A 72,089-nucleotide genomic window follows, 5' to 3' on the forward strand; every position below is an offset into this window, starting at 1 on the left:
AGGAGAGGAAACTCTCCTTCAGGCCCTGGGATCCATATTAAAGTGTAAAATAAAGAATTAAAATAAAAAATATTGTTATATTCACCTCTCCGGCGGCCCCTGGACATCAGCGCGAGGAACCGGCGTCCGGCACGGCTTCTTTGTTCAAAATGAGCGCCTTTAGGACCTGCGGAATGACGTCGCGGCTTCTGATTGGTCACGTGCCGCCCATGTGACCGCCACGCGACCAATCAGAAGCCGCGACGTCATTCCTCAGGTCCTTAAGGCGATCATTCTAGGAATTTATCTGAGGAATGACGTCGCGGCTTCTGATTGGTCGCGTGGCGGTCACATGGGCGGCACGCGACCAATCAGAAGCCGCGACGTCATTCCGCAGGTCCTAAAGGCGCTCATTTTGAACAAAGAAGCCGTGCTGGACGCCGGTTCCTCGCGCTGATGTCCAGGGGCCGCCGGAGAGGTGAATATAACAATATTTTTTATTTTAATTCTTTATTTTACACTTTCGATACCGATACCCGATATCACAAAAATATCGGATCTCGGTATCGGAATTCCGATACCGCAAGTATCGGCCGATACCCGATACTTGCGGTATCGGAATGCTCAACACTAGTGCTGATGTGGTCAATTGGCCTTCTGCTGCTGTGGAAGCTTTTCAAGAGTTGAAGCGTCGTTTTTCTTCTGCCCCTATGTTGTGTCAACCAGATGTTTCGCTTCCATTCCAGGTCGAGGTTGATGCTTCTGAGATTGGAGCAGGGGCTGTTTTGTCGCAGAGAAGTTCTGATTGCTCGGTGATGAAACCTTGCGCCTTCTTTTCCAGGAAGTTTTCGCCTGCTGAGCGAAATGATGATGTTGGCAATCGAGAGTTGCTGGCCATGAAGTGGGCATTCGAGGAGTGGCGTCATTGGCTTGAAGGAGCTAAGCATCGCGTGGTGGTCTTGACTGATCATAAGAACTTGACTTATCTCGAGTCTGCCAAGCGGTTGAATCCTAGACAGGCTCGTTGGTCGCTGTTTTTTGCCCGTTTTGACTTTGTGGTTTCGTACCTTCCGGGCTCTAAAAATGTGAAGGCGGATGCCCTGTCTAGGAGTTTTGTGCCCGACTCTCCGGGTTTATCTGAGCCGGCGGGTATTCTCAAAGAGGGAGTAATTGTGTCTGCCATCTCCCCTGATTTGCGGCGGGTGCTGCAAAAATTTCAGGCTAATAAACCTGATCGTTGCCCAGCGGAGAAACTGTTTGTCCCTGATAGGACGAATAAAGTTATCTCTGAGGTTCATTGTTCGGTGTTGGCTGGTCATCCTGGAATCTTTGGTACCAGAGAGTTAGTGGCTAGATCCTTTTGGTGGCCATCTCTGTCGCGGGATGTGCGTTCTTTTGTGCAGTCCTGTGGGATTTGTGCTCGGGCTAAGCCCTGCTGTTCTCATGCCAGTGGGTTGCTTTTGCCCTTGCCGGTCCCGAAGAGACCTTGGACACATATCTCTATGGATTTTATTTCAGATCTTCCCGTCTCTCAAAAAATGTCAGTCATTTGGGTGGTTTGTGATCGCTTCTCTAAGATGGTCCATTTGGTACCCTTGTCTAAATTACCTTCCTCCTCTGATTTGGTGCCATTGTTTTTCCAGCATGTGGTTCGTTTACATGGCATTCCAGAGAATATCGTTTCTGACAGAGGTTCCCAGTTTGTTTCGAGGTTTTGGCGAGCCTTTTGTGCAAGGATGGGCATTGACTTGTCTTTTTCCTCGGCTTTCCATCCTCAGACTAATGGCCAGACCGAACGAACCAATCAGACCTTGGAAACATATCTGAGATGCTTTGTTTCTGCTGATCAGGATGACTGGGTGTCCTTTTTGCCTTTGGCTGAGTTCGCCCTTAATAATCGGGCCAGCTTGGCTACCTTGGTTTCGCCGTTTTTCTGCAATTCTGGGTTCCATCCTCGTTTCTCTTCAGGGCAGGTTGAGTCTTCGGACTGTCCTGGTGTGGATACGGTGGTGGACAGGTTGCAGCAGATTTGGACTCATGTAGTGGACAATTTGACCTTGTCCCAGGAGAGGGCTCAACGTTTCGCTAATCGCAGACGCTGTGTGGGTCCCCGACTTCGTGTTGGGGATTTGGTTTGGTTGTCTTCTCGTCATATTCCTATGAAGGTTTCCTCTCCTAAGTTTAAACCTCGTTTCATTGGTCCGTATAGGATTTCTGAGGTTCTTAATCCTGTGTCTTTTCGTTTGACCCTTCCAGATTCTTTTTCCATCCATAATGTATTCCATAGGTCATTGTTGCGGAGATACGTGGCACCTATGGTTCCATCTGTTGATCCTCCTGCCCCGGTTTTGGTGGAGGGGGAGTTGGAGTATATTGTGGAGAAGATTTTGGATTCTCGTGTTTCAAGACGGAAGCTCCAGTATCTGGTTAAGTGGAAGGGTTATGCTCAGGAGGATAATTCCTGGGTCTTTGCCTCTGATGTCCATGCTCCCGATCTTGTTCGTGCCTTTCATATGGCTCATCCTGGTCGTCCTGGGGGCTCTGGTGAGGGTTCGGTGACCCCTCCTCAAGGGGGGGGTACTGTTGTGAATTCTGTGGCAGAGCTCCCTCCTGTGGTCACAAGTGGCACTTCGGCTGATTCTCTCTATGAGCTTCCGTTGGTGGAGGAAAGTGGTACTGCGGCTTCTGAGTTTCCTTCCTCAGGTGATGTGGTGAAGTCGTTAGGTGCTGCTCTATTTAACTCCACCTAGTGCTTTGATTTTGGCCTCCAGTCAATGTTCTAGTATAGGACTTGCTTCCTCCTGGATCGTTCCTGTGGCCTGCTGCTCTGCATAGCTAAGTTGCTCTTGTGTTATTTTTGTTTGCTGTTTTTTTCTTTCCAGCTTGCTTATCTGGTTTTTCTTGCTTGCTGGTAGCTCTGGGACGCAGAGGGTGTACCTCCGTGCCGTTAGTCGGTACGGAGGGTCTTTTTGCCCCCTTTGCGTGGTTGTTTGTAGGGTTTTGTGTTGACCGCAAAGTTACCTTTCCTATCCTCGCTCTGTTCAGAAAGTCGGGCCTCACTTTGCTAAATCTATTTCATCTCTACGTTTGTCTTTTCATCTTAACTCACAGTCATATGTGGGGGCTGCCTTTTCCTTTGGGGTATTTCTCTGAGGCAAGGTAGGCTTATGTTCTATCTTCAGGCTAGCTAGTTTCTCTGGCTGTGCCGAGTTGCATAGGGAGCGTTAGGCGCAATCCACGGCTGCCTCTAGTGTGTGTTGGAGAGGATTAGGGATTGTGGTCAGCAGAGTTCCCACGTCTCAGAGCTCGTTCTATGTTTTTGGGTTATTGTCAGGTCACTGTATGTGCTCTGACTTCTATGTCCATTGTGGTACTGAATTACCTCATCATAACAGGGGCAATAATGAACGGCGCAGAGCACTATATGGCACAGCTATGGGGCAACAATGAACGGTGCAGAGCACTATATGGCACATCTATGGGGCAATAATGAACGGCGCAGAGCACTACATGGCACAGCTATGGGGCAATAATGAACGGTGCAGAGCACTATATGGCACAGCTATGGGGCCATAATGAACAGTATGGAGCATCTATTTTTATTTTTGAAATTCACCGGTAGCTGCTGCATTTTCCACCCTAGGCTTATACTCGAGTCAATAAGTTTTCCCAGTTTTTTGTGGCAAAATTAGGGGGGTCGGCTTATACTCGGGTTGGCTTATACTCGAGTATATACGGTAAATCAAACTTATCAGCAAAACTCTCAAATATCTCTGAATTTCTACACACATGGATTTTGTTATCATATGCAGGAAGGATTTTGCATAATTTTAACAAGTTTTTACAAACTTTAATTTGGAGTTGGGCCTCTGAGTTGTCTTCTAGTTTTAGTGGTCTTTGTACATCTGTCCCTCGTACGTCATCTACGTCAGTTCTCATGTCTCCTTCCACATTTCCTCCATCTTTTTTCATGTCTTCAGACATAAGGTCACCTTAAGTGGCCGTTACAGACATATGTCTCACATCTTGTTCCATCTCCACATAACAGTCAATCTCGGGAACATCACTACTTTCCTTTGATACTATTTTTACACAGTCATTTTTGGATTTCTCTGACACAAACTTGTGAAATACATCGATCAACTGTAAAATATTTTTCAATTTCTCTTTTTCTTTATTAATAGACACCATCAACTTATTATCTATCTTTAGATTTTCAATCCAGCATTTTTCTGGCACAGAGCGAAAAACAGAAAATAAATAGTCCATACCGTAGTGCTGGTTCGCTCATTACTGGTTAGTGTCCTTTAGCAAACACACTGGAGAGTTACACACCTCCAGACATAGACACTGAATGAGACAACTGATCTTCATTTTCTTTGCGATATCACGTGTTAGGGTTGGCGGGACGCACCGAGTATATATATATATATGTATTATTAGTGTAACAACTCTGCTGGCATCACATCATGGCCTCACATCTCTCACACAATCTTACCCACTGCTCCAGGCCATGATGTGGTTTCTCTTTAATGCCAGCTCCATGTTCTGTGTCTCTGCTCTCTGCATGCCTCATGGCTTTGTGTATAGGGGGCCGGCGCCTGAACTCTCTGGTTCTTATAGGAATCAGGTGCACCTGTCCAATCAGTTCCTGACCAATTACCAAGAGGCCTCCTGTATATAGTGCAGCTCCACCCTGTGGTCCGGGCCTGTGCAATGTGTTAGCTCAGTTAGTGTTTAGCTGAGGAGTTTGCCTGGCCTTGCTCTGAGTTATTCCCTCTGAGCTTTTCTCTGTGCTTTTGCCTTGTTCTTGTAGTCCGCCCTCCAGGAGGCAGAATATCCTGGTCCCTGTATCTTTGTCCCTGTGTCTTGTTCTATTGCCTTGTCTGTACTTTGTCTTTTCTCGGTCTCCTTGTTTGTGGCTTCCCTCCCTGCTTTCTTTCCTTGTGTTTTCTGTCTGCTTACTCTCCGCACTCTTGCGGCTCTGCACTCAGACCTTGCTTCACACTCTCTGGCTTTGCTCTGTGGCTCTGCTCTTTGCGGTACTATCTGGCTCCGCCTCCTGTGTTTCTGCACTTGGCTCCGTCTCTGCTCTTGGCTCCGCCTCCAGCGTCTCCGCTCTTGGCGTTACCTCCAGCGTCTTCGCTCTTGGCTTCGCCTCCAGCGTCTCCGCTCTTGGCTCCGCCTCCAGCGTCTCCGCTCTTGGCTCCGCCTCCAGCGTCTCCGCTCTTGGCGTTACCTCCAGTGTCTCCGCTCTTGGCTCCGCCTCCAGCGTCTCCGCTCTTGGCTCCGCCTCCAGCGTCTCCGCTCTTGGCTCCGCCTCCAGCGTCTCCGCTCTTGGCTCCGCCTCCAGCATCTCCGCTCTTGGCTCCGCCTCCAGCGTCTCCGCTCTTGGCTCCGCCTCCAGCGTCTCCACCCTTGGCTCCGCCTCCTGCGGCTCCGCCCTTGGCTCTGCCTTCTCCTACTCTTCCACCTTCTACTTGTTACTTGGTCCTCCTGTGTGAACAGGTCCCTACCTGTTCCTCATTCTCCTTTCCTTCTGGCTTGTTTCCGTACCTGCAACTTCTCTGTGTACAGGTCCCTACCTGTTCCTTCATCACACTCACAATAGGACTGCACTCGGGTGTCATCAGAGTGTAGCCTGATTCATACACCACATCAACACGTCCTGTGTATCCTGTGTTCCTGCCAGTCCTGCCGTTCCTGCCCTGCCTTCCAGTCCTGTGTTCTCTGCAGTGCCTCCCAATCCTGTGTTCCTGCCAGTCCTGCCGTTCCTGCCCTGCCTTCCAGTCCTGTGTTCCTGCTGTCCTAGCCAGTCCTGTTTCCTGCCGTGTCTCTGCCAGCCCTGTCTCAGCCATGCCAGCCTACTCGTCTGTGTTCCAGCCGTGCTCTTCTGCCAGTCCTGCCTAATGCCCGCACCAATCCAGGTGTTCCTGTCTCCCAAGTGGGATCAGCAGCCACAGCCAGACACCACCCTGGAGTAGCACCTGGCAGCTGCCTGCTGCACAAGCCTGTCCTCACCATCAGAGGCTCCAGTGAAAACCCAGGCAGCTGTCATAGTCACGCACCTTCCAGTGTAGTCTGGTTTGTGGCACAGTGGGGCCACAAACCCCCCGAGTTCACGTCCACCAGTCAGGGCGTGAGCGTGACAATTAGGTGCGTTCGCAAATTGGGGTCCACCGTGCAGGAGGAACCTGCTGCTGGCAAATGGCGGTGCTATAAGTGAAATCTGTTAACTCCACAGAGTTGCTAGGAACAAGATGCTGTGCCCTGTTAACCTCACAGAGGTACACAGCTATCAACCAGAGCAAACTGGTCATGCAGTCAGAGAAAACAGACAAACAACTCCTCACCGGAGGTGTCGGTATTCTAGCGGCTTATTTCAGCCAAACCCTAACCGCATCCAGACATGACCACACTGGTGCTGAGCTCATAGACATTGGTTTGATACTAGCGCATGGCCGTGCAGCCATGCAAACCTTTCATAGCTGCAGCAACTTCAGGACCTTCTTAGAGGACTAATGGGAGCTGCTACAGTAGCTGAGCAACTTCAGGACCTTCCTAGAGAACCAATGGGAGCTGCTGCAGTATCTGAGCATGTGACCCCCGACCTCCAATGAGAATTTAGCCACTGGGCAGTCTGTAAATAAACCAAATTCTTGTGGTCTGTGAATACTTCGAAGGGAAAAGGAGCCCCCTCCAAGAGATGTCTCCACTCTGAGAAGGCCAACTTCATTGCTAGCAACTCCCTGTCCCCGATGGAATAATTCCTCTCCGCTTGTGTGAAGGTTTTGGAAAAGAAGAAGCAAGGATGCTTCCGACCTTGAGCATCCTTTTGGAAGAGGACTGCTCCAGCACCAACGGATGAGGCATCCACCTCCATTATAACTGGTTTATCTACATTGGGGCGATGTAGGATGGGAGCACTAGCTAAATGAGATTTAATAGAAGTGAAGGCCTTGGAGACCTCCTCAGACCACAATTTGGGATTTGCTCCCTTCTTGGTGATGGCTACCAAAGTTGAGAAATGAGGGATGAACTGGCAATAATAGTTAATGAACCCCATAAAGCGCTGCGCCGCTTTAAGAGAATGGGGTTCTTGCCAGTCCATCACAGCCTGTAGTTTGGCAGGATCCAAAGCCAATCCCTGGGCAGATATGATATAGCCCAGGAAAGGTAAGGACTCCTGCTCAAACACACATTTCTCCAACTTGGCGTAGAGGGAGTTAGTTCATAAGAGGTTGAAGACTCTGCAAACATCTCTCCGGTGGGAGTCAATATCTGGAGAGTAGATGAGAATATCATCCAGATAGACTACGACTGAGGTGGAGAGCATATCCTGGAAGATATCGTTTATAAAGTCTTGGAAAATGGCTGGGGCATTACAGAGCCCAATGGGCATCACTAGATATTCATAGTGCCCATCCCTGGTGTTAAAAGCCGTCTTCCATTCGTCCCCCTCACAGATGCGAATCAGGTTGTAAGCACCCCGCAGATCTAGTTTAGTAAACACCCTTGCCCCCGAAGCCTATCAAAAAGCTCAGATATCAGGGGCAGAGGATATTTATTCTTAACGGTGATGGCTTTAAGACCCCTGTAGTCTATGCATGGATGTAGTTCCCCATTCTTCTGCACGAAGAAGAACCCAGCCCCTGCAGGTGACACTGACTTTCTAATGAATTCTCTTGCCAGTTTTTCCTGGATGTACTGAGACATTGCCTCCTTTTCCGGGAGAGATAACAGATAGACTCGACCCAGGAGAGGCTCAGCACCAGGCAAGAGGTCAATAGGACAGTCATAAGGGCGGTGAGGTGGAAGGGTCTCCGCAGCCCTTTTGGAGAACACATCCGCATAGGGCCAATATTGCTTGGGCAGAGAGGATAGATCTGTGGGTACCTCAGTTGTAGCAACCTGAAGGCTCTCCCTCTGACATCTACCCCCACAAGATTCACCCCATCACAAAATTCTGCCTGTGGACCACTCGATATGAGGAGAGTGATACTATAGCCAAGACATCCCTAACAGGACCTCATCAATTCCCTAAGGTATGACGAGCAGAGATATAATTTCCTGATGAGATGGCGACAAGGACAGAGTGAAAGGGGTGGTCTGGTGTGTAATCTGTGAGGGCAGTGTCGACCCATTCACCACTCGTACCGTTACTGGTTGAGCTAGCATTACCAGGGTTATTGCATGACGTTGGGCAAAGGCAGAAGACATAACATTGCCCTCCGCCCCAGAATCCACGCAGAGCTCGACCAAGTGAGTGAATGAGCCTATTGTAATTGTCCCCGTAAAGGACAATTTGGAGGCAAACGTCGCCGTGTCTAGTGTACCTCCACCTACAACCACTACACGCTGACATTTCCTCGACCGCTGTGAACATCTGGTGGCAAGATGTCCTGACCGCTGGCAAACATGGCAGACCTTGAGTGCACAAGCGGTCCGGGACTTAGATCCCGCTTGTGACACTTCCATGACCTCATGTGACTCAGGGACCAGGACCGGGGATTCCAAAGGTTTAGTGAAGGTGGGAGCCAGCCGAAACCTCTGCCTATACTGGGCCCGCTCTAACCTCCGCTCGTGAAAACGGAGGTCAATATGGGTAGACACAGCTATTAACTCCTCCAGTGTGGTGGGAATCTCTCTTGTGGCCAGAGCGTCCTTCACGTGGTCAGCCAGCCCCCTCCAAAATATAGGGATAAGGGCTTTATCTGACCACTCCAGCTCAGATGCTAGGGCGTGGAAGTGGATGGCAAAATGGCTGACCGAGGACGAGCCCTGAGTCAATGGCAACAGTTGGAGCACCATATCATGGGTGACTCGAGGCCCTAAAAAGACCTGTTTCAGAGTGCTCAAGATCAGCGGAGCACTCTGCACCACATGATCGCCATGCTCCCACAGCGGCGTAGCCCACTCCAACGCCCTGTCCATCAGGAGAGACACAATAAATCCCACCTTTGCCCACTCTGTGGGGAAATGTGCTGCCAGGAGCTCGAGATGTATAGAGCACTAGCTCACAAAACCCCTACAAGATTTACTATCACCAGAAAATTTTTCTGGCAGCGGGAGGCGAGATAGAGTCGGAACAGGGGAGGCCATGGACAAGGTTGCTGCAGCCATGCTAGCAGCCTGAACAGCAACCATGGTAACATCGACAGCTGAGGTTGTGCGCTCGAGAGCCGCCAAACTACCCTCCAGCTGCTTCATGTACTGCAAGGATTGCTGTTTATCTGCCATTTAATAGCCAGACCCTGGCGCTAGTATTATGTTAGGGTTGGCGGAACGCACCGAGTATATATATATATGTATTATTAGGTGCATTCGCAACCCGGGGTCCACCGTGCAGGAGAGGAACCTGCTGCTGGCAAATGGCGGCGCTATAAGCGAACTCTGTTAACTCCACAGAGTCACTAGGAACAAGATGCTGTGCCCTGTTAACCTCACAGAGGTGCACAGTTACCCACCAGAGCAAACTGTGGTCATGCAGTCAGAGAAAACAGACAAACAACTCCTCACCGGAGGTGCAGGTATTCTTGTGGCTTATTTCAGCCAAGGACCTGAATACACTCATACAAACTCCTCACTGGAGGTGCCGGTATTCTAGGGGCTTATTTCAGCCAAACCCTAACTGCATCCAGACATGACCACACTGGCGCTGAGCTCATAGACATTGGTTTGATACTAGCGCATGGCCATGCAGCCATGCGAACCTTTCATAGCTGCAGCAACTTCAGGACCTTCTTAGAGGACCAATGGGAGCTGCTACAGTAGCTGAGCAACTTCAGGACTTTCCTAGAGGACCAATGGGAGCTGCTGCAGTATCTGAGCATGTGACCCCCGACCTCCAATGAGAGGTCTTACCCTGGGCATGCTCAGAGGGGGAAATGCAGGACTTAGTCCCAGAGACGTCTGCTCGCTGCTGACCAGTACGGGCTACAAAAGCAGAGCCTGGATGAACAGTAGTAACCAGTCGCCCAGTATCAGCCTGAGCCAGATGCTGGGACCGACGTCTCTGCTGAGCAGGCTCCACTGCGGCTGGAAAAGAATGGGAGACCACAGCAGAGGTGGTTTGAGATTACCCCTTTGCAGAGGCGAGAACTCAACACCTAACACCACGCTTCTGGGGTGGGGATATGTGAGAAACCAGTCCCACTTATCTCTTTGCTGCTCATATAACCCATCTCTGATACGTCCTATTATCTCTCTCAGCACTATACGTGCTGGAGCCTGCTTTCCTGGGCTTACATCACTGAAACTACCAACATCAATGATACATGTCTCCCCTTAAGGACCTGTCTGGCGGGAATCCTACAGCACTTACTAACATCTTTAATCCAAAAAGCAATAAAAAGCATAATTCAATGTGCAGTCAATATTTCACATTGTTATACCGCGGTGAAATAGCTATTGAACACGTCACCAATTTAAAATAAAATATTAGTAAATATATTTCTAAAGGTGCTATTGACATAAAATTCTCACCAGAATTCCATACAAGAAAAATCTCATGATGGGGAAAAACCAGTCAGGTGTCTCAAAACCTTTGAAGCCTTACTGTTGCAAAACATACTGATGGCATTGGTTACAGAAGAATTTCTTAACTACTGATGATACAGTGAGTACTGTTGCAGCAATAAACCAAGAGCTACAGAAAGACCTGGAATCATACAAGATCTCCCCACCTCCTCTTTCCTCCAACTCAAAAATATTCTCAGAAGCCATCCTTACCTCGACCCTCACTCTACTAAAATGCTTGTGCCTGCACTCATTTCGTACCTTGACTACTTCAACATCGTCCTGTGTGGCCTACCTGCTAACACTCTGGCACCTCTTCAGTCTGTCCTAAACCCTGCTGCCCTATTCATTCAACTCTCTCCTCGATACTCCTCTGCTTCTCTTCTCTGCAAATCTGTTTATTCGCTCCTAGTTCAAACTACTAAAACTGACCTACAAAGCCATCCATAACCTGTCTACCCTGTATATTTCCAAATTAATTTCCTGATATCTTCATTCATGAAATCTCTTGTCCTCCCAAGATCTCCTTCTCTCCTCCACACTCATTTTTTTCTTCATCCAATTGTTTACAAAACTTCTCCCGAATTTCTCCCATCCTCTGGATTTCTGTGACCCAACACGTGCTATTATCAACCACATTCGGATCCTTTAGAGGCAACGTAAAAACTCATCTCTTCAAGAAAGCTTACAGCATGCAATGACCACGCTGTCACTTCAACACCATTGGAGCTATCACAACCCCCAAACCTGCAGTCTTCTACCCCATCATCCTGTAGAATGGAAGCCTGCAAGGGCAGGGTGGGTCCTCTTCCCTCTGTACCAGTCTATCTGTAACAGCATGCAGCCAGCGGGTAAGGAAAGGGTGAATCAAACACCCAAAAACCCCGCCTCCATGGCTGAAGATTGTTCCCTCCAAATTCAGGTGACAGTGTCCCTTTAGGTAATGAAAATGCACACATCTCCACTCCCATAGGCGTGGATCGCATATTCTGCGAAGGCTCCGGGACCACCGAGATGCTGTGAGGGCACGCTGGAGGATGAGTTGGATAGGGGATAAGGAACCATGCATACCATGACCAGATGGGGGAGCCATGCATAGCAGGACAAGGACCAGGGAGCCATATATACCAGGACAGTGATGGGGGAGCCATGCATACCAGGACAGTGGAGCAATGCATACCAGAACAGGCATGGGGGAGCCATGCATAACAGGACAGGGATGAGGGGACAATGCATACCCGGCTTATACTTGAGTCAATAAACTTACCCATTTTTCCGTGGCAAAATTAGGGGTCTCGGCTTATACCCGGGTCGGCTTATACTCGAGTATATACGGTAAATACATAATAATAATAATCAGCAGGTAAGAAAGAAACATACACTACTCAAAAAAATAAAAGAAACACTTAAACATCGCACTCTAGCTCCAAGTCAATCACACTTCTGTGAAATCAATCTGTTCAGTTATGAATCAACATCGATGGGAAATCAATTTCTCATGCTGTTGTGTAAATTGAACAGACAACAGTAAAATTGATAGGCAATTAGCAAGACAACCCCTGTAAAGGAGTGGTTCTGCAGGGGGTGATCACAGACCATTTCTCTGTTTTCATCCTTTTTGGCTGTTATGTTGGTCACTTTTGCATTTTGTCATTGCTCTCACTCCAAGAGGTACTGTAGAGTAGCATCAGGTGGTGTCTACAACCCACAGAAGTTGCTCAGGTAATGCAGCTCATCCACGATTTCACATCAATGCAAGCTGTGGCCAGAAGGGTAGCTGTGTCTATCTGTGTGTGCCTTTCACGGATGCGAGCAAGCACACACTGAGCATATGTGACAGAAGTGAGAGTCTGGAGATGCCATGGAGAACATTCTGCTGCCTGTAACATCATCCAAATTGATCGATTTGGCAGTGGGCCAGTAATGGTGTGGGGAGGCATTTCTTTGGAGGGCAACACAGCTCACCCTGTGCTAGTCGGAAGTACCCTATCTATACCGGGATGAGATCCTCAGACCCATTTTGAGACCATATGCAGGTGCAGTGGGCCCTGGGTTCCTTCTGATGGATGACAGTGTTAAGCTTCATGTGGCTGAAGTGTGTCAGCAGTTTCTGCATGATGAAGAGATTGATGCTGTGGATTGACCTGTCCGGTCTCCAGTCCTGAATCAAGATGAGCACATCTGGGACATCATGTCTTTTTCCATCTACCAACGCCACATTGAAACAAAGACTGTCCAGGCATTGACAAACACTTTAATCCAGGTCTAGGAGAACCATCAGAAGAACATACACAGCCTCATCAGTAGCATTCCCATGCATTGTAGGGAGGTCACGTAAGCGAGTGGAAGCCACACACTACTATTTCCACTGAAGTTGGATCAGCCTTTACTTTGATTTTCCACTTTGATTTTGAGTATCATTCCAATTATCAAATCCAGATCTCCATGTGATATTAATTTTGATTTACATTGTTCATTTTTTCTGTTTTATTGTTCTCGACGTATTCCAATCTATAATGAATAAAGATGTACCAGAATGATGGGAAGAAGAAAGTATGGAGAAGACTTAGAACAGCTCCTGATCCAAAGCATACCACAGCATCTGTACTACACGATGGAGGCAGTGTGCTGTGTTTATTGATGAAGTGACAGCCGGATGAATTCTGAAGTGTACAGCGTGACATTTTCTGCTCAGATTCAAACTCGCTGTAGTGTGACTCCAGCCTCAGCCCAACACTGGAAGGGGTAAATAAGTGAGATTTCGGCATTTTAGCTCCTGGTGGAGGCGATAGCACAATCATATGCCACCATATACTAGACGTCCGGTAACCGGTAATAATCCCCTCATGTGTGGGGTCTATTTGTCTCCAGAGAAATCACACGTTACATTCCACACATAACATTGTGTAGAAAAGGCGGCGCGAGGTAATTGTGCCAGTAGTGAGGGCGAATAATGGCGGAAATGTCACTGACTGAGGAGAAGTCTCCATGTAGCGTCTTCACTGCGGATCACGTGACCCCTGACTCCTCCCTCCTGTGACCTCATCACAGGTCCTGTGCGCACAGAGCAGCCATATATGTGGAGTGCGGCTCTGCAGGTGGAGGTATGTGGAGATTCCCCATTATTGAGCACGGGGACATTAACCCCTTCTGCACGGAGACTCTTTATAAGAATCATAACGTTGTTGTTCTGTTTCCTGTAATAGATACATACGAGCCAACTATGGAGGACAGGAAGTGAGGGAGCGGATTGTTCTCCTAGTACAGGGCCCCTTTCTTGGTCCCACACAGTGTAATGCCCCCATTATGCCCTGTAAGCAGGGTTCTGCCCCACACCCAGCTGCCTCGGGCACTTTACCATGAGCTGGTACCTCAGATTCTTCCCCGCACCCCTTTCCTTTGTTGGCGCCAAATCTGTTCTGCCTTTGGGGCTCCGGCCTTTATAATATCAGTAACTGCGTCATCAAGGTCTCCTGACCAGGTGCACCCTCTAGACTCTTCCCTCCGGAAACCCTCCCTCTCCCCATTGATGTCACATGGTCCCGTCTGGACGGCAGATAGCAGTCTGTACAAATGCAGCACAGCCCTGAGGAGTCTTTTTTATGACTCTCCTTTTTACACCCCTTATGTAATATATATGATGGCGCTCACACAGTATAATGTTTCCACAGTACTGGCATCTCTCGTAAAAAAGGGATTTTCACACTACCGCCATACCCCCACAAACAGTATAATGTTCTCATAATACCGCCATCCCACTACACAGTATAATGTTCTCATAGTACCGCCATACCTCCATACAGTATAATGTTCTCATAGTACCGCCATACCTCCATACAGTATAATGTTCTCATAGTACCGCCATACCTCCATACAGTATAATGTTCTCATAGTACCGCCATACCTCCACACAGTATAATGTTCTCATAGTACCTCCATTCCACCACACACAGTATAATGTTCCTACAGTACCGCCATACCCCCACACACAGTATAATGTTCTCACAGTACCGCCATACCCCCACACACAGTATAATGTTCCTACAGTACCTGCATCCCACCACACACAGTATAATGTTCTCATAGTACCGCCATACTGCCACACACAGTATAATGTTCTCATAGTACCGCCATGCCCCAACACACAGTATAATGTTCCTACAGTACCGCCATACCCCTACACACAGTATAATCTACTCATAGGTCCGCCATACCCCCACACAGTATAATGTTCCTACAGTACCGCCATACCTTCACATACACTATAATATTCCTTATAGTACCGCCATACCCCCACACATAGTATAATGTTCTCATAGTACTGCCATACCCCCCCACACACTATAATGTTCCTTATAGTACCGCCATACCCCCACACAGTATAATGTTCTCATAGTACCGCCATACCCCCCCACACAGTATAATGTTTTTACATTACCTCCATCCCACCACACACAGTATAATCTTCTCACAGTACCGCCATACCCCCACGCACAGTATAATGTTCTCATACTACCGTCATACCCCCACACACAGTATAATGTTCTCATAGTACCACCATACCCCACCCCCCACACACAGTATAATGTTCCTACGGTACCTCCATCCCACCACACACCCTATAATCTTCTCATACTACCGCCATACCCCCCCACACAGTATAATGTTCCTACGTTACCTCCATCCCACCACACACAGTATAATGTATTTACAGCATCTCCATCCCACCACACACGGTATAATGTTCTCATAGTACCGCCATACCCCTACACACAGTATAACCTTCTCATAGTACCGCCATACCCCCCACACAGTATAATCTTCTCATAGTACCACCATACCCCCCCACACATAGTATAATCTTCTCATAGTACCGCTATACTCCCACACACAGTATAATGTTCCTACAGTACCGCCATACCCCCACACACAGTATAATGTTCCTACATTACCTCCATACCACCACACACAGTATAATGTTCCTACAGTCCCGCCATACCCCCACACACAGTATAATGTTCTCATAGTACCGCCATACCCCCACACACAGTATAGTGTTTTCATAGTACCGCCATACCCCCACACAGTATAATGTTCCTACAGTACTTCCATCCCACCACACACAGTATAATCTTCTCACAATACCTCCACCCCACCGCACACAGTATAATCTTCTCATAGTACCGCCATACCCCCACACACAGTATAATGTTCTCACAGTACCTCCATCCCACCACACACAGTATAATCTTCTCATAGTACCGCCATACCCCCACACACAGTATAATGTTCTCATAGTACCGCCATACCCCCACATACAGTATAATGTTCTCACAGTACCTCCACCCCACCACACTCAGTATAATCTTCTCATAGTACCGCCATACCCCCACACACAGTGTAATGTTCCCTCAGTACCGCCATACCCCACACACACAGTATAATCTTCTCATAGTACTGCCATACCCCCACACTCATTATAATCTTCTCATAGTATCGCCATACCCCCACACACAGTATAATGTTCCTACAGTACCGCCATACCCCCACACACAGTATAATGTTCCTACAGTACCGCCATACCCCCACACACAGTATAATGTTCCCACAGTACCATCATCCCACCACACACAGTATTTTGTTCCCACAATAGTGGCTTCCCACAGACACAGGATAATGGTTCTATAGGACTGGCTTCTCCCTCACACACAGTATTATGTCCTCACAGTACTGACATCCCCCCACTTTTTAATGTTCCCACAGTACTGCCCCTTACATGCACAGTATGGTACCATCCACCCAGTGGTGCACCTATCATGAGGCAACTTTGATTACTGGTGTGCGGTGGCTTTTAGCCTCCGGGTTCAGCAACTCAGGCGTCCTGCAGGAGAAGAACACTGGCCAATGAATGCTCTCACATCACTGACAGAAGAGCTGATTGGCCATTTCTCTTGTCCTCCTGCATGGCACCTCTTTGAAGGGAAGAAGTGAGAGCCAGGAAATAAGATCAGAGGAGCCACCTGTGCTGGAAGATACCGAGGAGAAGCAGCTCTACTCCACAAAGTGACACATCTCCTGTTGGGCAACCCCTGCACAGAGAGTGGGTGTGGGGCTCAGCTGCTGTGAGTGGGGGAAGCTGCACATATACACCAGCCTCCACCCCTGTAGCACTGAAGAGTTGCATGTATGTGTTTGGGTTGTCTGTGTGGGTTGCATGTCGTGTTGTGTCTGTGTGGGTTGTGTCTCTCTGTCTTTGTGTGTAGGTTGTGTCTTTCTGTGTGGGTTTTGTCTGTGGTGTGTCTGCGTGTGTGTGGGTTGTGTGTCTGTGTCTGGGATGTGTCTTTGTGGGCAGGTTGTGTCTTTCTGTGCGTTGTCTGTGGTATGGGTTGTGTCTGCATGTGTGTGGGTTGTGTCTTTTTGTGTGTAGGTTGTGTCTGTGGATTGTGTCTGTGTGTGGGTTGTGTCTCTGTCTGTGTGTGGGTCATGTCTGTGTTTGGATTGTGTATGTGTGTGGGTAGTTTGTGTCTCTGGGTGGTGTGTGGGTTGTGTCATACAACACACCACAGTCTGTGTGGTGTGGGTTGTTTCTGTTTGTGTGTTGTGTCTGTAGTGTATTTGTGTGTGGATTGTGTCTCTGGTGTGTGGATTGTCTGTCTATGCAATGGTTGTGTCTGGGTTGTGTCTTTGTGTGTGGGTTGTGTCTGTGTGTAGGTTGTGTGGTGTGTGAGTTGTGTATGTCTGTGGGTAGTTTGTTTCTCTGTGTGGTGTGTGGGTTGTGTCATATAACACACCACATGAGAGAAAACACCGTGTGCACAGCTATACTGTGGTGCTTAGACTAGGTTTCCAGACCTTCAATATAAATATAAAGAAGTCTAGCACTCAACTTAAGCGGCGATAGATTTGATCTATTTGTAGCACTTGAAACGTTTCAGTCCATAAGGACTTTCATCAGTCACGTGCCGTTAGAAGCCTGTAGGGCTGGGTTCAGAAAGAGCAGGGATGCACAGAATGTGCCTTAATTAGAGTGCTGTAATGGTGGGGCAATGGCCGCACATCAGGATGTAGCACCCACAAGCTGAAAGTGCTGGTGTTCAGGGTGAGATACACTGCCTCCAGACACGGTGAGACTAGCGGTGGATACAGTGTCTGGAGGCAGTGCCCCTCACCCCGAACACCAGTGCTTTCAGCTTGTGGGTGCTACATCCTGATGTGCGGCCATTTCCCCACCATTACAGCACTCTAATTAAGGCACATTCTGTGCATCCCTGCTCTTTCTGAACCCAGCCCTACGGGCTTCTAACGGCACGTGACTGATGAAAGTCCTTATGGACTGAAACGTTTCAAGTGCTACAAATAAATCAAATCTATTGCCGCTTAAGTTGAGTGCTAGTGGATCGCCCCCAGACACAGGGCCAAAGGTTCCTCGGTACCGGTCCTTTCTGTCTCAGTTCTGGGGTTGTCACGGTGGCTGGACCCGGTCCGTGATCCTGCTAAGGGCCGTCCAATAAAGGGTGATGGTGCAAAGTGCGAGGAATAATGAGGACACAGGGTTCAGTTTCTTTACCTTTTACTGAAGGTTTCAGGATCCTCAATCCAGGGCACTGTCAACAGGGCTGTCTGAGACCGGCCGGTCCGAAGGCACATCCAGAGTTCCCTTTGCAGGTGGAAATCAGTGTCTACCCACTAGCGCCTGTGTGTTGTAGTGCTTCCCTGCTGAGCATTCAGGATAGTCCTCACAACTTCTGTTCTCGTTCTTTCTAGATCTTTCTCTTCTCCGTCCCCCAGGTATGTTATGGCTAGGACGCACCTTTAAGACAGGTAGGCCTGGAGTTATTCTGGAACCCTAGTGTCGCCCCTCTCCCACGATTGCCTCCTATGTCCTTCTTAGGTGTTGTATGGTAGACAGCCAACCTGTAATTAACTGTCCTGCCGCTGTTTGAAGTAATGCGTGGAGACTGTTACTTCTTCGGTGCTCCGGCCACCGGCTATGCGTCTCAGTAAGATGTTGCCGTTCTCGGGGCACGACTCCTACTGGATCTCCTTTGTGCTGAGCTCGTTTCTCACTGTTCCACAATATCCTTCGCTTCGTGTCTCTTTCTTAGGATACCGCTGCAAGGTAGTGCAGGCGCGGTTCCGTAACAATCTGTCCTTTCGCTAGGTACCTGCCAGATTTCCCAGTTCTGACAGGTCCTCCCTGGAGCTCTCCCAGGCTTCGTTCTGCCTAACTTCCTGTCCAACCCCTAGTTTTACCAATGTGAGGAGTGGCCCAATAAATAAGCCTTTTACTCCCCCTAGTGGCCGGAGGGGGAAGTGTAATGTGTGCTGTTGATACCTGGTCAAAGAACTCCTTTAGTGCAGTCAGACATACCATCACTCCCCTTAGTGGCAGAGCGACGTTACTGCAACGACCAGATCTCTGGGGCGCGGCACTCCCCCCCGGTTAAATCCAGTACTCCCGGACTGGGAAAAGAAGAACAACAATACATGTTAATAGAAAACACACAAAAATTCTTATATATACTCTAACAAATAAATATAATAGTTCTTTACGTTATGGAAGGTAAGGACGCTTGAACGTTGCAAAAGATTGGTCATGCACAGTCCATGACTCCCAGGTCTGTAGGTGCAACCATAGAATAGCAGGGACCCCGGGTAAACAAAGGGGCCCCTGTGAAAGTTTTGGAGTGATTCACTGTCCATCACACCATTGTCCATTTTTAACCTATAACACAGATATTTACACAAGCATTTTAAACCAAAAATGCTTGGTGCTACGCGTGGACCTCCGCAGCTCAGGGGCTGCTACTGGCCTGACAGAACTTGCTACGCTTGCTATCGCTAGTGTAGTGCACTGTCTTCTAGCTACACTTCTAGTGAGTCTGGGCAGCACTGGCATACTGGAGTCCTCAGTGCTACCACTATTAGTGGTGGGCATGGCAGATTCACCGATGACAGAGGGAGGACCCGCTGGTTCGACCGTTGGCATCGCATCTTCTGGTGGGGTTGGCTGCTCTGGCGGGTCCAGTTGCCCTGGCACCACATTTAGTTCTGGCGGTCTCGGTTGACGGAACGTTAGGACAGGTACCACAATGGCCTGATTTATTTGAGTCCAGGACTGGGGAAAATCGCCAAGAACAGTGTGTATCATCTTCTCTTCTTCCACGGGCGGAGAAGTCCTGGGATCTATTTCCCCATCTTTCAGCTTATCAGGGCATATTTTCAGGTGGTCTCTGGATATGGCCACTGAGGTCTCTCCTCCGTCTTTACTAATGAGACAAACCTTTGTATTGTCGAAGTCGGAGGGGAGAATGGTATACGGTTCCGCTTCCCATGGATCATCAAGCTTGTGTAGTCTCCTCTTTCTTTTGAGTACTTGCTCACCAGGTGCCAATGGAGCCGCGGGAGCATGCTGGTTGTAGTCCCTCTCTTGCTTCTGTCTGGCCTGAGCGAGACTCCTTTCCACACATTCCTGTACTTTGCAGTACCTCTGCTGCCTCTCGGTATCCCAATCAGCTTCTGGTGATATATCTTCGGGGGTCAGAACCCCCATGTCCAGATCGACGGGTAACTTGCTAGACCTTCCTCACATCAGGTACGCTGGGGTGCAGTTGGTGGAATTCACCGGGATGTGGTTGTACATGTCTACCAAGTCTGGTAACTTTGTAGGCCACAAGTTCCGCTCCTCTACAGGTAAGGTTTTCAGTAAGTCGATCACCACTTGGTTCATCTTCTCACACATCCCGTTGGTCTGTGGATGGTACGGCATGGCTCTGATCTTCTTACACCCATACAAATTGCAGAACTCCTGGAACACCTCCGCCTCAAATGCCGGCCCATGATCAGTCAACACCTTCTCTGGGTACCCATGTGGTCGGCAGAAGTACTGCTGGAAGGTTTTGGCAGCCGTCCTAGCCATCAGATCTTTGACTGGTACGACCACCAGGAATCTGGAATAGTGGTCCACAATGGTGAGAGCGTAGATATACCCTGACCGGCTAGGTGTTAGCTTTACGTGATCCAGCGTGACCAACTCGAGTGGCCGTTTGGTGATGATAGGCTGCAAGGGAGCCCGTTGGCTGTCCCGATCCTTCCGGCGTAAGCTGCAGGGGCCACACTCTCGACACCACTTCTCGATGGCCTTCCTCATGCCGACCCAGTAGAACCTCCCACGGAGTAGCCTCTCCAGCTTCCTCCATCCGAAGTGTCCTGCCCCATCGTGGTATGCTCCCAGGACCATGGGCACATCTTGTCTGGGGACCACAATCTGCCACACTAATTCGTGAGTGCGAGGGTCGATGTTCCTTCGGCACAGCTTGAAATCGTGAAGAAACAGTTTGCCCCTCTCCTTCCACAACTGTAATGTCTCCGGTGGATCATCCGGGCCAGGATGCAAACCTGCCTGCGTCAGGAGCTCCTTCACCCGACGGACCGCAGGGTCACCATCCTGGTTCTCTGTCCACCCGTGGTGGGGCAGGGGATTCAACGGGGCGCCCTGTTTGTTTCTGTGCCTGTTCTCCACCTGATGGGAACTGTTGTGAATTCTGTGGTCAAGCTCCCTCCTGTGGTCATGAGTGGTACTTCGGCTGGTTCTGTCCATGAGCTTCCTCTGGTGGATGTGAGTGGGGCTGCGGCTTCTGAGTTTCCTTCCTCAGGTGACGAGGTTAAGTCGTTAGGTGCTGTTCTATTTAACTCCACCTAGTTCTTTGTTCCTGGCCTCCAGGCAATGTTCCAGTATTGGTCTTGCTCTCTCCTGGATCGTCCTTGTGGCCTGCATAAGCTAAGTTCTGCTTATGTTACTTTTGTTTGCTATTTTTTCTGTCCAGCTTGCTATATTGGTTTGTCTTGCTTGCTGGAAGCTCTGGGACGCAGAGGGAGCACCTCCGTACCGTTAGTCGGTGCGGAGGGTCTTTTTGCACCCTCTGCGTGGTTGTTTGTAGGTTTTTGTGTTGACCGCAAAGCTATCTTTCCTATCCTCGGTCTATTCAGTAAGTCGGGCCTCACTTTGCTTAAATCTATTTCATCTCTGTGTTTGTATTTTCATCTTACTCACAGTCATTATATGTGGGGGGCTGCCTTTTCCTTTGGGGAATTTCTCTGAGGCAAGGTAGGCTTATTTTTTTATCTTCAGGGCTAGCTAGTTTCTCAGGCTGTGCCCGAGGTGCCTAGGTCTGGTCAGGAGCGCTCCACGGCTACCTCTAGTGTGGTGTGATAGGATTAGGGATTGCGGTCAGCAGAGTTCCCACGTCTCAGAGCTCGTCCTATGTTATTAGTAACTATCAGGTCACTTTGTGTGCTCTTAACCACCAGGTCCATTGTGGTTCTGAATCACCAGTTCATAACAGGGAACACTGAGTTGCCTTGGGACGATGGAAAGCGGGCAGCTCCACTTCTTCGAATGCTTCTGGGTCTTCTTCCATTTCGGGTAGGTGAGGCATTCGGGACAATGCATCGGCATTCGCATTTTTGTGCCCCGCCCGGTACTTGATGGTAAAATCGTAATTGGACAACCGGGCCATCCACCGCTGCTCCAAGGCACCGAGTTTCGCTGTGTCCATGTGCGTAAGTGGATTATTATCCGTGAAGACGGTGAATTTCGCTAAGGCCAGATAGTGCTTGAACCTCTCCGTCACGGCCCAAACGATTGCGAGGAACTCCAGCTTAAAGGAACTGTAGTTGTCTTGGTTCCTTTCAGTGGGGCGAAGCTTTCTGCTGGCATAAGCGATTACTTGTTCCTTGCCCTTCTGGACCTGGGACAGCACCGCTCCCAGCCCCACGTTGCTGGCGTCCGTATACAATACAAACGGTTGGTCGTATTCCGGGTAGGCTAGTACTTCCTCTCCCGTCAGTGCCGATTTTAAGCAAGTGAACGATCCTTCCAGTCTGTCGTTCCAATCCAACGGGGTATTCTTACCCTTGGGTTTCTTGGGCTGGCCCACCAACAGGTCTTGCAACGGCGCGGCCTTCTTGGTGAAGTCCTTGATAAACCTCCGGTAGTAACCCACCAAGCCGAGGAACTGCCGGACCTCATGAAGGTTACTGGGCTGCGGCCAGTCCTTGATCACCATGACCTTGTGGGGGTCTGGGGCCACTCCTTCGGCACTCACCACATGGCCCAGGTACTGTACTTTAGGTTTGAGCAGATGGCATTTGGACGGTTTAACCTTTAAGCCAAAGTTGGACAGCGCTTCAAATACCTCGGCCAGGTGCTTCAGATAGTCTTCATCGGTCTTAGAGAAGACAATGACATCGTCCAGATACAGCAGCACGGTCTCAAAGTTCTTGTGTCCCAAACAGCACTCCGTCATCCTCTGGAACATCCCCGGGGCATTACACAATCCGAAGGGCATGTAGTTGAACTCGCAGAGACCCATCGGCGTCGTGAAGGCTGTCTTTTCCTTGTCTGCCTCTGCCACGGGAACCTGCCAATACCCACTGGTGAGATCTAAAGTAGAAAAGTAATTAGCAGACTTTAACGCAGCCAAGGACTCCTCTATCCTAGGCCGGGGGTATGTGTCCTTATGTGTAATGCGGTTTAATTGCCTATAATCCACACACATCCTTATGGTGCCATCTTTCTTCCTAACGAGGACTAACGGAGCTGCCCAGGGGCTACAGCTGTCTCTCACTACCCCAGCCTCCTTCATCTCTCATAACATGTCCTTGGCACACTGATAATGAGCTGGGGGTACAGGACGGTATCTTTCTTTTACGGGTGGGTGATCTCCGGTGGGGATGTGATGTTGAATCCCTTTTACCCGCCCGAAATCAAGGGGGTGTTTGCTGAATACCCGCTCATACTCGTGAACCACCCTGTAGGCCCCCTGTATCTGGTGAGATGGAGTAGATCAGTGCCCACATGTAATTGGAGCGTCCCCAGACACAGCGCCACTAGTCACTCGGTACCGGTCCTTTCTGCTTAGTTATGCGGTTGTCACGGTGGCTGGACCCGGTCGTGACCCTGCTAAGGGGCGTCCAATGAAAGTGGTAGTACAGTCTGTCAGGGGTTCGTGACGTCAACTGTGGTGTTCGGTCAGGGTGACCGACGCTGCTGTGGAGTCCGCTGGGGTGATGGAATAGCAGCCGGATGGTATACCTTCCAACAGGTGAAGTTAATCTCCAGGGCTTCCCAGTAGTGTGGATGGAGATGGTGTGAGGTGCAGGCAATAACGAGGACACAGGGTTGCAGTCTCTATACTGAAGGCTTCAGTACACTCAGTCCAGAGCACGTTCAACCAGGCTATCAGAGACCGGCCGGTCCGATGGGCACATCCAGAGTTTCCCTCGCAGATGGAAATCGTTGCCTACCAATAGCGCCTGTGTGTTGTAGTCCTACCCTGCTGAGCATTCGGAATAGTCCTCACAACTGCTGTTCTCCTTCGTTCGTTCTCTACAGCTTTCTCTCTCTCTCGTTCTTTGGTTCCAGATGTTGCTAGTTTCTAACGTCCCCCAGATATGTTATGGCTAGGACGCCACCCGTTTGACTAGAAGGCTTGGAGGTCTTCCGGGACCCTAGAGACGCCCCTCTCCCAATGTTGCCCCCTATGTCTTCGCAGGTGTAGAAGGTAGACAGCCAACCTATGATTAACTGTCCAGCGGAATTTGAAGTAAGGCCTGAAGTCAGTTACTCCTACGGTGATCCGGCCACCGACTACGCGCCTCAGTAAGATGTTGCCTTCCTCTCTCGGCACGACTCTTACTGGCTCTCCTTTGTGCTGATCTCGTTTACACTGTTCCACAATATTCTTCCCCTCTTGTCTCTTCCTTAGGATACCGCCGCGAGGTGTGCAGGCGCGGTTCCGTTACGTTCTGTTTTGTCGCTAGGCACCTGCCAGGTTCCCACGCCTGACAGGGACCCCCCTGTGTCTTCTCCCCGCAACACCCCCTGCCATGGGATGTTGTCTGGTTCCAACCCAGTCAGCTTCTGACTAACTTCCTCCCCAGCCCCTAGTTTTACCAGTGTGAGGAGTGTGAAGTGTAATGTGTTCTGGTGATACCTAGTCAGGAGAACTCCTTAGTGCCATCGGACGTACCGCTACTCGCCTTGGGGCCATACTGCAACGACCAGATCTCTGGGGCGCTGCACTCCTTCCCCCCCGGTTAAATCCAGTACTCCTGGACTGGAAAGAAGAACAACAATATAATGCAGTGATAGACAAACAAAATTTTGAATGCTAAGAACAAGTAAATAGAAAAGGTGCTTCCCTTTATGGGAGGTAAGGACACTTGAACGTTACAAACAAAAATAACAGTTAAATATTTTTAAATAACATTTAGACTATAAATAACTATCTGTACCAAGCCGGGTATTCTACTAAGTGCAAAATTTTTGAACATTAAACTAACTCTTCCTTTAAGGGCGTATAAGCTGAACCCACTAAAGGCCTACTATCAAGTACTACAACAACTCAACTTTCTTTTCCGTTCTCACTTCACCAATGCAGGACCGCCTAGCTCCTTGGCTGAGCCTACTGCCATTGTGCCGACCATCTTTCTACGTTTCTCAGGAGGACTCTCTCTCTAACCCCTACGGGCTCACTTCAAACTTTCCTGTCCTCAATCTTTATTAACATTATTAAACTATCTAAATCCTTCAACATTATTAACGTTTCAACCTTTTATCAAAGCAATCATCAAACATTCCCTTTAAGAGGGACCCAAGTCTCTGGTGCAGATTCTCTTTCCAGCAAGCAAGTTCACGGCAAGCAAGTCCTTCTGCAGCAAGTCTTCACAAAGTCTTCGCAAAGTCTTCCTCGACTTATAAAACCAGTAGGAGGCACCTTTACGAAGGTGCAACTATTTACAAAGACAGTTTGTGAATCATTCACCGTCCATGATTCGGCAGTCTTTAAAAACAATGATGAACAGTAGAAAAACAAACAATAGAAAACAATAGGGATCCCGGGTCAACAAAGGGATCCCTAGGAGTTAACCCTGGACGGGTTGGAAGTAGCAGCAGGTAACAGTTAACTATTTACAAATTTTCAGGTCTTCGAGGTTTAGTTTTGTAATGAGTGACACGACGTCGGCCGGTGGCGACCACATCCCACCCGGGGAAAGCCGGGCTCCGTGTCACCTTCCAGCACCGTCGTATCAGCAGCGATCGGGGTGCGAACGTTGATACCGGTGGCGCGGAGTTAAAGTAAGGCCTGAAGTCAGTTACTCCTACGGTGATCCGGCCACCGACTACGCGCCTCAGTAAGATGTTGCCTTCCTCTCTCGGCACGACTCTTACTGGCTCTCCTTTGTGCTGATCTCGTTTACACTGTTCCACAATATTCTTCCCCTTGTCTCTTCCTTAGGATACCGCCGCAAGGTGTGCAGGCGCGGTTCCGTTACGTTCTGTTCTGTCGGTAGGCACCTGCCAGGTTCCCATGCCTGACAGGGACCCCTCTGTGTCTTCTCCCGCAAGACCCCCTGCCACGGGATGTTGCCTGGTTCCAACCCAGTCAGCTTCTGACTAACTTCCTCCCCAGCCCCTAGTTTTACCAGTGTGAGGAGTGTGAAGTGTAATGTGTTCTGGTGATACCTGGTCAGGAGAACTCCTTAGTGCCATCGGACGTACCGCTACTCGCCTTGGGGCCATACTGCAACGACCAGATCTCTGGGGCGCTGCATAATTCTTGACACCAATCTTTTGATTGCTCTGCAGAGCCGTTGTCCTCCGCCGACTTGGACGGAGCCAAGGGTCCGGGTGCATGTATCACACTATTAATAACAGTGAACAGCTTGGGAAGTGTAAGTAAAGAAGCTGCGGAGACACCATCACGTGTTTCTCGACGCAAGCAGTGACTAGCCAGGCCTTTCCCCGGGAAGGAACAACCACGGGAAGGGCAGCATCCTATGAAGGAAAGCCACCTATGCCAAGCATGGTATCCATCCACAGACAGCTGTTTCGGGGTTTTGCCCCTCATCAGTGTGGAGTAGGAATCTGGCTGTCTGTGGATGGCTTCTTTACTTGCATCTGCATATTTCCCATAAGGGATGGGGGCAGTGTTCTGGAATCACTGCGTTGAGAAACACGTGATGGTGTCTCCGCGGTGTTGGATGTTTTGGTCTCCCCGAGGCCAATCATCTGTGCCTTTATAGCCTTTTTACTAGGCACTGCTCCTAGTAGCCAGATTGGTGCGGGCATTAGGCAGGACTGACAGAAGAGCACAGCTGGAACACAGACGAGTAGGCTGGCACGGCTGAGACAGGGCTGGCAGAGACACGGCAGAGAACTCCCCCGGTCTCGAAGCCAGCTGGATCTTCTCCTTGGGGGCCTCCTGTAGGGACTGAACGGTCCGGGCTAGGGCAGCAATGCTCCTGGTCAGTTCTTGTACCTGGAGGCACAGTCCTGCAGGGGAGTCGTCTTCCAGGATCTGGGCATCGGCCTCGGCGGAGACAGGTGCGTCTGGCGCCACCTCCTGGTGGTATGTGAGAGCTTGCGGCCTGGGAAGTGTGGCACGGCTGGGCTGCCGCTCCGGTAGCGCCTGGATAGCTTTATCTTTGAATTGCGCAAAAGTCAGATCTGGATTCTGCATGGCCAGGAAGTGTAGCTGGGCCCTTTGGTTACTGCACAGGAGCCCTTCGATGAACCGCTTTTCAGGAGCTTATCTTCATTTTGCATGGTGTTTGGGTCACTTTGCTTGATGGCCCGCAGCGCCTCCTGCAGATTAAGAGCATAGTCCCGTAAGCTATCCTGCGGCCGCTGCTTGCACCCATAGAACGTCAATTTAATTTCCGTAGCGGTGCGGGTGTCAAAGGTAGCTTTAAGCTTGGCAAATACTTGTTGCGCAGTTTTCTTGTCCGCAGCGGGCCTGGACTTTACTTCCCTCAATGCCGCTCCAAGGAGTTGGCCGATTATCATATGAACCTTCTGAGGCTCCGTCAAGGGATAAAACTCGAGCAGGCTACAGATCCCTTCTTTAAAGTCAGTTAACGTATGAGCTTCTCCAAAGTATCGCGGGAGCCAGGCGGCCCCTGGTAGGTACGGCATAGAGAAGGGCATGATGGCTGCTGTAGCGGCGGCAGTATCCAGCTGGTTGGTAGGAGCGGTAAGCCCCGCGGCCTCTAGCGGTGATACCGGGTTTGTGGCTGCGCTTACCGCGGAACCCGGAAGTGCTCCCGAGTCTGCAGCTGTGGCCGCCGCTTCCGCTCCTCCGGAATCCGACATGGCCGTTTCTTCCCCTTGCTAATCTGTCGGGGTCGGGGTTCTCCTTCCGGGGTCGGCGCCTCACCGCGTCTTCCGCTCCACGTGCTTTTCCAGCCGGCTCCACCCGCGAAGCTATGGCTCCTCCCTTCGCGCTCCACATGGTGCGGCAATGGCGGATTTTTGGCGGCAAATAGCAATACACAGTCTTTGCAATAAGTCACAGTTCAATCACAGTTCCAAGGCACACATGACCTGATTCTTCAGGCTTAAGTACAATCCTGTTCGTGACGCCAAGTTGGATCGCCCCCAGACACAGGGCCACAGGTTCCTCGGTACCGGTCCTTTCTGTCTCAGTTCTGGGGTTGTCACGGTGGCTGGACCCGGTCCTTGACCCTGCTAATGGGCGTCCAATAAAGGGTGATGGTGCATAGTGCGAGGAATAACGAGGACACAGGGTACAGTTTTTTTACCTTTTACTGAAGGTTTCAGGATCCTCAATCCAGGGCACTGTCAACAGGGCTGTCTGAGACCGGCCGGTCCGAAGGCACATCCAGAGTTCCCTTTGTAGGTGGAAATCAGTATCTACCCACTAGTGCCTGTGTGTTGTAGTGCTTCCCTGCTGAGCATTCAGGATAGTCCTCACAACTTCTGTTCTCGTTCTTTCTAGATCTTTCTCTTCCCCGTCCCCCAGGTATGTTATGGCTAAGACGCACCTTTATGACAGGTAGGCCTGGAGTTATTCTGGAACCCTAGTGTCGCCCCTCTCCCATGATTGCCTCCTATGTCCTTCTTAGGTGTTGTATGGTAGACAGTCAACCTGTAATTAACTGTCCTGCCGCTGTTTGAAGTAATGCGTGGAGACTGTTACTTCTTTGGTGCTCCGGCCACCGGCTATGCGCCTCAGTAAGATGTTGCCGTTCTCGGGGCACGACTCCTACTGGATGTCCTTTGTGCTGAGCACGTTTCTCACTGTTCCACAATATCCTTTGCTTCGTGTCTCTTTCTTGGGATACCGCCGCAAGGTAGTGCAGGCGCGGTTCCGTAACAATCTGTCCTTTCGCTAGGTACCTGCCAGATTTCCCAGTTCTGACAGGTCCTCCCTGGAGCTCTCCCAGGCTTCGTTCTGCCTAACTTCCTGTCCAACCCCTAGTTTTACCAATGTGAAGAGTGGCCCAATAAATAAGCCTTTTACTCCCCCTAGTGGCCGGAGGGGGAAGTGTAATGTGTGCTGGTGATACCTGGTCAAAGAACTCCTTTAGTGCAGTCAGACGTACCATCACTCCCCTTAGTGGCAGAGCGACCTTACTGCAACGACCAGATCTCTGGGGTGCTGCACAAGACTTCGTTATATTTATATAACACACCACAGTCTGTGTGGTGTGGGTTGTTTCTGTGTTATGTCTGTGGTGTGTTTGCCTGTGTGTTTGTTGTGTGGATTGTGTGTCTCTCTGTGGTGTGTCAGTGCGGGTTGTGTCTGTGTTGACTGTGTATGAGTTGTGTCTCTGTGTGTGTGGGTTGTGTGTGTTTGTAGGGGGATGTGTCTGTTTATGTGTTTTAGATATCTTTTGAGTATACTGAAGTGTGTGTATATACACTTGTCCTGCATGCATGTTCTGTGTATATGATGTGTACCTGTTGTGCATCTGTTATTTAGCATGTGTGTACTAAGGACATGTATGATGTGTGTGACTGTATGATGTGTATGTAATGAGCCTGTCTTGACCAGTATGTGTGCTGTATATAGCGTAATTTAACCACTTCACCACTTTTGACGTTCATATACATCAAAGGTTGTATCCTTGCCTTTGATACAATCTTGCACGCTGGCAATATACTATATGGAGGACTATGGAGAGTGCATTATACTATATGGGGGTGCATTATAATATATGGAGGACTATGAGGGTGCATTATAATATATGGAAATAATTATAATATTAGGATGGCTCTGTGGGGGGAATGATAATACTTAGAGCTATGAGGAAGCCTTTACTGTATACTATATGGAGGACTATGGAGAGTGCATTATACTCTATGGAGGACTATGGGGGTGCATTGTAATATATGGAGGACTATGAGGGTGCATTATAATATATGGAAGTAATTATAATATTTGGATGGCTCTGTGGGGGGAATGATAATACTTAAAGAGCTATGAGGAAGCCTTTACTGTATACTTTATGGAGGGCTGTGTTGGGGGTCATTATACTGCACGTAGTTCCTTTATACAGTATGGAGGGCTGTATGGGGATCATACTGTGGTGGGATACTTGAGGGGGTACAGTAAGGTCATCATACTGTACGTGTGGAGGAATCATTGTGGGGGTCATAGTGTTTGTGGGGCACCTTTGTTGGCATAATACTTTATGGGGGCAATGAAAGAGGAATCTGCGTGCTTCAATAGGAGAAAAATTACTTTGTTACGGCAGCAAAGTTGTGAGATGTGTACATACAGTATGTGACCCAGACATTTTTTTTTGGGGGGGAGGAGCAGGGGAGCAATAAGAACTTCTGCTATGGGGCCCCATGATCTTTTTCTACGCCCTGGTGCAGGGTGCATTGTCCCTTTCACATATGTCTCTGCTGCAGGACTGATGGCCCATAACTTACCCACCAGGTCCAATGCTGCCCCTCGGTACATACAGGCATTCAGCCATGTTTCTCCTGAGCGTCGGTTGAGCTCATCCCCCTTCCCACTCTCACATCCCTTACTCAACCCAATAGGAAGGCCCCTGCTATTACCTCCGGGCAGCCCCGTGTGTGGTGCTTGTGATTGGCTAAGCATTTTGGGAGAAGGAGGCGTGGTCTGTTGGGGAAGATGTGCCATTTTACCAGCTTAGTGCAGTGGCGGCTTGTTGATGATCAGACTCCCGGTTGTTCCATGTGGTGTATGGACGGTGCTGCATGGTGGACATGTCTGACTAGTCAGTGCCAGGCAGCGGCCACATTGGAGCTGCCCAGAATTTTGTAGGCATGTGCCAGAGTTTAAAAGGTTGGCAATCAGTGCTGCCTCCTGTGCTATAAGGATACAGGACTGTGTCTGCTAGAGGGCCACCGTTCTGCCAGCCACCATTGTGGGTCTGTATGCTTGTGCCAAGCCTGCCATTGACATTAATGACTCTTGTTCTGGATTCTTCTGTGTGGTTCTTGTATGTGTTTGTGATGGCGCTGACATCCTTGTATTTGGACATCTTTTTTCTATTTCTCTAAATTAAAATGTCCACTATTGTCCTCATTTTTACAAGATAGATATAAATCTGTATGAACCAGATTTATTCTTACCAATTTAAAAAAAAAAATAACTATGAGGGGGAGGCGTGCCGTTCTGCACTTCGCCTCAGGCAGGAGAGAGGCTAGGTTCACCCCTGCATCCACCTCACTGACTACCTCTGACCACCAATTAATAAAATACTCACTTAGCCTCATTTTTGGTGCAGATACTAATGAAGCCAGGATCTATGAGATATTTACCATACGATAGTTGGATAGGCAGGAGTGTATCATCCATAAAGGTAGCCCACTCGGTTGCTATGATGCCTATGAATTGACAGGGCTCGGTGGGGTGTGGTATTGGTCACCCTCTCCTTCCCATCATCACAATGTCAGCGATAGCCACATTTCCATGACGGTGATACCACTGAATAGATTAGTGAATCAGGGAGTGGAAAGCTCCTGATCCACCATTCAGCCTTCACTTCTGAGTCTGAGACTCCGTGCACTGCAGGCACAATGACGTCACTACATCACACCTGTAGTACGGAGCCTCAGTACTCACACCGCACAGACCAGAGCAGCGCTCCTCAGGATCCAGGTTGGGTGAGTAGTGTGTGGTTTTTTTCTCAAATATCAGGAATTGTGGGGGCATCATATTAAAAGAAGAGCTGTTGGGACTCTCATACTGAATGTGTGGCTGGTAGGGGCCATTATACTGGGGTTGTGGTGGACTGTAAATGCCTCCATACTGAGTGGGGTTTTTATTTTGTGTAGCAGGTTGTGGTGGCCATAATTAGAGATAAGCGAATATGTTCGGAAAACGATCGCCAAACATAAATTCTGCACGAATATGGTACATTCGGATTCATGATCGGTAACACGAGCATTTTTCTTAAGATCGGAAAAAGTCGGTAACATTCAGTAAATGATATAATAGAAGCCAGCAATACATGTGCCGTGTTTATTAAAATCACAGCCACCAATGTGGGATACTGGGGTTCAAATCCTGGCTCTGCCCTGTTGGACATAATATACCAGTAATGGTCCATAACACTATGGTGCCTACCTCAATAACCATGAGAGTGTCACGATCACAGAGAGTCATGCCGGCTCAGACGTCGCCTGGATTAACAAGGTCCGCGTCAGATGTCGAAGAACCAGGACAATCTGATGATAAATGGTCTACTGGACCAAACCATACATGGATAGGGGAAGAGAACCTGGATCTGGTGAAATGATGCTGTAACAGCAGACCAAATGGCAGAGGATATATGAAGCATATGAGGAAACTCTGGATGGATAAAACACCTGCTTGTCCACTAACTGAGAAACAACTAGGGTCTAAGGGGTATTGTTTCTCCTTATGGAGAGTGACATACCATCTCTGGCTTGTCAAGGTAAGGAGGCTTATTCGCCGTGCAATGCTCTTCTGGGAAATATAATATGCAAATTGCCTCTTCTGAGAAAAAGAGGACTTAAACTCTATAGCGCCACCTCTTAGAAGTAGCGATCCTACAAGTCACAATCAACTCTTTAACGAGTCGTGCAATATGACTTAGGATAAAAGCCAAATTAGTATCTCAATTCGCAGACACGGTGTTTCGGCCTGTTGGCCCTCGTCAGTGCGAAGAATGAGAACTAATTTGGCTAGGTGAGAGGCTCTGGACTGAGAAAGGACAACAAAGACCACCTCCATTGGGGGTGAGAAGGAAGTTTTCTCATAGATGTCAGTGACAGTGTGTGTATATATATAAAGAGCTGGTAATTCAGCAGCCGCGGTAGTGTAAAATCACTGCAGGAGCCGACAGGATAGAAGACATGGATTACATACAGTAAATACAAATAGAATAGGTAGATATATAGATGTCAGTGAGAAATACAATTAGTACAGTGTGTACACCTTACTGTAGATGTAATTTTTCTTAAAAAAAATGGTGTGGGCTCTTTGAGATCCCCGCTAGCACCATGAGGAAGTCACACGGTACAGAGGTGAGTTCACTGGGAGAATTTCACTGCAATGAATTTCAACTCTCCTCTGCACTGTGCGACTTTCTCATGGTGCTTGCGGGGATCTCACTGAGGTCACCGCAGTTCAGCTAGGCTAGGACGTTACTGCCAGTCACTCATGTTGCATTCCCAGCAGCTCATTCACCAGAGGTTCTCAGCCTGGACGGTCACATCTTGGCACCGTCCAGATTGAAAACTATTTTTCCCCCAGACATGGATTACGGCGTGGGACAGAACGACAGACAGGTATGGTATATTGTTGTTTTTTAGTTTTAGTACAGGAGATCGAGGGCTTTGGTGGAATTAGGCAAGGTCGTAAGTATGGTTTAATTGAGATTATTAAAGGAGTCTGTGTCATTTTTTCAATTCACTTTATTCTTGCTGTGTCTTTATCAAAAAACTATAGGATTAGTAATGGATCGGTGTCTTAGTCTCCATTACTAAGCCGTGGGCTTGATGTCACCTGACAATACAAAGGTGACATCAACTACACAAATTTGAACCCCACTTGCCACCACTACAGGGCAAGAGGGAAGAGCCGGGCAAAGCACCAGAATTGGCGCATCTAATAGATGTGCCTTTTCTGGGCAGCTGCGGGCTGTTACTTTTAGGCTGGGGGGTCAATATCCATGGCCCCTTAGCAGCCTGAGAATACCAGCCCCCAGCTTTAGAAAGGTTGGTTGTCAGAAAATGGGGGGACCCCATGCCATGTTTTTAAAATTATTTATTAAAATAATTTAAAAAAGCGTGTTGACTCCTTTATTCTTGATAACCAACCTTGCTGAAGCTGACAGCTCAGGGTTGAAGCCTCCAGCTGTGAGTTTTGCCTGGCTGATTATCAAAAATAGGGGGGAATCCACAGTTTTTTTTAATTATTTATTTACAGCGCAAGAGCGGCTGATGAATACCCTCCATCATCTGCTCCTGCTCTCACGTGTATGTTCACACTGGGCGTTTTTGATGCGTTTTTATATGCAAATATTCAGCTGCTTTTTCCATTACAAGAAAAGTCTGAGATTTCAGAAATCTCATACACACACTGTTTTTTTTTTGTCATCAGGATTTTGTGCTTTGCAGCGTTGTATTTACATAGAGCATGTCACTTCTTTCAGTGTATTTGCAGCAGAAAAGTCAAGGACAGCCGGATGTGACCTCACACTCAGCTCTGCTATCTCTAGATGGCAGGCTGCATGATGCGTCCATACAGCCTGTCATTGAGCAGAGTGGACCCAAACCCCATTCACTTGAATGGGGGCTTGACAATACAGTGTTTGACACGCTATGATATGCATGACAGCACGGCAAGCTCCGCTTCTTAACGGCGGTGAAACCATCCCTCACTGTCAGAGAGTCTCAGTTCCCCCATTGTCAAAAGACAGCGGGAGCGCTCAGCTGTGATGGGAGGTATACAGGTTACTTCCGGCCACTGGTTTCAGCTGATGGGTCATTTGCTCCCATCGTACGACACCTGCTAATAACAGTGAGAGCAGGAGCGGATGATAGGAGTATTCATCAGCTGCTTCTGTGCGGTAAATACATAATTTTAAAAACCTGTGTGGGTTCCCCCTATTTTTGATAACAAGCCAAGCAAACTCACAGCTGGGGGTCTGCAACCCTCAACTGTCAGCTTCAGCAAGGCTAGTTATCAAGAATAGAGTTGTCCCCACACTGTATTTTTTAATAATTCTCCCGGTGAACTCGCCTCTACACCGTGCGACTTTCTCACAGTGCTAGCGGGGTTTCTCACCGAGGTCACCGCAGTTCAGCCCGGCTGGGAACAGAGCATCAGTGATGTCACCGCTAGACACTGAGGCTGCGCTCACAGCAGCTGGGAATGTTGGGGAATGTTGCAAATTCGGCGATCGTGAGCCGAACAGAACATTAAAATATTAGATCGTCTCTACCCATAATACTGTGTGAGGTGCTGTGGGGCCGTCATACTGTGTGGAGACCTCATACTGAGCTACATGGGCACACAGGAGAACAATTTCCTTGTACTGCAGGAGATTATCATACATCCTCCATCCCATAGTCCCGTGCCCATATACCCATCACACATCCTCCATCCCATAGTCCAGTGCCCATATACCCATCACACATCCTCCATCCCATAGTCCAGAGCCCATATACCCATCATACACATCCTCCATCCCATAGCCCAGTGCCCATATACCTATCAAACATCCTCCAATCCATAGTCCAGAGCCCATATACCCATCATACACATCTTCCATCCCATAGTCCAGTGCCCATATACAAATCATACACATCCTCCATCCCATAGTCCAGTGCCCATATACCCATCATACATCCTCCATACCATAGTCCAGTGTCCATAAACCATCACACATCCTCCATCCTATAGTCCAGTGCCCATATACCCATCATACATATCCTCCATCCCATAGTGCAGTGCCCATATACCCATCACACATCCTCCATCCCATAGTCCCGGGCCCATATACCCATCACACATCCTCCATCCCATAGTCCAGTTCCCATATACCCATCATACATCCTCCATCCCATAGTCCAGTTCCCATATACCCATCACACATCCTCCATCCCATAGTCCAGTTCCCATATGCCCATCACACATCCTCCATCCCATAGTCCAGTGCCCATATACCCATCACACATCCTCCATCCCATAGTCCAGTGCCCATATACCCATCACACATCCTCCATCCCATAGTCCAGTTTCCATATACTCATCACACATCCTCCATCCCATAGTCCAGTGCCCATATACCCATCACACATCCTCCATCCCATAGTCCCGTGCCCATATACCCATCACACATCTTCCATCCCATAGTCCCGTGCCCATATACCCATCACACATCCTCCATCCCATAGTCCCGTGCCCATATACCCATCATACATATCCTCCATCCCATAGTGCAGTGCCCATATACCCATCACACATCCTCCATCCCATAGTGCAGTGCCCATATACCCATCACACATCCTCCATCCCATAGTCCCGGGCCCATATACCCATCACACATCCTCCATCCCATAGTCCCGTGCCCATATACCCATCACACATCCTCCATCCGATAGTCCCGAGCTGGGTGGCGCTGAGCAGGGAGTTCCTGGAGATGTGCTGTTATGTAACCTGGCAGTGCGGCTCTGTGTGCGGCCGCTGATGATGCGATTTTCTACGCTGGTAACAATAGAGCGCGGCAGTAATAGAGGAGGGGGGATTCATTTCTGTCATGTGCTCTCTGCTCCTTTCTGGGGGGCAGACAATGGCTGGAGCTTATGTTCCCAGGGATGCGAGATTTCTCCCACCCGGTCAGTGTCTGCTGAGGTGTTGTGGAGTGGGAAAACTGTTGCTCATAGCAACCAATCACAGCTCAGCTTCTTCTAAACAGTTCTGGTGAAATGAAAGATGGTCAGTGATTGGTTGATATGTGGAATGGGCGTGGCCACACAAACACACACACACATTCATACACTCAGCTTTATATATATATATAAATTTTTTTCTTTACGTTGTAGGGCCCAATTCCAGCTGTTGCTGTCGGACCTGTGATTTCTATCTCCTCCACTGTGTACAGGATAATAGAGTATAATAAAGTAGTTATGGACGAGACTTAACTAACATTGTGCAGTGACTCTGCTTTCCATATAGTGATGGATATTTCTTGTTGGTGAAACTATGATGTTTTTCACTTTAACCCTTTGTTAACCCCCTCTGATCAGTGCGATCATACAACACACAAGCTTCTGATGGCTCCGGTGATGCCCTGTACTACTGTAGTGCCGTGTATCATCACTGCTGTCAGTGTAATACTAACGGCCCCATACACATGAGATAAGAGTTGGCTGAATGGTCATTTGGTAGACGGCCATCTCTCTCGACTACTCCATACACACAAATATTCCAGCTTTCCTGGGGTCTGTATGAGAGAGTCGCCTCCAGACTCCTCTAGCGGAGGATTATCTACAGGAAGAACAAACGGATTATCCTCTGAAATTCAGGATGTCAGATCCTTCTCTGCCCTGACATCATCTGTTGGGAGGCCCCCAAATACATTATATAGTCGCCCAAACCCCCGAAATCAGTGATTTCATGGAACTTTAGTCTGTGTATGGGGGCGGTAAAAGGTAACTTATTGGACGCTGCCTCTGGCCTAATAGACCTTCATACATTGCAGCCCAGACACCATTATTAGGCATGTAAGTATCGTAATAACTAGGCCGCCCCATACTATCCAGTACTTGGGGGCGGGGGGCATTCAGCCAAACTCTGTCACCTTCTTAAGGTACCTTCACACTCAGCGACGCTGCAGCGATACCGACAACGATGTCGATCGCTGCAGCGTCGCTGTTTGGTCGCTGGAGAGCTGTCACACAGACAGCTCTCCAGCGACCAACGATCCCGAGGTCCCCGGGTAACCAGGGTAAACATCGGGTTACTAAGCGCAGGGCCGCGCTTAGTAACCCGATGTTTACCCTGGTTACCAGCGTAAAAGTAAAAAAAACAAACACTACATACTTACCTACCGCTGTCTGTCCCCGGCGCTCTGCTTCTCTGCACTCCTCCTGCACTGACTGTGAGCACAGCGGCCGGAAAGCAGAGCGGTGACGTCACCGCTGTGCTTTCCGGCTGACCGACGATCACAGCCAGTGCAGGAGGAGTGCAGAGAAGCAGAGCGCCGGGGACAGACAGCGGTAGGTAAGTATGTAGTGTTTGTTTTTTTTACTTTTACGCTGGTAACCAGGGTAAACATCGGGTTACTAATCGCGGCCCTGCGCTTAGTAACCCGATGTTTACCCTGGTTACCAGTGAAGACATCGCTGAATCAGTGTCACACACGCCGATCCAGCGATGTCTGCAGGGAGATCCAGCGACGAAATAAAGTTCTGGACTTTCCTCAGCGACCAACGATCTCCCAGCAGGGGCCTGATCGTTGGTCGCTGTCACACAGAACGATTTCCTTAACGATATCGTTGCTACGTCACAAAAAGCAACGATATCATTAACGATATCGTTATGTGTGAAGGTACCGTAAAAGCCTCAAACTTCTGTGTGTGAATCAGAGCTGAGATCTAACGTGATAGAAGATTACAGTGCGGGGAAGACGGGAAACCTTCATATAGAGGCCGGTGGTGATGGAGTCAGTGACCGACTCTGGACAAATCTGTTTCTAGAGCCGTAGTAGAAGATGAAGATGTCGTCCTCATCATGAAGTAGTTATTTCTCATGTCGCGTGTAATGAATATCTCCTGCAGTATTGCTAATGCCGATTCCAGGGTCGGTAAATGAGATGAGAATTAGCGTTATGGAAGATGAGTCTATGAGAAACGTATTCGGCTGCCGACTCCGAGGAGGAAACTGCTTGTTGTCTGTGGCCTAAATATATAGGATTTATTAGTAGATGTAAAGAAGCAAACTAAATACTGTAAAATAATAAATCTCATATGTTTCCCTTATTATCTCCAGTAATTGTATTATTACACAGGATTCTTATGATGTTACATCGGCTTATCTTCTCATTCAGGTCTCTACAATATCGGATCCTCTCAGTGAAGATCTTCTACAAAAGAACATTTTCCTGATTTACCCATCAAAGATGGATATGGACAGAGACAAGATGGCGGAGAGGATAATACACCTCACCCTAGAGATCCTCTTCCGGCTTACTGGAGAGGTGAGAGATTCTGATGACGTCACATTACATCATTCTCATCTATGGGAATAACAGATGGACAGAACTAGAGAGGTGAGGACTCTGGAAATGTCTGTAGTGAGATTTATTAATGTGTCTCTCCATTACCAGGATTACACAGTGGTGAAGAAGACCTCTAGTGATCGCTGTCAGGACCCTGTGTCTGATGGATGGGGAAGACCCCTGAGCCCAATCACGGGGCCTCCACCTCACCCCTTGATCCATGAGGACATCAATGACCAGAAGATCCTAGAACTCGCCTACAAGATGATTGAGCTGCTGACTGGAGAGGTGACACTGCTGGGAATGCTGGGACATTATACAGTAACGCTATGAAGGGATCGGGGGATGACGGTATCATTGTATGTGTCAGGTTCCTATAAGGTGTCAGGATGTCGCTGTCTATTTCTCCATGGAGGAGTGGGAGTATTTAGAAGGACACAGAGATCTGTACAAGAACGTCATAATGGAGGTTCCCCAGCCCCTCACATCTCCTGGTAATAGACAGGACTAAATACACACGGCCTATAATTATCTGTATGTAAAGAATGAATTCACCCCCTGTATGTGTTTCCTTCAGATCTATCCAGTAAGAGGACAACACCAGAGAGATGTCCCCGTCCTCTTCTTCCACAGGACTGTTACCAAGAAGATCCCAATGCTCCTCAGGATCAGCAGGTAGATGGAGAGAAGGTGTCAGGAGATCTCCCCTGTGATGTGTAGACGCCGGTGAAGGTCTTGTGCTCAGTCTTGTTTTATCCACCAGTATTATATGTTTTATACTTGTGTAATGAGAACGGTGGAGATGGCAGGATTAGAGCTGATCATAGATGGGACTTCTCCATCTGTCGGTGACTTTTACAATATTTGTTTCAGGGTGAAGATCTGACCCATATTAATACTACAGAGACATATGTGAGGGGTGATGAGCGGTGTAAAGAGGAGATTCCCACATATGGCTACCCAGGTGAGTAGTAACCACTAAATTCAGAGAAGTCACAGATGCACCGGCTGTGGCTGCTTTATCGGTGGTGTAGTCCGGCCGTAATACCATGATTACCATAGATTCTGGCTGATGAATTGGGACACACATGAATTTGTTTGTAGGATAATATGCTCTAGCAAGCTCTGTCAAACAAATTATAAAAAATAGATTGGTCCAAAATTTTCCACCTCCACATTTATACCAGGAATGGCAATAAAATTAGGGATGAATGGAGTAGCCGAATCCTCCTCTGGGAAATGCTACATCAAGAGGCAAAGCCCCTTGGACATTGGTGTGCGCCAACTCACGAGCACTAGGGACAGCGCTAGTACTGGCCATTGTTCCCTGAGTTGGAGACATTTCTCCAGAAGCGCTATTTGTCCTTCTTGTTGTACTGGTCCTTGTGTGTGAGGATGGACCACAATCACTGCTCATTTCTGAGCTATCACTGTCGCTGTTACTAAAGCCCTCGGAATCCACATCCCCATCCAGCACTGCGCTATCTTCACTGTCAGAACATAAAAGTGCATAAGCCTCCTCTGCACTATAATACTGATGGGCCATTTTATTTTTTTCGGAAATCGAAAACACTGACGTTACCAAATTATTGGGGAGACAATTGAGAAAAGCGTAATTCTCTAGCCTAACCCTAACTTTGGAATAAACCCTAACTTTAGCCCCAACACTAACCCTAACTATAGCACTAACCCTAACCTGCCTTATCTGTTTTTTTTAACCTTATAACAAGATCGCTGACTGACACAGCTGTTGCCAGCAGCACTTTCAACACTGATTCTCCTCTAATCTCTCACTGACAGGAGATCTGAGGAGAAACAGCGTTTTTATGAGGCAGATCGCCCGGGAAAGTTAATTGCTACAACAAACTTTCTTAGTGGTTTGTCTCATTGGCTGGTGTGACACTGACGTCATCACGACCTGAACCAATCAAGTCTCAATGAGGTCGGGGGTCACAGGATGTGTTGTGTGCCAGAATCCCCGCATTATAAGGTACGTGGGGTCCTAATGAGCACAAAATCGCCAACCATAGACAAATGGTAGATAAACGTCGGCGCTAGCAGGGCTTTGTGCAGCGCTTACGTTTATCTACCGTTGGCGGTCACAAAGCGGTTAAGTTAAGGGTACCATCATTTCTGTCCATGCCTATTTCCTGAGTTTTATTTGTTTTAAATTCTGTGGAAGCATGGTTGAAAAGCAATGTCTTACTTTTATTTGTTGATTTTCATAGATTTTTGATTTATTACTTTTGTCAGACTCAAGTTATTTCTGTGACCATTGTGGGGTTTTCTGTCATTAAACGAGGGGTACCAACAATTTTGACCCACGTGTGTAGGAGGAGTGAATATTTTGAATCCACATCCACTTCCTGGAAATAAGCACGAAGTGGATGTCAAAATTACACATCTGCCATTTTATTACCCAGCACATAGGGTCCAGATTGTGCTCCAGGAGACACACACCACAAATATTGCTAAATACAGGTATCCTAAATGTTGTTTGAGCAACACTGCAAGACTCAGAAGTGAGAGTGGATTTTCTGGATTGGTTTATAGAAACTCTGTTGCTTTTCAACAGCCTCTCAGTCACTAATAGTGTGGGAACCTGTTTTTTTCCATCATACATGACGGCACCACGAGAGAGGGGATCCGCCCATCAAGGACAGGAAACCTTCATGATAAAAGGGGCAGCTCCTCTCTCCACATCAGTTGGTTTCCTGTCCTTGACAGGGAACCCTCAAGATAGAAGACTTCTGATGAAGACAGGACAGGATGCCTGGGCCTAGGTCGGGTGGATTTGGGCAGGCGCTGGTCTGCTGCACCCGTCACCAGGTACCGGTAGTCGCCTCGGGGGTCATGTATTCCATGCCCCCACTGAGCGAAGCATGGCCACAACCCGTGAGGATTGCTCGGGTGAAGATTATCCACGGCGGCCGCAGGTGGCGTTCCCACCTGTTGATTTAAAATCCTGTCCACGGGCGTCACTTTTATGGTGCCCCCCCCTGTTAACCAAAGGTGGCCATGCAGCACGTAAGGCACATCGGTGCCCGGGCTAGGTAAGCTCCTCGGAAGTTTTGGGGCCCTCCCTGTCGAGCATTAAGAGCAGGTCTCCCCCCTTCCCCCCTGGTCGGTACCTGAGGCAGCTGAGGGATTGGGAGTGATGTCTGGCAGCACTGGGGTGAGTGTTACGCTGTCTCCCTGAGTTCCAGACCGGCGGCATGGACATTCCTGGGACAGTGCGAGCTTTCTGCCCAGCCGGCGCCATGCTTCAGGAAATGGTATGGTACGCGCGTGCGCACAATACCCGGCAGTAGCACTCAGTACGTTTTGTTGCAGGCAGAGTGGCAGGAGGGCCGAAAACTTCGGCGCACACCGGAAATGAAGGCTGGGTGCACGCCTGGAGGTAGAGCGCTGAAGGAGCGCACACTGGAAGTAAGAGCCGGGTGTGCGCTCAGGACCCGATGGCAGTATTCGGGCAGAGGCAGGATCAACCAGGTGAATGGTGGATCTAATAGCGCGCACCGGAAGTGGTTGCCGGGTGCGCGCTCTGACATAATTATACAGCGCAGGCGTTGCGCTGGTGGCCGGCAGATGCAGGATCAACCAGGTGATTGAATGCATCTATGAGCACCGGAAGTGGTGCAGGCACGATCTGCCAGGTAATCAAATCATGACAGGTGCGCACATGCACCTGACTACTGAAGCAACCAGTAATGGCAGGATCAACCAGGTGATTGAATGCATCTATGAGCACCGGAAGTGGTGCAGGCACGATCAGCCAGGTGATCAAATCATGACAGGTGCGCACATGCACCTGACTACTGAAGCGACCAGTAATGGCAGGATCAACCAGGTGATTCATTAAAAAAAAAAAAAAAAAGGAAGTGAATCCATTTAAACGAGCCAGAAGTGCTGCCCTGTGTCACTAAACCAAACCAGGTTGAGGGTAACTACTCTTGTTACGTGGTAGTGTGTATGATAAAGAGCTTTTCACCAGAACATTTGATGCCAGAGCAAGAAGTACAGGAAAGGCGGTCTCGCTCAAGTGAGAAGAGCCAGATCCGCCATGGCAGCAGCAGAAGCCGCTCGGGCAGTGTACGGACGGATCGCCATACCAAGGAGGGGTCCCTAGTCTCATTGGAAGACACGGAGAAAACCAGCCTACCTCCGGATCCGGTACCCGTACTTTGAAAGCATCTGAGTGGTGAGTGAACTGCGGGAAAGTCTAGCACGCTAATGTCTGTTCTTTTCTCTTCTCTTATCTCAGTCTCTCCCCTCTTTTTCTTACATACATTGGGGGGTGGAGTATAGGAGGTCCCCAATAAGTGTAAATCAAAGGCTAAAAACAAGGAATGTCCCTCATGCAAAAAAGCATTAAAACCATCCTGGAATAAAAATCTGTGTCAGGATTGCATTAACAAGACGGTAGCGGAGGAAACACCCTCCTTTACAGAGAGTCTAAGATCACTGATCCAATCAGAGGTCTGTAAAAGCATTGCAGACAGCTGACACAGATGCCAGATCGAGGGACAGATCCAGCCCCTCAGTAGCATCCCAAAGAGATTCCTTGGAGTCAGAGGGGGACTCAGATACAGCTCGCTGCTCAGATAGTAGCTCAGAGGAGGAAGACGCATTTCCAGCGGAGGCTACGGATAAGGTTATAAAAGCTGTTCGCTCTACCATGGGGCTGGTAGATGAGAAGGCTAAAAAGACAGCCCAAGAACTTATGTTCAGTGGTTTGCAAAAGAGAAAACGGAGGTCATTCCCTATTATTGACCAGCTACGAGAACTGATTAAAAGGGAATGGCAAAAACCGGAAAAAAGGTCCCAGATAACCACCTCCCTAAAGAGAAGATATCTTTTTGAAGAGGAGGCGTCCTCATCTTGGGATAGAGCCCCAAAGATTGATGTGGCAATTTCAAAAGTTGCCAGAAAATCCTCCCTGCCAATTGAGGATTTAGGTTCTCTAAAAGAACCGCTGGATAGAAAAGTGGACGGTTCCCTGAAAACGGCATGGGAAGTCTCAGCAGGGGCACTAAGGCCAGCTATCGCGGCCACTTGTGTAGCCAGATCCCTTAAAATCTGGATAGACAACCTGGAGGAACAGGTAGAACAAAAAGTTCCCAGAGAAACTCTCCTAGAGGCAATACCAACCATGAGAGCAGCAGCAGTATTTCTAGCTGAAGCATCATTGACTGGCCAGGAGATACAAAGATGAAGATTTGCTCTTTGCCATGTGAGGGGAACTTCCTGTTCGGACCGGCACTAGACGAAGTGTTAGAAAAAGCTGGTGACAAAAAGAAAATTTTTTCTAAGCAGCCATTTCAGCCCTTTCGGCGCTCCTTTCAGAGAAGCCAAAAATTCCGAAGGCAGCAGTATAGAGACCGAAACAGGAGCAACTTCCATAAGCGGTCCAGGGGAGGGAAAGGCTTCTATTTTGGCAAGTCCCCCAGGGACACCAAGAAACCCTCCCAGTGATGGTCCTTCTCAGGTGGGAGGGAGGCTCTCTCACTTCCTTCCAGCCTGGGAGAGGATCTCCTCCAGCGTATGGATCCAACAGATCATAGGATCAGGCCTAAAACTAAAATTCCACCACTGGCCTCCAAGAAGATACATGCAGACCCCGGTACAGTCCTCCCAAGAGAAACAAGACAGTCTGGAAGGAGAAATAATATCACTCCTAGACAAACACGTCTTGGAAGAAGTTCCAACAGAGGAAAGGATGGAAGGGTTTTACTCCCCCCTTTTTCTCATAAAAAAAACGGACAATTCTTGGAGGACAATAATAAATTTAAAAGGCCTCAACAAATATCTAATAATTCCATCTTTCAAAATGGAGACCATAAAATCAGCGGTGAAACTTCTATATCCTCAGTGTTACATGTCCATCCTAGACCTCAAGGACGCTTATTATCACGTCCCAATCAGACAACAAGATCGTCAGTTTCTCAGAGTGGCAGTTCAGATGGGGTCCCAGCTACGTCACTTTTAGTACAGGGCTCTGCCCTTTGGGATAGCAACAGCCCCACGGGTGTTTACAAAACTGATTGCAGAGGTCACGGCACATCTCAGAGAAAAAGACACTCTGATAATACCCTACTTAGATGACTTCTTGATAGTGAGGAAAAACTTTTCTCACTGTCAGGAGCAGGTCAGAATAGTGATGGACACTCTACAGACACTAGGATGGCAACTGAACCTCAAGAAATCCAAACTAGAGCCAGCAATGGTCCAGAGTTTCCTAGGGATATCAGTAGACTCCGTGGCGCAGGAGTGGCGCCTCCCAGAGAAAAAAGATCAAACAAATGATTATGTCCACATTAAAAAAAAAACAGATGACTTTAAGAAGAGCCATGTCGGTATTGGGGTCTCTAACCTCCTGCATACCAGCAGTAAAATGGGCCCAGTTCCATGCAAGAGAACTGCAATGGTGTGTGCTGCAGAACGACTTGGAACTTCAGGGGCAGCTAGAGCAGAAGCTCATTCTCCCACTCTAACATAGTAACATAGTAACATAGTTAGTAAGGCCGAAAAAAGACATTTGTCCATCCAGTTCAGCCTATATTCCATTATAATAAATACCCAGATCTACGTCCTTCTACAGAACCTAATAATTGTATGATACAATATTGTTCTGCTCCAGGAAGACATCCAGGCCTCTCTTGAACCCCTCGACTGAGTTCGCCATCACCACCTCCTCAGGCAAGCAATTCCAGATTCTCACTGCCCTAACAGTAAAGAATCCTCTTCTATGTTGGTGGAAAAACCTTCTCTCCTCCAGACGCAAAGAATGCCCCCTTGTGCCCGTCACCTTCCTTGGTATAAACAGATCCTCAGCGAGATATTTGTATTGTCCCCTTATATACTTATACATGGTTATTAGATCGCCCCTCAGTCGTCTTTTTTCTAGACTAAATAATCCTAATTTCGCTAATCTATCTGGGTATTGTAGTTCTCCCATCCCCTTTATTAATTTTGTTGCCCTCCTTTGTACTCTCTCTAGTTCCATTATATCCTTCCTGAGCACCGGTGCCCAAAACTGGACACAGTACTCCATGTGCGGTCTAACTAGGGATTTGTACAGAGGCAGTATAATGCTCTCATCATGTGTATCCAGACCTCTTTTAATGCACCCCATGATCCTGTTTGCCTTGGCAGCTGCTGCCTGGCACTGGCTGCTCCAGGTAAGTTTATCATTAACTAGGATCCCCAAGTCCTTCTCCCTGTCAGATTTACCCAGTGGTTTCCCGTTCAGTGTGTAATGGTGATATTGATTCCCTCTTCCCATGTGTATAACCTTACATTTATCATTGTTAAACCTCATCTGCCACCTTTCAGCCCAAGTTTCCAACTTATCCAAATCCATCTGTAGCAGAATACTATCTTCTCTTGTATTAACTGCTTTACATAGTTTTGTATCATCTGCAAATATCGATATTTTACTGTGTAAACCTTCTACCAGATCATTAATGAATATGTTGAAGAGAACAGGTCCCAATACTGACCCCTGCGGTACCCCACTGGTCACAGCGACCCAGTTAGAGACTATACCATTTATAACCACCCTCTGCTTTCTATCACTAAGCCAGTTACTAACCCATTTACACACATTTTCCCCCAGACCAAGCATTCTCATTTTGTGTACCAACCTCTTGTGCGGCACGGTATCAAACGCTTTGGAAAAATCGAGATATACCACGTCCAATGACTCACCGTGGTCCAGCCTATAGCTTACCTCTTCATAAAAACTGATTAGATTGGTTTGACAGGAGCGATTTCTCATAAACCCATGCTGATATGGAGTTAAACAGTTATTCTCATTGAGATAATCCAGAATAACATCCCTCAGAAACCCTTCAAATATTTTACCAACAATAGAGGTTAGACTTACTGGCCTATAATTTCCAGGTTCACTTTTAGAGCCCTTTTTGAATATTGGCACCACATTTGCTATGCGCCAGTCCTGCGGAACAGACCCTGTCGCTATAGAGTCACTAAAAATAAGAAATAATGGTTTATCTATTACATTACTTAGTTCTCTTAGTACTCGTGGGTGTATGCCATCCGGACCCGGAGATTTATCTATTTTAATCTTATTTAGCCGGTTTCGCACCTCTTCTTGGGTTAGATTGGTGACCCTTAATATAGGGTTTTCATTGTTTCTTGGGATTTCACCTAGCATTTCATTTTCCACCGTGAATACCGTGGAGAAGAAGGTGTTTAATATGTTAGCTTTTTCCTCGTCATCTACAACCATTCTTTCCTCACTATTTTTTAAGGGGCCTACATTTTCAGTTTTTATTCTTTTACTATTGATATAGTTGAAGAACAGTTTGGGATTAGTTTTACTCTCCTTAGCAATGTGCTTCTCTGTTTCCTTTTTGGCAGCTTTAATTAGTTTTTTAGATAAAGTATTTTTCTCCCTATAGTTTTTTAGAGCTTCAATGGTGCCATCCTGCTTTAGTAGTGCAAATGCTTTCTTTTTACTGTTAATTGCCTGTCTTACTTCTTTGTTTAGCCACATTGGGTTTTTCCTATTTCTAGTCCTTTTATTCCCACAAGGTATAAACCGCTTACACTGCCTATTTAGGATGTTCTTAAACATTTCCCATTTATTATCTGTATTCTCATTTCTGAGGATATTGTCCCAGTCTACCAGATTAAGGGCATCTCTAAGCTGTTCAAACTTTGCCTTCCTAAAGTTCAATGTTTTTGTCACTCCCTGACAAGTCCCCCTAGTGAAAGACAGGTGAAACTGCACAATATTGTGGTCGCTATTTCCTAAATGCCCAACCACCTGCAGATTTGTTATTCTGTCAGGTCTATTAGATAGTATTAGGTCTAAAAGTGCTGCTCCTCTGGTTGGATTCTGCACCAATTGTGAAAGATAATTTTTCTTGGTTATTAGCAGAAACCTGTTGCCTTTATGGGTTTCACAGGTTTCTGTTTCCCAGTTAATATCCGGGTAGTTAAAGTCCCCCATAACCAGGACCTCATTATGGGTTGCAGCTTCATCTATCTGCTTTAGAAGTAGACTTTCCATGCTTTCTGTTATATTTGGGGGTTTGTAACAGACCCCAATGAGAATTTTGTTACCATTTTTCCCTCCATGAATTTCAACCCATATGGACTCGACATCCTCATTCCCTTCGCTAATATCCTCCCTTAAAGTGGACTTTAGACAAGACTTTACATAGAGACAAACCCCTCCTCCTCTCCGATTTTTACGATCCTTTCTAAACAGACTGTAACCCTGTAAGTTAACTGCCCAGTCATAGCTTTCATCTAACCATGTCTCGGTTATTCCCACTATGTCAAAGTTACCTGTAGATATTTCTGCTTCTAGTTCTTCCATCTTGTTTGTCAGGCTTCTGGCGTTTGCGAGCATGCAGTTTAGAGGATTTTGTTTTGTTCCAATCTCCTCACTGTGGATTGTTTTAGAAATGTTCTTACCTCCCTTCTGAGTATGTTTTCCTGGGTCGTCTTTGTTCGAGTCTAATGTTTTTCTTCCCGTCCCCTCTTCTTCTAGTTTAACGCCCTCCTGATGAGTGTAGCGAGTCTTCTGGCGAATGTGTGTTTCCCAGGTTTGTTGAGGTGTAGTCCGTCTCTGGCGAGGAGTCCATCATACCAGTAATTCACACCGTGGTCCAGGAATCCAAATCCTTGTTGTCTGCACCATCGTCTTAGCCAGTTGTTTGCATCAAGGATCCTGTTCCATCTCCTGGTGCCATGCCCGTCTACTGGAAGGATAGAAGAAAAAACTACCTGTGCATCCAGTTCCTTTACTTTCTTCCCCAACTCTTCAAAGTCCTTGCAGATTGTCGGTAGGTCCTTCCTTGCCGTGTCATTGGTGCCAACATGTATCAGAAGAAATGGGTGGACGTCCTTGGAGCTGAAGAGCTTTGGTATCCTATCGGTCACATCCTTGATCATCGCACCTGGAAGGCAGCATACTTCTCTTGCAGTTATGTCCGGTCTGCAGATGGCTGCTTCTGTGCCTCTCAGTAGTGAGTCTCCCACCACCACCACTCTTCGTTGCTTCTTGGCTGTACTTTTTGCTGTCACTTGTTGCTGTGTGCCCTTTTCTTTTTTGCTTGCTGGTATTGCTTCATTCTTAGGTGTGCCATCTTCATCCTCTACAAAGATTTGATATCGGTTCTTCAGTTGTGTGGTTGGTGATTTCTCCATGGTCTTCTTGCTTCTTTTGGTCACATGCTTCCACTCATCTGCTTTTGGAGGTTCTCTGACACTTTTGCACCTTCTGTGACCAGTAGAGATGCTTCTGTTCTGTCTAGAAAGTCTTCATTCTCTTTGATGAGTTTCAAAGTTGCTATTCTTTCTTCCAGACCCCGCACCTTTTCTTCTAAAAGGGCCACTAGTCTACACTTCTGACAGGTGAAATTGGATTCTTCTTCTGGTCGATCTGTGAACATGTAGCACATGCTGCAGCTCACCATGTAGGTTGTCACATCTGCCATGTTGCTCCTAGATCCTGCTGACTTGCTGTGTGTTTTCCTTCTTGTGTAATCTACTCAGCTAAGCTCTCTTACAATAATGTCCTACAGGCAAAAATTCGCGCGCCGTAAGGCGCGCGGTTTGGTGATGCTTTCGAAGCAGCTGGTCCCGGCTGTACCCAACGATCTTCTAGCTTAGGGAGACTTCGCTTCTCCCAGAAGGCACCTGGAATATGCAAATTAGCCTCCTGAAGCTTGAATCCCTGGTTTGGTGATGCTTTCGAAGCAGCTGGTCCCGGCTGTACCCAACGATCTTCTAGCTTAGGGAGACTTCGCTTCTCCCAGAAGGCACCTGGAATATGCAAATTAGCCTCCTGAAGCTTGAATCCCTGGTTTGGTGATGCTTTCGAAGCAGCTGGTCCCGGCTGTACCCAACGATCTTCTAGCTTAGGGAGACTTCGCTTCTCCCAGAAGGCACCTGGAATATGCAAATTAGCCTCCTGAAGCTTGAATCCCTGGTTTGGTGATGCTTTCGAAGCAGCTGGTCCCGGCTGTACCCAACGATCTTCTAGCTTAGGGAGACTTCGCTTCTCCCAGAAGGCACCTGGAATATGCAAATTAGCCTCCTGAAGCTTGAATCCCTGGTTTGGTGATGCTTTCGAAGCAGCTGGTCCCGGCTGTACCCAACGATCTTCTAGCTTAGGGAGACTTCGCTTCTCCCAGAAGGCACCTGGAATATGCAAATTAGCCTCCTGAAGCTTGAATCCCTGGTTTGGTGATGCTTTCGAAGCAGCTGGTCCCGGCTGTACCCAACGATCTTCTAGCTTAGGGAGACTTCGCTTCTCCCAGAAGGCACCTGGAATATGCAAATTAGCCTCCTGAAGCTTGAATCCCTGGTTTGGTGATGCTTTCGAAGCAGCTGGTCCCGGCTGTACCCAACGATCTTCTAGCTTAGGGAGACTTCGCTTCTCCCAGAAGGCACCTGGAATATGCAAATTAGCCTCCTGAAGCTTGAATCCCTGGTTTGGTGATGCTTTCGAAGCAGCTGGTCCCGGCTGTACCCAACGATCTTCTAGCTTAGGGAGACTTCGCTTCTCCCAGAAGGCACCTGGAATATGCAAATTAGCCTCCTGAAGCTTGAATCCCTGGTTTGGTGATGCTTTCGAAGCAGCTGGTCCCGGCTGTACCCAACGATCTTCTAGCTTAGGGAGACTTCGCTTCTCCCAGAAGGCACCTGGAATATGCAAATTAGCCTCCTGAAGCTTGAATCCCTGGTTTGGTGATGCTTTCGAAGCAGCTGGTCCCGGCTGTACCCAACGATCTTCTAGCTTAGGGAGACTTCGCTTCTCCCAGAAGGCACCTGGAATATGCAAATTAGCCTCCTGAAGCTTGAATCCCTGGTTTGGTGATGCTTTCGAAGCAGCTGGTCCCGGCTGTACCCAACGATCTTCTAGCTTAGGGAGACTTCGCTTCTCCCAGAAGGCACCTGGAATATGCAAATTAGCCTCCTGAAGCTTGAATCCCTGGTTTGGTGATGCTTTCGAAGCAGCTGGTCCCGGCTGTACCCAACGATCTTCTAGCTTAGGGAGACTTCGCTTCTCCCAGAAGGCACCTGGAATATGCAAATTAGCCTCCTGAAGCTTGAATCCCTGGTTTGGTGATGCTTTCGAAGCAGCTGGTCCCGGCTGTACCCAACGATCTTCTAGCTTAGGGAGACTTCGCTTCTCCCAGAAGGCACCTGGAATATGCAAATTAGCCTCCTGAAGCTTGAATCCCTGGTTTGGTGATGCTTTCGAAGCAGCTGGTCCCGGCTGTACCCAACGATCTTCTAGCTTAGGGAGACTTCGCTTCTCCCAGAAGGCACCTGGAATATGCAAATTAGCCTCCTGAAGCTTGAATCCCTGGTTTGGTGATGCTTTCGAAGCAGCTGGTCCCGGCTGTACCCAACGATCTTCTAGCTTAGGGAGACTTCGCTTCTCCCAGAAGGCACCTGGAATATGCAAATTAGCCTCCTGAAGCTTGAATCCCTGGTTTTCAGATGGTGGTTACAGGTAGAGTCATCTCTGAGAGGAGTTCCCTGGACATACACAGCCTCCAAGGTAATCACAACGGACGCCAGTCCATGGGGATGGGGAGCTCACTCAGACACACTATGGGTCCAAGACCCCTGGGCTCAAGAGGAGAAAAATCTATCCTCAAATGAGTGGGAACTCCTAGCAATAGAAAAGGCGCTAGAGAGATTACTTCCACACTTGACAGGGCATCATGTGAGAGTCCTATCGGACAACCGAACAGCGGTCGCATACGTGAACCACCAGGGGGGCGCCCGTTCTCGGTCACTGATGCACATAACCAGAATTCTCATGACTCTAGCCAAAAAGGCATTTCCTTTCATTATCGGCCCTGCATATTCGAGGTGTGGACAATATAATGGCAGACTTTTTAAGCAGGAACCACTTGAGGCAAGAAGAATGGTCCCTAAAAAAGTCAATTTTTCAACGGATAGTGCACATGTGGGGAAGACACAGTGTAGACCTCTTTGCCTCAAAAGCCAACAAAAAAGTTCAAAAGTTCTGCTCCCTGAACCCAGCAAACAGGCCGTTGGCAGTAGACGCCTTCAGCATAGAATGGACGTCAGGACTCCTGTATGCCTTCCCACCGATATGTCTAATCCCAGCAGTTCTGAAGAAGATCAGGGAGGACAAGGCCAGGGTAATTGTGATAGCTCCCTTCTGGCCGAAAAGACCATGGTTTTACTGGCTGAGAGTGATGTCAGTGACGGACCCGTGGGTTCTGGAAGACCAGGACCTTCTAACACAGGGTCCCTTCAACCACCCACAGAATTCTGGGCTACATTTGACAGCCTGGCATTTGAACGGTCGTTGTTAGAGAAAGAAGGGTTCTCAGCTGGTTTAATATCCACCTTGCTCAGTAGCAGAAAACCAGTAACGACCAAGATCTATGGGAGAATATGGAAGAAATTCCTCTCCAGCTCAGGGCCAATACATGAAGGGGAGGTCCCGATAGTGGCAATACTGGAGTTCCTGCAAAAGGGCTTAGATCTGGGATTAGCTGTTAGTACCCTCAAAGTACACATTTCAGCCATAGCAGCCTTATTCAACTGTGACCTGGCAAGCAATAGGTGGGTGGTGAGGTTCATCCGAGCTTGTAGTAGAGCTGACTCTGTTCCATCCCCTACTCCTCCACCATGGGATCTAAATTTAGTGTTGACAGCTTTGATAGAAAGCCCCTTTGAGCCGTTAAATACAACATTAGATAAAGTACTGACATTAAAGACAGCTTTGTTAGTGGCACTTACATCGGCCCGTAGGGTGGGGGATCTACACGCGTTCTCAGCTGACCCCCCTTACACAAAAATTATGGACAATAGGGTTGTATTAAAATTAGATCCGGCATATCTCCCCAAAGTGGTATCGAGATTCCATAGGGCTCAGGATATAACCCTACCCGCTTTCTGTCCCAATCCTAGTAACAAGAAAGAGGAGAGACTCCATTGCCTAGATGTCAGGAGATGTATCCTACAGTATTTAGAAATGACAAAATCCTGGCGGAAACAGCGGGCTTTATTTGTTTCGTTCCAGGGGTCAAGGAAGGGCCTTAAAGCCTCAAAACAAACTATTGCTAGATGGGTGAGAGAGGCCATTATTCTAGCGTATAGTAGTGCAGGCAGGGTTGTTCCACAGGGTCTGAAAGCCCATTCAACGAGGGCCATGGCGACGTCGTGGTTGGAGACAGCAGATGCTACCATCGACCAAATCTGTAAGGCGGCCACTTGGTCCTCTCCGTCTACATTTTTTAAACATTATAGGCTAGACCTATCTGCTACCACTGATCTCACATTTGGGAGAAGAGTGTTACAAGCAGTAATCCCTCCCTGAAGAGAATACAAATCTCTGTAACTCTCTCGTGGTTCCGTCATGTATGATGGAAAAACACAGGTATTACATACCTGGTAATGTGTTTTTTCATGAGACATGACGGCACCCTTATATTCCCACCCTTTTGATCACGTCATTAGTTGGGTGCATTATTAGCATTATTTGTATTATACACTCCCTGGGATATCGGTGAATAGAACCGTATAGGATGTATTATTTATGTGTACACTAACCAGCGGAGTTCCTCTCGTACTCTGTAAAACAACTGATGTGGAGAGAGGAGCCACCCATTTATCTTGAAGGTTTCCTGTCCTTGATAGGTGGATCCCGTCTCTCGTGGTGCCGTCATGTCTCATGAAAAAACACATTACCAGGTATGTAATACCCGTGTTTTGGGGAAAATCCAACTTTATGAAGAATATAATGATAAAAAATCCCAATAACAAGTGGCTGACAAAAGGATCACGTAACAGCCCTCACTGAATCAGTTTCAGTTTTTTTATCATTATATTCTTAATAAAGTTGGATTTTACCAAAAATATTATTTCTTTCTCCTGGAGCTGGATTTTTTCAAGTCTTTTCCTGCATTATTTTTGCCTACATAACATTGATTGGTTTCTTTTTATTCAACATTTGGGAGGCAGAATGAACAAACAATTGAACACCATGCACTACTGGTTCATCCAACAAGGTTTTCTATTAGACTGTGAACTGTCATTGTCTTGGTAAATAATTAAAGTTTTTTACATCGCTTGCCATTTTTATGGACAGTTTAAGTAGAAATGTTCAAAAATATAAAACTCAAGGATATGTTATTAAAAAATTGTTTTTTATCTTAGCAGATGACTGTACCAGGAGATCAGAGGGACAGTTGACATCTTCAATTTTTAAATCTGATGATCTTGAGATCCTACAAGATACAACTGAAGTGATTGCTGTTACTCCATATATATCATCATCCATTCACAGCAAAGATCTATCATCTGATCCTATGAAACACGTCCCATCTTCTGATTCATTACTGGCTACTAAGGAAAATCAAAGTCACAAAAGAGGCATTAAAAAACAAACTGCCCCTAAAGCAAATAAGTCAGTTTCATGTTCAGAATGTGGGAAATGTTTTAACAAGAAATGGCATCTTGTTATGCACCAAAGAACTCACACAGGGGAGAAGCCTTTTTCATGTTTAGAATGTGGGAAATGTTTTAACAAGAAATGGCATCTTGTTAAGCACCAAAGAACTCACACAGGGGAGAAGCCTTTTTCATGTTCAGAATGTGGGAAATGTTTTAAATGGAAATCAGATTTGGTTAATCACCATAGAACTCACACAGGGGAGAAGCCTTATTCATGTTCAGAATGTGGGAAATGTTTTAAATGGAAATCAGAATTGGTAAATCACCATAGAACTCACACAGGGGAGAAGCCTTATTCATGTTCAGAATGTGGGAAAGGTTTTAAATGGAAATCAGATTTGGTTAATCACCACAGAACTCACACAGGGGAGAAACCTTATTCATGTTCAGAATGTGGGAAATGTTTTAAATTGAAAGTGCTTCTTGTTTGTCACCAGAGAACTCACACAGGGGAGAAGCCTTTTTCCTGTTCAGAATGTGGGAAATGTTTTACCTTCAAAGAGAGTCTTGTTAGACACCAAATATCTCACACAGGGGAGAAGCCTTTTTTATGTTCAGAATGTGGGAAATGTTTTAACCAGAAAGGGAGTCTTGTTACACACCAAATATCTCACACAGGGGAGAAGCCTTTTTCCTGTTCAGAATGTGGGAAATGTTTTAACCAGAAAAGGAGTCTTGTTACACACCAAAGAACTCACACAAGAGAGAAGCCTTTTTCGTGTTCAGTATGTGGGAAATGTTTTAGCCAGAAATCATATTTGGTTAGTCACCAGAGAACTCACACAGGGGAGAAGCCTTTTTCGTGTTCAGCATGTGGGAAATGTTTTAGCCAGAAATCATATTTGGTGAGTCACCAGAGAACTCATACAGGGGAGAAGCCTTTTTCGTGTTCAGTATGTGGGAAATGTTTTAGCCAGAAATCATATTTGGTTAGTCACCAGAGAACTCATACAGGGGAGAAGCCTTTTTCCTGTTCAGAATGTGGGAAATGTTTTAAATGGAAATCGCTTCTTGTTAGACATCAGTGCAGTCACACAGAGGAGAAAACTTTTACATTTTCCTAATGTGGGAAATATTTTACTTGGAAATAAACTGTTAATAAACATCAGATACGTCACATAGGGGAGAAGCCTTTTTTATGTTCATAATGTTGGAATAGTTTTAACCAAAATTGAATCTTTTTAAATGAGTTGTCTCCTGTCATTCCTCATGTTTGCTGACAAAAGGATAAAACTAAACTTTATTAATTCCAAATGTAAAACTATACCCATAATTCACCCCCTGAAGGTTATTCAGTAGGTGACAAATAGAAAAAACATGTTCCCCACAGTTGAGTATATAGGGTGAGGTGACGTATACACACTCGCTCTCCAAGCCTCTCATTTCTACGGGTTTCATCGTCCTCACCAAAAGCAACTCCTCAGGAGACTATTTAATATTGACCTATATTCAAGCGAGACTAGACAAAAAAAAACTAAAGTCATGTATCATGTTATCCGAAACAGTCAGAAAACCAACCACATATTGGCAGATCCCAGACCTCAAACTAAATACTTTGTAAGTTTATAAGCCACTCCAGTTTCAGGAATAGATAGTATTTCAAAATACAGGTGGAGTAACCGACCCTGGAATATGAAGCCAGGTTGTGATCCTCAGATCAACTGGCCTTGTATGGACTGTCATCTTCCTACGCTTGTCATTACCTCCTCTCTGCATGCGTGCCACAGGTGGAGTAACCGACCCTGGAATTTGAAGCCAGGTTGTGATCCTAGGATCAACTGGCCTTGTGTGGACTGGCATCTTCCTACGCTTGTCGTTACCTCCTCTCTGTGTGCGTGCCACAGGTGAGGTTGCGTCCCTGGAAGATCTGTAGTCACAGCTGCTAGTATCCAGGTGAGTCAGCGGAAGGGTGAGACTCTAATGTGCACCATGTTATCTGCCTGTTTTGTGGTTCAATAAAGCTATGCCACACTGTTTTACCGTCACCCTGTGTTGCCTGATTAGCATTTTGCCCATGTTAAAAGGAGAGCGGGAGTTCGGCGAGACGGTCCATGGTTCCTACGTTTTCGGCTAGTGGGCGGCGATCATAGCAATCCGGCAGTGACAACCGTAGACTTCAAGGGGAGACCTCTTGTTGTAATGCCAACCCATCAGTGACCCGCGATCATGTGACTGGGTGGGATTTCCGGTGCTCTTGCTGACGTACCAGAAAAGATGTGGCTCAGCACTGGAGCCGACATCAAAGGAAAGTAGTCCAACATGCCTGATGTTGGAAAGGCGTTAAAGGGGATTGTTTTTACAGAGACATAAGTGGTAATCAATCCTGTATACATACATATATGTATGTGTGTGTATGAAGCCACGCCCACTCCACATAGCCACACCCATTCCACACGCAAAGCCCCATACAATAAATATCTAAAATATATATATATATATATATATCTAATAAATACACTGCTCAAAAAAATAAAGGGAACACTAAAATCGCACATCCTAGATATCACTGACTGAAATATTCCAGTTGTAAATCTTTATTCGTTATATAGTGGAATGCGTTGAGAACAGTAAAACCTAAAAATGATCAATGTAAATCATAACTAATATACCATGGAGGTCTGGAGTTGGAATGATGCTCAAAATCAAAATTGAAAATCAAATTGCAGGTTGATCCAACTTCAGTGGAAATGCCTCAAGACAAGGAAATTATGCTCTGTAGTGTGTGTGTGGCCTCCACGTGCCTGTGTCACCTCCCTACAATGACTGGGCATGCTCCTGATGAGGCGGCGGATGGTCTCCAGAGGGATCTCCTCCAAAACCTTTACTAAAGCATCCGCCAATTATTATTATTATACATTTATTCCATGGCGCTTTACATGTGATAATGGGGCAAATATAGACAAATACCTTAAACATGAGCAAATAAGGCACACAGGTACATAAGGAGGGAGGACCCTGCCCGCAAGGGCTCACAGTCTGCAGGGGATGGGTGATGAAACACTAGGAGAGGGTAGGGCAGGTTGTGCGGCGGTTCAGTAACTTCAGGATCCCTGCAGGCTGTAGGCTTGTCGGAAGAGGTGAGTCTTCAGGTTCTTTTTGAAGATTTCTATGGTAGGCGAGAGTCTGATGTGTTGGGGTAGAGAGTTCCAGAGTATTCCTGGACAGTCTGTGGTGGTGCAACATGACATTGGTGGATGGAGCAAGATATGATGTCCCAGATGTGTTGGATTCAGGTCTGGGGAACGGACGGGCCAGTCCATAGCTTTAATGCCTTCATCTTGCAGGAACTGTTGACACACTCCAGCCACATGAGGTCTGGCATTAGTCCTGCATTAGGCGGAACCCAGGGCCAACCGCACCATCATACGGTCTCAAAAGGGGTCTGAGGATCTCATCTTGGTACCTAATGGCAGTCAGGCTACCTCTGGTGAACACATGGAGGGCTGTGCGGCCATCCAAAAAAAATGCCAACCCACACCATTACTGACCCACTGCCAAAACGGTCATGCTGAAGGACATTGCAGGCAGCAGATTGCAATCCACGGCGTCTCCAGACCCTGTCATGTCTCTCACATGTGCTCAGTGTGAACCTGCTTTCATCTGTGAAGAGCACAGGGCGCTAGTGGTGAATTTGCCAATCCTGGTGTTCTGTGGCAAATGCCAAGCGTCCTGCATGGTGTGGGTCTGTGAGCACAACCCCCATCTGTGGACGTCGGGCGCTCCATCCTCATGGAGTCGGTTTCTAACCGTTTGTGCAGACACATGCACATTTGTGGCCTGCTGGAGGTCATTTTGCAGGGATCTGGCAGTGCCCCTCCTGTTCCTCCTTGCATAAAGGCTGAGGTAGCGGTCTTGCTGCTGGGTTGTTGCCCTCCTACGGCCCCCTCCACATGTCCTGGTGTACTGGCCTGTCTCCTGGTAGCGCCTCCAGCCTCTGGACACTACGCTAACAGACACAGAAAACCATCTTGCCACAGATCGCATTGATGTGCCATCCTGGATGAGCTCCACTACCTGAGCCACTTGTGTAGGTTGTAGAATCTGTCTCATGCTACGAGTGTGAAAGCACAACCAACATTCAAAAGTGACCAAAACATTAGCCAGAAAGAATTGGTACTGAGATGTCTGTGGTCTCCACCTGCAGAACCACCCCTTTATTGAATGTGTCTTGATAATTGCCAATAATTTCCATCTGTTGTCTATTCCATTTGCACAGCAGCACGTGAAATTGATAGTCAATCAGTGTTGCTTCCTAAGTGGACAGTTTGATTTCACAGAAGTTTGATTTACTTGGAGTTATATTCTGTTGTTTAAATGTTCCTTTTACTTTTTTTGAGCAGTGTATATAATATCTAATGTATATATTTCATAGGCACATCATCTTGACCACAACAGCTTTCACTGCATGTGTTGACCACATCAACCAATCACTAAGCATCTTTCATTTCACCAGAGCTGTTTAGAAGATCAATGCTGAGCTGTGATTGGTTGCTGTGAGCAACAGTTTTCCTTGTAGACAGATATAACTGAGGCCTATTATTATCATTTCTATGGTGTTATTGTCCTTCTGTGAAGCTGGAAATAACACAATTTATTACCGTGCCGGCACTTACCCCCCTCTGCCACAGACTGCATTGCCACCCTGACAATGCCGGGTTCACTTTATACCTATTTATACAGATACAGCTAATGCCGCTCTAAATTAGGAGAAAAATCTGGCACTAATGCATCAAAATGAAAGATATTTATTGAAAATATCAGTCACAAAATTATGTAACATTTTGGTCCAAATTTGAACCTTCTTTAGATTGAGATACATATAACGAAACAAATCAAAAAAGAATCTACAATCAGTTATAACACGTCACTGATATTTGGTAACAGGTATACAACAGAAATAGAACATCGAGGCTAAATATTCTAATGAATCAGGACCTGATGACTCTGGAGAGCTCACAATGCTATACAATAACTAAACTACCAAATTTGTGCATTATTGTATTATTGGGGCTATTATATGTTCAATAAATATCTTCCATTTTGATGCATTAAGGAGTGCCAGATTTCTCTTCAGATTTATTACTAGCATCGGTATCCTTCTTCTGTGCACCCAAATTTTAGAACGTTGTGACGTGTTTTGTGATTGAATATATTTTTACCATATACACGAGCCCCCGTATTTTCACTGATTAACGTACCAAGAGATGTCTGCAATCAGCTTTTCTTATAATGAGACAGATGTGGCCAATATTGTCTCACAAGTTCCCGCATCCAGCAAATTTTTACACATTTCCAGCAGTGAATTTAAATCACGTGATCTGGAGAGAGAATCTCGTCATCTTCTAGGCCTGGAGCTTCACAGTGCAACGATTGCTGAATATGTTGGAACACCACGGATTCCAAGAGGCCTCCGAGTATCACTACGTCCTACCTTGTTTCAGGAGAACACTGATTCTTGTCAAAGATTTGAACAGGTGTTAAATAAATGGTCACTAGAAATAATGACATTAACTCTGGAATATCTCAATAAGGAAATCAAAAATGGTCAAGAAAAGATCTCCAATATTGAAGCACAATTGAAGACACTTTAAGGACGAATTTGACTCCATGAAATCCCGCACTAAAGAGAATTTGGACGTTTTTAAACAAGAAACTGAAAAAATGTAAACGTCAAAAAAAGTTTTCGTGACACACAAGACTATTTGCAAAAAAGAGTTTATAGATGGCAAAACCCCACTTTCTCCTCCTACTCCGGTTATTGAAATGATAGGTTCACTGATGGCTCCTCAGCTTCTAGTTCAGATAATCAACGTGCTGGTCCATGTAGATCTTTTTAGGCTCCAGCAGGAGATACAACCGAAGAAAGATACAAGGAGGAGGAGCCAATGCTTTAGAAACCAATCGACATACAATGAACACCAGGTCACAGGTAATAACTCAAATTTGGCAATGAATATCTCGTCAAAATCACTAGGTGCTTCACAGTTATCTTATTCACAAACCAATCCGAAAAAAACGGAAGCAAATGCCAGTATGAAATGTAAACACTTTATTGGAAACAATTTTAATAAAAAAATACAAATAGGTTAAAAAAATGAAGATACTAGTGCACAATATAGCCGTCCAACTGGTAGTACAACCCTTATGTATACTAAGTATCACCATGAGTTACCACCCATTGGGCTGAACACCACATATATACTAAGGGCTCCTATAAATACACATGATGCCCCACTATGTAAATTCCTTTTGTCCAAAGTGGCTTATCTAAGCCTACAGATCTCCCATGGGTATATTCCCAGGAGGATATAAGATTAACTGTCATAGACGATCAGGAAGCTATATGTGATGGCGATAATGTACATAGGTAGCTGCTGATAAACTAATTCCACAAGGTAAAGTGCATAGTGCTAGTATGGGGTCTATCACAAGTCCTATTTTACATGATACTTAAAAGGGCAAAGAAACCGCAATATAATTACAATGTGACAGACGCAGATGAATCTAAAGAGTTAATTTCACATGAGTACTCAGTGGCTTCAAAGTATATTGCGTACACTAATGATAATATCACCAGCCACAAATAAAGTGCACTGTGCTAAACAATATATTTTATATTACAAAGAAGGGTGCACTCTGGTTAATTCCAAGTCATAAATAGTATATAGTATAATGCCTAGTCCATATACGTACATAACCAAAAGAAGAAAAGATTGGACTAGCAAGAGCCTGCACAACCACATAAAGTGAAAAATAACAAACTTTTATTAACACCACAAAAAAACATATAAAAACAATGAAAACCATGTAGTATATACACGTAACACCCCCATTCCTAGACAATGCAACTGCCAAATCACCTTACAAATATATCACAGAAAAGAGCATAAAGCAATGATGTTATATATAATGTGAAAATGACATTATCTACCCTCATACACATATAACCAGCCAATATTTGGAAAATTGTATAAAAAATAAACAATTTAGGACCAAAAAAGATTATCCTTGGTCCCATATAATAAACCCATATACAACCTGGTAAATAGTCCTGGCGTTGCAACAATATCGTCAGGTGTAGTCAGGGTGGACTTAGAAAGAATAGGAGCGCATGAAGAGAAGGACAGCACCACAGCAATTGTGAAAAAAACAGCTCCCGTATTTATTCTGCCATCTGCAACGTTTCGGTCCGTGGACCTTTTTCAAGCTTCTGGATTTACCTACTGGGATGGATTCCCTGGTGAGGACGTGCACTCTGCTGTCCATAGAGACATTGCCATTATAGGGTGCAGCTTTACAATTAATATTTGATACTTAGAAAGAATAGGGTCTAGAATGTGCATGGAACCTATTATGTAGCAGGTTATAGGACAGAGGGAAGGTCGAATAAAGGCTTCTGGATCAAAATAACAAGGCCGGCATCAGCGCCATAAATAACCAGAATGAAGCCGGAATGGGGTGTGAGGAAAGAGCCCCACGCGTATCGCTGCCGCAGCAGCTTCTTACGGGGAAGTGTGTTTGTGGTGAACAAACCCAGTTTAAATATAAATTGCAATCAAATAAAGGACGTACCGCTGTGCTGCAGTGAGGATGGGAGGCATGTATCAGAAAAAGCGCCAGCCGCATGGAGAAGTAATCCGGCGGAAGTATGTGCAGTCTCCATGGAGAAGGTTTGCACATGCGCACTCGTGGCTCACGTTTGAGCTGTGTTGCGCACGCGCGGGCAGCAAGAGGAATGCAGGGGAGAGAAAGGGGAAAGAGGAGCGCAGATGGATGAAAAGGCAGCACTAGAGGAAAAGGCTGCGAAGCGTGGAGTGGATTTAACTAGGATAACTGTTGTGAATTCTGTTGTCAAGCTCCCTCCTGTGGTCGTGAATGGTACTTCGGTGAGTTCTGTCCGTGGGCTCCCTCTGGTGGCTGTCAGTGGAGCTGCTGCTTCTGAGGTTCCTTACACAGGTGACGTGGTTTATCCTTTGGTTGGCTTCTCTATTTAACTCCACTTAGATCGTTACTCCATGCCAGCTGTCAATGTTTCTGCATTGGTTCAGTTCGCTCTTGGATCTTTCTGGTGACCTGTCTACTCCAGCAGAAGCTAAGTTCCTGATTGTATCTAATTTGTTCATTGTTTTCTTGTCCAGCTGGATATCATGATTTTGTCTTGCTAGCTGGAAGCTCTGGGATGCAGAGTGGCATCTCCGCACCGTTAGTCGGAGCGGAGGTCTTTTTGCACACTCTGCGTGGTCTTTTGTAGTTTTTTGTGCTGATCGCAAAGCTACCTTTCCTATCCTCTGTCTATTTAGTAAGTCTGGCCTCCCTTTGCTGAAACCTGTTTCATTTCTGCGTTTGTGACTTTCATCTTTACTCACTGTCAATATATGTGGGGGGCTGGCTTTTCCTTTGGGGAATTTCTCTGAGGCAAGGTAGGCTTTATTTTCTATCTCTAGGGCTAGCTAGCTCTTAGGCTGTGACGAGGCGCCTAGGGAGCGTCAGGAGCGCTCCACGGCTATTTCTAGTGTGTGTGATAGGATTACGGATTGCGGTCAGCAGAGCTCCCACATCCCAGAGCTTGTCCTGTATGAGTTTTAACTATCAGGTCATTCCTGGTGCTCCTAACCACCAGGTCATAACAGATAACACATGCATAATGTATGAGAGTGATGGCTATGGGCAAGGAGCCTAAAGGGGAAAAAGAACGGTCATAAAGTTAATACATATATAAAAGAAAACTCCATATAACCAAGATTAAACATCTGAAATATATGAGAAATCTATAGATAAATAATGCATAATAAAGTAATTAGGTGAATAATAATTAATTTACACATGTAGATGAATAAACAATAATAAAAAATATATATATAAATAAATATATATATAAAATATACAAGAAAACCCCCACATGATGCAAGGTGTTTTTTATTTATTATCATTGGTTATTAACATTATAATGAATAAGGGCGCCGGTACAATCGGAACAAGCATAGGAGTGAACGTATATAACCAAAGAGTTATGGTATGAAACCAAGGGTCAATATAAAGAGTTCTTTTTCTTCCTCTTCAGTCGTCCGGAGGGGAGTAAATTGTCCATTGTCGAAAACCAGAAGACTATGGTCCTTCAGTGTAGTGAAGGATACCTCTCCAATTTCCACCAATATCCTCCATTGTTAAAGTTCATGATGTCCTTAGTCCCCTATGCTTGGCTCATTGATCACCCACAGTCCAGAATGTTTCCAGGTCATATGAAGAAAGAAAAAAAAGCCATTTATCACCGTCCTGCTTTTCTCCAAAAATGTCCAATACATAGCCCAACGGGCCTGATGGATGTTGGGCAAGAAAAAAGGGGGGGAAAAATTATATTTTGTTAGTATGGATAAGTAAAAATGTAAAGTCACATACCCACTGCTTCTCAACTATCCCAAGAAGCCCGTAAAAAGAAGCTCCTCATTTAATCCTAAAGGTGTCACTGATTGGAGCTGGAAAATCCATCTAGATTCAATTTGTAGGAGGAGTTTACATCTATTGCCCCCCTCTTTCGTTGGGGGCAAGCTTCTGTAGGCCCACAACCCTAAGATTTACAGGAGAGCCCCGTTAAGAACTGTGCGGCCACTGGGGTGAGGGTTTTTGCTTTCTTCAAGTCCGAAGAGGCTAGGTGTACAGTGGATATGTGTTTCTGGGCCCGCTTCCTCAGTTCCTGAGAGGTTTGCCCAACATATACCATGTCACAGGGGCAAATAAGGGCATAAATTACATCCCTAGACTTGCAATTGATGTAGGTCTTTAAAGGGTGTCTGCTAAGTCTAGTTGGATGCACGAAAGTGTCCCGATTTGGGACCATGTGGGGACAGATATTGCAATCCCCACATGGAAATGAACCCTTTAAAATAATGCCTCTGTTTAGCCTCACCGTTGGGCTTGTGAAGTGGCTCTTGGTAAGTAAGTCCCTCAAGTTTGGTGCCCTTCTTGCTGTCAGTAATGGTCTGTTGCTGGTGATTTCCATAGTTTGAGTATCCGCCCGGAGAATCTGACAGTGTCTGGAGAGAATATCACTAACCTGCTTCCAGTTACTATTATAATCCGTAATGAATCTTGTTTGTGTCTACTGGCAATGTCCCTTAGATGATAAAAGCGATCTCTGATCATGTTGTCTGGCCCGTTGGAAAGCTGTAGAGATCACACGATTAGGGTAGCCCCTTTGTCTGAAGCGGTCCGTAAGATCCCGGGCCTGTGTTCAAAAATCACAGTCAAGGGTACAGTTACGTCTGACACGTAAAAACTGTCCCGTGGGTACACCCACCTTTGTATGCCAGGGATGGAAACTAGAGAAGTTCAAAAGTGCATTAGTTGCGGTGGGCTTCCGGAAGAGATCTGTAGCCAAACGATTTTCTTGTACAAATATCTTCAAATCCAGAAAGGTGACGTCACTATTAGAGATGGAATAAGTGAGGAAGATATTATTGGAATTGAGGTTCAGACCACTAAGGAATTCAATAGAATCTTTCCTTGTACCTCTCCACAGGAAAAATATATCATCTATAAAGCGATATAAAGAATGTACATGATCGTTAAATGCCGGCAAAGGATACACATGTTTCTCTTCCCACCAGCCTGAAAAGGTGTTCACATAGGCCAGTGCGCATTTCGCTCCCATCGCCACACCTGACCTTTGTAGAAAAAAGACCCTATCAAAGAGGAAAAAATTGTGACGGAGAACGAATGCCAACAGGTCCAGGAGGAAGGAGTCATGCCCACGATCAGTGGATCTATTTTTGTTCAGGAAATGGGCTACTGCCTCGATCCCATCCTTATGGTTGATGTTGGAGTAGAGTGACTCGACGTCACAAGTCACCAAAAGGAAATCCGTTGGAAGCTCGATTCGTCCACAAATTTCAATAAAATGGGAAGAATATGTATTAACTTTATGACCGTTTTTCTTCCCCTTTAGGCTCCTTGCCCATAGCCATCACTCTCATACATTATGTATGTGTTATCCTAGTTAAATCCACTCCACGCTTCGCAGCCTTTTCCTCTAGTGCTGCCTTTACATCCATCTGCGCTCCTCTTTCCCCCTTCTCTCCCCTGTATTCCTCTTGCTGCCCGCGCGTGCGCAACACAGCTCAAACGTGAGCCACGAGTCTGCATGTGCAAACCTTCTCCATGGAGACTGCACATACTTCCGCCGGATTAGTTCTCCATGCGGCCGGCGCTTTTTCTGATACATGCCTCCCATCCTCACTGCAGCACAGCGGTACGTCCTTTATTTGATTGCAATTTATATTTAAGCTGGGTTTGTTCACCACAAACACACTTCCCCTGAAGAAGCTGCTGCGGCAGCGATACGCGTGGGGCTCTTCCCTCACACCCCATTCCGGCTTCATACTGGTTATTTATGGCGCTGATGCCGGCCTTGTTATTTTGATCCAGAAGCTTTTATTCTACCTTCCCTCTGTCCTATAACATGCTACATAATAGGTTCTATGCACATTCTAGACCCTATTCTTTCTAAGTCCACCCTGACTACACCTGACGATATTGTTGCAACGCCAGGACTATTTACCAGGTTGTATATGGGTTTATTATATGGGACCAAGGATAATCTTTTGTGGTCCTAAATTGTCTATTTTTGATACAATTTTCCCAATATTGGCTGGTTATATGTGTATGAGGGTAGATAATGTCATTTTCACATTATATATAACATCATTGCTTTATGCTCTTTTCTGTGATATATTTGTAAGGTGATTTGGCATTTGCATTGTCTAGGAATGGGGGTGTTACGCGTATATACTACATGGTTTTAATTGTTTTTATATGTTTTTTGGCGGTGTTAATAAAAGTTTGTGATTTTTCACTTTATGTGGTTGTGCAGGCTCTTGCTAGTCCAATCTTTTCTTTTTTTGGCACTGTGCTAAACAAGGCAAATGCCAGAGTATAATCTCAATGTGGCGGACACAAATAAAGATTGCATACATTCAGTAAATTGAAGCTTAAAAGTAGAAGGGTATACGACCTAGTTTGGCAGCGTGGGTCACCGACGCGCGTTTCGCGTTCCGCTTCTTCCTGGGGGGTTTACTGTGTGTGAGCATATCTAACGTGCGTTTATCTACCCATAAATCAGCGGTGGCAGTGGTTTTAGCGGCGCTTCCGGGCATGATGTCAGCCCCCGTCGGCGTCACGTGCTGCCAGCGCGCACACCTCCATCCGACTTTCTATGTTAATGGTATCATTGGTCCATGCCTGGGTAGGCTTATTGTATATCACTTTTTATGCCTATTACACCATTTATTAATATAATATAATTGATAGTGTAGACACTCATTCATTTTACTTTACTCACTTATATCTCATGGGTTAATTTAGACGCTTAGGGTGGGCTGCACATTTGCTGCTTAATATAACAAACACAAATACACATAAATATATCTCACTATAATGTTTAAAGATAGGTTCTTAGGGACTCCACGTAGTAATATTCACTTTAGAATTGATACGGCTGTCTGCATTATGGAGGGCACTGACACATAGGTTCAGCGTTATGCAGCGGTGAGCGCTTCTGCAGACTTCCGGGTATGGGTGGTCCTTGAGACGCGTCTATACTGCTGCTGGCTCCGCCCCTCATCCTGACGCGTCAGATGGAGGTGTGCGTGCCGGCAGCACGTGACGCCGACGGGGGCTGACATCATGCCCGGTGTGTAGGCGGAAGCGCCGCTAAAACCACTGCCACCACTGATTTATGGGTAGATAAAAGCACGTTAGATATGCTCACACACATGGTAAACCCCCCAGGAAGAAGTGGAACGCAAAACGCACGTCGGGGACCCACGCTGCCAAACTAGGCCGTATACCCTTCTACTTTTATGTTGATTTAGACTGATTTCCTGAGTTCATTTGTGGTTGCTGCTAATACCGCTACACTGGAGACGTATGCTCCAAATTACTGAATGTATGCAATCTTTATTTGTGTCCGCCACATTGAGAATATACTCTGGCATTTGCCTTGTTTAGCACAGTGTGCTTTATTTGTGGCTGGTGGTATTATCATTAGTGTACGCAATATACTTTGAAACCACTGAGTACTCATGTGAAATTGACTCTTTAGATTCATCGGCGTCTGTCACATTGTGGTTTCTTTGCCCTGTTAAATATCATGTATAATAGGACATGTGATAGACCCCATACTGGCACTATGCACTTTAGTTTATCAGCAACTACCTATGTACATTATCGCCATCACATATAGCTTCCTGATCGTCTCTGAGAGTTAATCTTATATCCTCCTGGGAATATACCCATGGGAGATCTGTAGGCTTAGATAAGCCACTTTGAACAAAAGGAATTTACATAGTGGGGCATCATATGTATTTATAGGAGCCCTTAGTATATATGTGGTGTTCAGCCAAATGGGTGGTAACTCATGGTGATACTTAGTATACATAAGGGGTGTACTACCCAGTTGGGCGGCTATATTGTGCACTAGTATCTTCATTTTTTAACCTATTTGTATTTTTTTAATTAAAATTGTTTCCAATAAAGTGTTTTTATAGTTTTATACTGGCATTTGCTTCCGTGTTTTTCGGATTGGTTTGTGAATAAGATAATCCCTTTGGTAATAGACATAACTGTGAAGCACCTAGTGATTTTGACGAGATATTCATTGCCAAATTTGAGTTATTACCTGTGACCTGGTGTTCATTGTATGTCGATTGGTGTCTAAAGCATTGGCTTGTGTCTTTCTTCGGTTGTATCTCCTGCTGGAGCCTAAAAAGATCTTCCAGGACCAGCACGTTAATTGTCTGAACTAGAAGCTGAGGAGCCATCAGTGAACCTATCATTTCGATAACTGGAGTAGGAGGAGAAAGTGGGGTTTTGCCATCTATAATCTCTTTTTTGCAAATAGTCTTGTGTCACGAAAACTTTTTTTGACGTTTACATTTTTCAATTCCTTGTTTAAAAACGTCCAAATTCTCTTTAGTGCGGGATTTCATGGAGTCAAATTCGTCCTTAGTTAAAGTGTCTTCAATTGTGCTTCAATATTGGAGATCTTTTCTTGACCATTTTTGATTTCCTTATTGAGATATTCCAGAGTTAATGTCATTATTTCTAGTGAACATTTAACACCTGTTCAAATCTTTGACAAAAATCAGTGTTCTCCTGAAACAAGGTAGGACGTAGTGATACTCGGAGGCCTCTTGGAATCCGTGGTGTTCTAACATATTCAGCAATCGTTGCACTGTGAAGCTCCATGCCTAGAAGATGACGAGATTCTCTTTCCAGATCACGTGATTTAAATTCACTGCCGGAAATGTGTAAAAATTCGCTGGATGCGGGAACTTGTGAGACAATATTGGCCACATCTGTCTCATTATAAGAAAAGCTGATTGCAGACAACTCTTGGTGCGTTAATCAGTGAAAAAAACAAGTGCTCGTGTAAATGGTAAAAATATATTCAATCACAAAACACGTCACTCCGTTCTAAAATTTGGGTGCACAGAAAAAGGAAACCAATCCTAGTAATAATTATTATTATTATGATTTATTTATATAGCACCATTTATTCCATGGTGCTGTACATGAGAAGGGGTTACATACTTTACAGTAAACAGGTTTACAGTGACAGACTGGTACAGAGGGGAGAGGACCCTGTCCTTGCGGACTTACATTCTATGGGATAATGGGGAAGAGACAGAAGGTAGGAGTGATAGTAATAAATCTGAAGAGAAATCTGGCACTCCTTAATGCATCAAAATGAAATATATTTATTGAACATATAATAGTCCCAATAATACAATAATGTACAACTTTGGTAATGTAGTTATTGTATAGCATTATGAGCTGTCCAGTGTCATCAGGTCTTCATTCATTATAATATTTAGCCTCGATGTTCTATTTCTGTATTACCTGTTACTAAATATCAGTGACGTGTTATAACTGATTGTAGATTCTTTTTTTTCTTTCATTATATGTATCCCAGTCTGAAGAAGGTCCAAATTTAGATAGAAACGTTACATAATTTTGGGACTCTGATATTTTCAATAAATATCTTTCATTTTGATGCATTAGTGCCAGACGTTTCTCCTAATTTAGAGCGGCATTAGCTGTATCTGTATAAATAGGTATACAGTGAACCCGGTATTGTCAGGGTGACGCGGTTACACCAAGTAAAATGGTTCCTGGGTTGGAGAAATCCGTCTTGTGTTTCCTTCTTTAACCCCTTAAGCCCCGAGGGTGGTTTGCACGTTAAAGAAGTTGTCCACTACTATAAAGTTGTTTTTTTTTTCATAAATCTTGCTATTATGTGCCACTGAAAACATCTACTGTGTTTTTAATTTAGCAATATTACCTGTTATCATGCTGTAGCAGCACATCTTCAGTGCTGGATTCAGCTCTCTTTGGGTTAATCGACAACTTCCTTTCTCCTGAGTCATTGTGCTCTAATACTACAAGTTCCATGATGCTTTGCACCGGCCACTAAGCCCGAGCCTAGCACACCCACTCCAAAAACACCCAAACCCCTCCCTCCTCTCCCTCCTCTCTCTTCAAAAAGATTTGTGGTGTCATTTCTGTCCAACTCCTCTTTACATTTGTCCAACCCACACTCCATTACACACAGATAGATAGGTAGATAGATATTAGATAGATATTACATAGATAAATAGATAGATAGATGGATGATAGATAGATAGATAGATAGATAGATAGATAGATAGATAGATATTAGATAGATAGATAGATAGACAGACAGATAGAATTAGATAGATATGGGATGGATAGATACATACAGATATATCTATATGTCTATTTCCATAGATATGTCCATATCCATGTTTCTAAACCCCTTCACCCCTGGAGCTTTTTTCGTTTATCGCTCCCCTTCTTTCCAGAGCCATAATGTTTCCGTCAATATGGCCATGTGAGGGCTTATCTTTTGCAGGACAAGTTCTACTTTTGAACGACACCATTGGTTTTACCATGTCGTGTAACAGAAAATGTGAAAAAAAATTCAAAGTGCGATGAAATTGCAAAAAAAGTGCAATCCCACACTTGTTTTTTGCTTGGCTTTTTGGCTAGGTTCACTAAATGCTAAGACTGTGTGCACACGTTGCAGATCCGCAGCGTTTTTTGCCGTACGGAATTGCATCAAATCCGCAGTGTAGTGCACAACCAATGTAAGTCTATAGGAGCCGCAGATTTGTTGTGCACATGCTGCGGAAAAGGCCGCACCGAAACACAGCTTTTTTTTTTCTCTGCAGCATGTCACTTCTTTTGTGCCGAACTGCAGCGTTTCTGCACCCTTAGGCCGGGATCACACACAGCGAGATACGGCCGAGTCTCGCAGGTTAAAACCAAGCTCTGGCACCGGCACTCCAGAGCGGAGCGTGCAGCCGCACAGCAATACATGGAGCCGCACGCTCCGCTCCGGAGCGCCGGTGCCAGAGCTTGAATTTAACCTGCGAGACTCGGCCGTATCTCGCTGTAGTGTGACTCCGGCCTTACATTTTCATTGAGATGTAAAAAATATCTGCAGTTTTGCTGCGGATGTGGGTCCAAGAATCGCTGCAGTTCAGGAGGAGGGAAGTGTGTGGGCGGTGACCAAGGACGGACTGGCCATCGGGCACTTCTGGCAAATGCCAGAAGGGCCGTGCCAGTAGTGGGCCGCTGCACTCTTTCCCCCCTACTCCCAACAGTGCCGCCGCCGCATTAAACTATACCGGCGTCTATGACGCCGGTATAGTTCAATGCAATGATGGAGGAGAGAGCGTCCGCTGGCGCTCCCTCTCCCATCATTCCCCGCTCTGCCTCTGACACTGCGGGTGCGCGATGACGTCATATCATCGCACACTTGCTGTGTCCGGGGCAGACTGCAGCTGCCGAGACAGGAGCAGCGTGGGCAAGACGAAAGGTGAGGAGAGTGTTTTGTTTTTTTTTAACTGGACTGTGGAGCCATTATCGGGGGGATGAGATGTGGGTTGTGCTGTATATATCACTGTGTGGGCTGTGCTGTGTATATACCACTGTGTGGGCTGTGCTGTGTATATACCACTGTGTGGGCTGTGCTGTGTATATACCACTGTGTGGGCTGTGCTGTGTATACTACTATGCGGGCTGTGCTGTGTATACTACTACGCGGGCTGTGCTGTATATACTACTACGCGGGCTGTGCTGTATATACTACTATGCGGGCTGTGCTGTATATACTACTACGCGGGCTATGCTGTATATACTATGACCCGGGCTGTGCTGTATACTACTATACGGGCTGTGCTGTATACTACTATGCGGGCTGTGCTGTATACTACTACGCTGGCTGTGCTATATTATGCAGGCTGTGCTATATACTATGCAAGTTGTGCTATATTATATGCGGGCTTTGATATATACTATGGGAGGTATATTATATTCTATGGGGGAGGCCGTGTTATATACTATGTGGCTGTGTTATATACTATTGCGGGGGTATATTCTATTCTATGGGGGAGGCTGTCTTATATACTATGGGGGCTGCATTATATTCTATGGGGGCTACATTACATTTGTCACAGGAAATGTTTTCCTTGACCCGCTCCCGGCCTGGACTGCCGGATGTGACGGTGGACGCTGGGGGGTGCACACGGCGCATGCGCCGCATCGGGCGCATTTCTTTCAGCACCAATCATTTCCATATATATACGGGGCATTGTAGGGTTTGACATACGGCCCCCCGAGGAAGCCAACTACGCGAAACGCGCGTCGGGGTCTCTCGGTGTCTTCAGCCATCCACGGTCTCTCTCCCACATGGGTAAGCATTTGCTACGCTTCTAACTAGCCTGTGGGCTCACATACTCTCTGTGTCTATTAGAACCAGCAGTGTGCTGGTATGGGCTCCCTAGTGCCAGATGGTATATACAATTATTGGGATGCTCTTCTATTTATTGAATTACATTTTGCTCCAGGCTTTCCTTAGCAGGGAGACATGCTGAGTGGCTGATCACACATGGTTTTTATCATGTTTCTGTCCCTTTCATTCTCGTCATGTTTCTACATTGGGCTATTAGCCATTATTATTTGTTATTGAGCTTTTTGTATTAATT

General features: G+C 46.6%; 1 protein-coding gene across 3 annotated transcripts; it reads left to right on the forward strand.

The window, feature by feature from the left end:
* Positions 1 to 13,547: 13,547 nt before the first annotated feature.
* LOC138662820 (oocyte zinc finger protein XlCOF22-like) lies at positions 13,548 to 56,009 on the forward strand. Of its 3 annotated transcripts, none has more exons than XM_069748782.1 (7): positions 13,548 to 13,601; positions 38,368 to 38,517; positions 38,647 to 38,826; positions 38,909 to 39,032; positions 39,116 to 39,213; positions 39,412 to 39,502; positions 53,728 to 56,009. In XM_069748782.1, the coding sequence occupies exons 1-7, from the start codon at positions 13,575 to 13,577 to the stop codon at positions 55,086 to 55,088; spliced, it is 2,031 nt and encodes a 676-aa protein (XP_069604883.1). In that variant the 5' UTR covers positions 13,548 to 13,574; the 3' UTR covers positions 55,089 to 56,009. The 3 variants fall into 3 exon arrangements, with proteins under 3 accessions (XP_069604883.1, XP_069604884.1, XP_069604885.1); XM_069748783.1 differs by having other exon boundaries at positions 13,564 to 13,601; positions 53,731 to 56,009; XM_069748784.1 differs by lacking the exon at positions 13,548 to 13,601 and having other exon boundaries at positions 38,268 to 38,517.
* The last annotated feature ends 16,080 nt before the right edge of the window (positions 56,010 to 72,089 follow it).

The sequence above is a fragment of the Ranitomeya imitator genome, chromosome 2, assembly GCF_032444005.1.
Source record: "Ranitomeya imitator isolate aRanImi1 chromosome 2, aRanImi1.pri, whole genome shotgun sequence".
Classification (NCBI taxonomy): Eukaryota; Metazoa; Chordata; class Amphibia; order Anura; family Dendrobatidae; genus Ranitomeya; species Ranitomeya imitator.

Coding starts and splice junctions, on each gene's coding strand:
- LOC138662820 (XM_069748782.1), top strand. CDS start 13,575: ATGTGGAGTGCGGCTCTGCAGGTGGAG. Junction 38,518..38,646: donor TCTTCCGGCTTACTGGAGAG/GTGAGAGATTCT, acceptor CTCCATTACCAG/GATTACACAGTGGTGAAGAA. Junction 39,033..39,115: donor CCAGCCCCTCACATCTCCTG/GTAATAGACAGG, acceptor TGTTTCCTTCAG/ATCTATCCAGTAAGAGGACA.